The 66,145-nt window shown below is 46.2% G+C and overlaps 1 protein-coding gene across 1 annotated transcript; it reads left to right on the forward strand.

Annotated features, from left to right (window-relative positions):
• Positions 1 to 13,519: 13,519 nt before the first annotated feature.
• On the forward strand, positions 13,520 to 48,026 carry LOC309559860 (cyclic nucleotide-gated channel alpha-2-like; the record flags this gene model as incomplete). The annotated part of the gene is made up of 8 exons (XM_082263283.1): positions 13,520 to 13,597; positions 16,535 to 16,566; positions 27,027 to 27,137; positions 35,246 to 35,425; positions 39,282 to 39,392; positions 42,183 to 42,289; positions 45,276 to 46,039; positions 47,439 to 48,026. The coding sequence occupies 8 exons, from the start codon at positions 13,520 to 13,522 to the stop codon at positions 48,024 to 48,026; spliced, it is 1,971 nt and encodes a 656-aa protein (XP_082119409.1).
• Between the last annotated feature and the right edge of the window lie 18,119 nt (positions 48,027 to 66,145).

Raw genomic sequence — 66,145 nt, forward strand, 5'->3', positions numbered from 1 at the left:
GCCACTCCTCCTGAGTATGGCAATACCACATGTGTGAGACTTTTTCACAGCCTAGCCATATAGAGGGGCCTAAACATCCAAGGAGCATCATCATGCATCCTAGCCACTTGCCTAGGCCTATTTTTGACATTTGGTGTTTACAAGCTAAAATCAGTTGTTTTTGCTAGAAAACTACTTAGAACCCCAAAACATTATATATTTTATTTTAGCAGAGACCCTAGAGAATAAAATGGAGATTATTGCAATATTTTTTATCACACCGTATTTGCGCAGCGGTCTTCCAAACGCAATTTTTTGGGAAAAAAATCACTTTTTTTAATTAAAAAATAAGAAACCAGTAAAGTTAGCCCAATTGTTTTCCATAATGTGAAAGATAATGTTACGCCGAGTAAATAGATACCCAACATGTCATGCTTCAAAATTGCGCACGCTCACAGAATGGTGACAAATTTTGGTACTTAAAAATCCCCATAGGCGACATTTTAAAAATTTCTACAGGTTGCTATCTTAGAGTTACAGAGGAGGTCTATGGCTCAAATTATTGCTCTTGCTCTAACGATCGCGACGATACCTCACATGTGTAGTTTGAACACTGTTTACATATGTGGGCGGGGTTTCCGTATGCGTTCGCTTCTGCGCGCGAGCTCGCGGGGACACGGCGCTTTAATTTTTTTTTTTTTTTTTTTTACTATTTATTTTATTTATTATTTTTTATTTTTACACTGTTTTTTTTTAAAAAAAAAAAATTGATCATTTTTATTTCTATTGCAAGAAATGTAAACATTACTTGTAATAGAAAAAGGCACGACAGGACCTCTTTTTTGTGAGATCTGGGGTCAAAAAGTCCTCAGATCTCACAAGTACACTAAAAGATAGAAAAAATAAAAAAAAAAAAAGGGACCTTTAAACTGGTTGCTAGGCAACGACGTTTGCCGTAGCTCCGGTCCTCCAAGACCATAGAGTCGAGTGAGGGCAAGCTTGCCCTCACTCGACATCCTGTCTGTGAGGATCTGGGACCGGATCGTTTTCCCCGCTGCCGGCGGGTCCGGTAAGCGGGGAAAAGGACCAGAATGCAGCGGGAGGGGGGGGGGCACCTCTTCCGCCACCCCGGAAGGGTGATCCCGCGGCGAATCTGCCGCTGGGACCACCCTTATCGGAAAGCCAACCGTCCACCGTTTAAAAAAATACCAGGGTTATGGCAGCTATCTGCTGCCATAACACCGGTATTTAGGTTTAAACGGACGACGTATGTTAACCTTTTTGGATTTAGACATGGTGGCTGTATGAAGGGTGACAGGTACTCGGGTACTTTGCTGGGCAGGTGACAGGTACTCTGGTACTGATGAGCAAGTGGCAGGTACTCGAGTACTCCGATAGGCAGGTGACAGGTACTCGGGTACTCTTATGGGCAGGTGACAGGCAGGTGATAGGTACTGATGAGTAGTACTGATACTGATAGGTGATACTGATACTGTACTGATGGGTACGGATGATCAGTACTGATACTAATAGGTGATAGGTACTGATGGGTACTGATGAGTACTGATGAGTAGTGATGGGTAATGATGAGCAGGTGGCAAGTACTCGGGTACTTCAGGTGTCAGGTACTCTGATGAGCAGGTGGAAGGTACTCGGGTACTCTGTTGGGTAGGTGACAGGTACTCGGGTACTCCGATGACGGGTACTCAAAGTACCCGAGTACCTGTCATCAGAGTACCCGAGTACCTGTCATCAGAGTACCCGAGTACCTGTCATCAGAGTACCCGAGTACCTGTCATCAGAGTACCCGAGTACCCGTCATCAGAGTACCCGAGTACCTGTCATCAGAGTACCCGAGTAGTTGTCATCAGAGTACCCGAGTACCTGTCATCAGAGTACCCGAGTACCTGTCACCAGCCCATCAGAGTACCTGTCACCAGAGTACCCGAGTACCTGTCATCAGAGTACCCGAGTACCCATCATCAGAGTACCCGAGTACCTGTCACCAGAGTACCCGAGTACCTGTCATCAGAGTACCCGAGTACCCATCATCAGAGTACCCGAGTACCTGTCATCAGAGTACCCGAGTACCTGTCATCAGAGTACCCGAGTACCTGTCATCAGAGTACCCGAGTACCCATCATCAGAGTACCCGAGTACCTGTCACCAGCCCATCAGAGTACCTGTCATCAGCCCATCAGAGTACCCGAGTACCTGTCATCTGAGTACCTGATGGGCTGGTGACAGGTACTCGGGTACTTTGATGGGCTAGTGACAGGTGCTCTTTATTGGGGGGGGGGGGGGCAATCAGTGTGGTTGGGGTGCACTGTGATTGGTAACTAGCTGTTACCACAATCTCCTCCTCACACAGGATCAGTGTGTGAGGAGGAGAACACGGTGACAGCTAGTTACCGTGTTCTCTGATGACATTTGTGACCGGCTGTGATTGGACACAGCCGGTCACGTGGTAAAGAGCCAATTTCATTGGCTCTTTACCTAGATCGGGGATGGGCTCTGTCCGAGGGACGAGCCTCGTCCCCGATCGCCGCGCTGCGCGCCCCCGGGGGCGCGCATCAAGGAAGGAACGAGCGGCTCGCGCTGGAGCCGCTCATGTGATCGGCTGTGATTGACACAGCCGATCACGTGGTAAACAGCCAATTTCATTGGCTGTTTACCTTGATCGGGGTCGGGCTCAGTCCGAGGGACGAGCCTCACCCCCGATCGCCGCGCTGCGCGCCCCCGGGGGCGCGCAGTAGCGGGGAGATCCGGGCGCCGTCATATGACGTCGGCCCGGATCGAGAAAGGATTTGTGCCGACGTCATTTTACATGACGCGGTACGGAAGGGGTTAATGTGAGATCTGGGGGCCAAAAAGACCTCACACCTCACACCTCTACACCAAAAAAAAAAAAAAATCGGCGCCCTTTAAACCGGTTGCTAGGCAACAACGTTTGACGTCGCTCCGGTCCTCCAAGACCATAGAGTGGAGTGGGAGGCCATCTTGCCCTCACTCAACTTCCTGTCTGTGAGGAGCGCAGACTAGATAGTTTTCCCTGCTGCCGGCGGGTCCGGTAAGCGGGGAAAACTACTGGGACGCGGCGGGAGGGGAGGGGGCACCTCTTCCGCCGCACCGTAAGGGTGCGAATCCTCCGCTGGGACCACCCTTATCTGAAAGAGGACCACCCGCTGTTTAAAATAATACTGGGGTTATGGCAGCTATCTGGGAAAGCGCACAGGAAATGTGTGTTTCTGCGTCCATTCCTGGAAAGGTGCGGAAGATGTGCTAAAATGCTCATTGTGCTTCCGGTGCCATTCATTGTAATTGTCACTCCAAGCACGGGTGGAGGTCGTGTGCAACAGTGCCAGAAAACACGTGTAAAACATGCATCGCAAAACGCACTTGGGTCATTGCTGAAAACAAAAGGTACGTGAGCTGGTTTGGCGCAGTTGTCACGTTTAACCACTTTAATACAGGGCACTTCCCTCCCTTCCCGCCCAGGCATATTTTCCCCTTTTAGCGCTGTTGCATTTTGAATGACAATTGCGCGGTCATGCAACACTGTACCTACACCAAATTTATATCATTTTCCCCCCACAAATAGAGCTTTCTTTTGGTGGTATTTGATCACCTGTGCGATTTTTACTTTTTGCTAAAAAAATAAAAAAAGACAGAAAAGTTTGAAAAAAAAAAAAAGTTTTTTTGTTTATGTTATACAATTTTGTAAATAAATACGTTTTTTCCTGCACTGATGAGCACTGATGAGACTGCACTGACAGGCACTGATGAGGAGGCAATGATGGGGTGGCACTGATGGGGTGGCACTGATAGGCGGCACTGATAGGCGGCACTGATAGGCGGCACTGATAGGCACTGATATGTGGCACTGATAGGTAGCACTGATATGCAGCATTGGTGGGCACTGATAGGCGGCACTGCTGGGCACTGATAGGCGGCATTGATGGGCACTGATAGGCGGCACTGATGGGCACTAATGGGCACTGATAGGCAGCACTGGTGGGCACTGATGGGCGGCACTGATCGGCACTGACGGGCGGCACTGATGGGCACTGATAGGCGGCACTGGTGGGCAATAATGGGCACTGGTTGGCGACACTAAAGGATGGCAATGATGGGCACTTGTGGGCAGCACTGATAGGGAGGACACTGGTGGGCATCACTGATGGGGAGGGCAATGGGGGGCTCTGATCCCTGAGCCCTGATTGCCATCCCTGGTGGCCATAGTGGGCATCCCTGGGGTCATAGTGGGCATCCCTGGGGTCATAGTGGGCATCCCTGGTGGATCTAGTGGCATCCCCCCCCCCCCCCGAGGGTCTGCACTGGTAATCAATGATCTGATTACCAGTGCCGACCCCCCCCGTCAGGGGAGCCGCCGATCGGCGCTCCTTTACTCGTGCCTGTCAGGCACGAACTAAGGAAAGCCGATCAACGGCTCTTCCTGTTTTACTATGTGACCAGCCGTGATTGGACACGGCTGATCACATGGTAAAGAGCCTCCGTCAGAGGCTCTTTACCGAGATCGGAGATGCAGGGTGTCAGACTGACACCTCGCATCACTGATCGCCGCTCTGCGCGCCCCCGGGGGGCGCCCAGAGCGGTGTTATCCTGCCGCCGTCATATGACGTCCGGTCAGGATAACTCAACCACATTTTGTAATAGGGCGGGCGGGAAGTGGTTAAGGGAGCCGTTCAGAACAAACACGCCAAAAACGTGGCAGAGAAACGCAATGCGTCCCATGGGGCTGAATGCAGCCTTAGGGTTACTTTAGAGGAAGAGTTACCATTACAGGAAGGGTTAGTGTTAGCATTACAGGGGCTGTAGTGTTAGGGATACAGGAAGGGTTAGTGTTACAGGGAGGGTTAGTGTTAGGGTTACAGGGAGGGTTAGTGTTAGGGATACAGGAAGGGTTAGTGTTACAGGGAGGGTTAGTGTTAGGGTTACAGGGAGGGTTAGTGTTAGGGATACAGGAAGGGTTAGTGTTACAGGGAGGGTTAGTGTTAGGGTTACAGGGAGGGTTAGTGTTAGGGTTACAGGGAGGATCAGCGTTAGGGTTACAGGGGCTGTAGTGTTAGGGATACAGGAAGGGTCAGTGTTACAGGGAGGGTCAGTGTTACAGGGAGGGTCAGTGTTACAGGGAGGGTTAGTGTTACCGGGAGGGTCAGTGTTACAGGGAGGGTCAGTGTTACAGGGAGGGTCAGTGTTACAGGGAGGGTCAGTGTTACAGGGAGGGTCAGTGTTACAGGGAGGGTCAGTGTTACAGGGAGGGTTAGTGTTACCGGGAGGGTCAGTGTTACAGGGAGGGTCAGTGTTACAGGGAGGGTCAGTGTTACAGGGAGGGTTAGTGTTACAGGAAGGGTTAGTGTTACAGGGAGGGTTAGTGTTACAGGGAGGGTTAGTGTTACAGGAAGGGTTAGTGTTACAGGGAGGGTCAGTGTTACAGGAAGGGTTAGTGTTACAGGGAGGGTCAGTGTTACAGGGAGGGTTAGTGTTACAGGGAGGGTTAGTGTTACAGGGAGGGTCAGTGTTACAGGGAGGGTCAGTGTTACAGGGAGGGTCAGTGTTACAGGAAGGGTTAGTGTTACAGGAAGGGTTAGTGTTAGGATTGCAGGAAGGGTTAGGATTATAGAAAGTGTTGGGGATACAAGAAGTTTTAGTATTAGCATTACGGGGGGGGGGGGGGGTTAGGGTTACAGGGAGGGTTATTGTTAGGGTTACAGGGGCTATAAAGTAAGGGATATAGGAAGGGGTAGGGTTACAGGGAGGGTTAGGATTACAGGGAGGATTAGTGTTACAGGAAAGGGGGGGGGGGTTAGTGTTAGGATTGCAGAAAGGGTTAGTGTTAGGGTCACTGGGAGGATTAATGTTAGGATTGTAGGGAAGGGTTAGGGTTACAGGGAGGGTTAGTATTGAGGCTATAGGAAGGGATAGTATTGGGGTTACATTGAGGGTTAGTATTGGGGTTATAGGGAGGGTTACTATTGAGGCTATAGGGAGGGTTAGTATTGGGGCTATAGGGAGGGTTAGTATTGGGGTTACATGGAGGGTTAGTATTGAGGCTATAGGGAGGGTTAGTATTGAGGCTATAGGGAGGGTTAGTATTGGGGTTACAGGGAGGGTTAGTATTGAGGCTATAGGGAGTGTTAGTATTGAGGCTATAGGGAGGGTTAGTATTGGGGTTACAGGGAGGGTTAGCATTGAGGCTATAGGGAGGGTTAGTATTGGGGTTACAGGGAGGGTTAGTATTGGGGTTACAGGGAGGGTTAGTATTGGGGTTACAGGGAGGGTTAGTATTGAGGCTATAGGGAGGGTTAGTATTGAGGCTATAGGGAGGGTTAGTATTGGGGTTACAGGGAGGGTTGGTGTAAGGGTTACATGAATGGCTAGTGTTGTAGAGAGCTATTGAGCTATTAAACAGCTGGCTTTTCTTTCATCCAAGTTGCTGATAGAAAATACCTGAAAAGGAGCCGAGTGTTCCACCTACCGGCTGAAAATAATAGAGAATTAAAAGAATACAAAATAATGCTATCCATGTGCAAAAAATATATTATTCAAAAGTGTTTAACAAAATACATACCACACATTCACACTGGTTGAAATTTTATTTCCTCACTAATATATCCTCAGCATTTAATTTGTACAGCAGATTTCTTCCTAGGGATTCAAAGCAGTTAGCAGGTGAGGCAGCCATCTTGGCGATTGCGTTGGCCGGGAATCGAACCCGGGTCAGCTGCTGGATATGCAGCTATGCTCACCACTGCACCACCAACGCGGGGAGTGTGTTTGGAGTGTGAGAAGAAGAGCTTGGTCTTTATCCAGCACTGTGCCTGAGATCAGTGGCTCTCTTGGCTCTCTCTGTCCTCACTGGACAGAGAGGCAGCAGTGGGAATCTATCACCATGTCTTTGAAGTGTGGGAGGAAACCGGAGTACCCGGAGGAAACCCACGCAAGCACAGGGAGAACATGCAAACTCCATACAGGTAGAGTCCTGGTCAGGATTTGAACCAAGGATCCCAACGCTGCAAGGCAATAGTGCTAACCACTAAACCTCTGTGCTGCCCATTTGTAGCATCTGTTCTCTAAGACCCACCCCCGCTTAGCAGGATAAATTAATTTTGTCCATTCAAAACGCTTAGGCGGTGGGGCCGCCATCTTGGATTACAGCCAAAATACATTGGGACCACACTCATCAGATGCTGTATTGTAACATTAAAGCTTAGTTTAAAAAGAACGTGCTATTATAACTGGCAATTGGACAGTCATGCAACGCTGCACCCAAATAAGATTTGTGTTCCTATATTTTACATTATACACCCCTATACTATATTGTACATTACACACCCTATACTATATTTTACATTACACACCCCTATACTATATTTTACATTACACACTCCTATACTATATTTTACATTACACACCCCTATACTATATTGTACATTACACACCCCTATACTATATTTTACATTACACACCCCTATACTATATTGTACATTACACACCCCTATACTATATTGTACATTACACACCCCTATACTATATTTTACATTACACACTCCTATACTATATTTTACATTACACACCCCTATACTATATTCTACATTATACACCCCTATACTATATTTTACATTACACACTCCTGCTCTATATATATATATATATATATATATATATATATATATATATATATATATATATATATATATATATATATATATATATATATATATATATATATATATTATATATATATAGATATATACTATATTTTTTCATTACACACATTTCACCGAAGTGTTCATTATTTTAACAGGTGATGGTTTCTAAGGTGTCCCTGACAATTTAATGAAGTTCTTCTTTAAGGCGGCTCAGACAAAGTGTTAGCTCTCTGTCTAAATCATAAGTAATGGCACTATTTCATTTTTAAAATAATGATTGTTGTTAGGTTTGTATATGTCTCTAAGACTCTGGCTTGCAGGACAGCGATTCCAACATATTTCATATTATTAATTTGGTGATTACGCCTATCGATTGGTGAACGTCTCTTTGGTGCCTCTAATCCTTACCATTAGAAACCTTCACAAAATACGTCAGTGGTGGTAAGAGTTCTCATTTCCCCCAAGCAAAATAGCTTGGCCCTCAAGCTGTCACAAGCCTCAGGCCTCTAATTCCCCCATCCCCCAACCCTGTGGACAGGTCCTATTGAACATCTTGAAGGGACGCTCCTACTTTCCAAACATCTAATGGCCTTTGTGGACACCTGGTCAGAAAGTATCTCGGACACAGGTAAGAGATGTGGTGTCCAGGTACAACAAGCCAAAGTTCTGCTCTGCAGAGGTGTCTGCAAAGGTCAACAGAAGTTCCCCCATTTTGAAAAGTAGGGGCGTTCCTGCAAGATGTTCAATAGGACCTGTCTACAAGGTTGGGGGATTAGAGGCCCAAGGCTTGTGACAGCTTGAGCTCCAGGTTTTTCCTGCTGGGGGGGGGGGGGGAAACTCTTACCACTGATGTGCTTTGTGAAGTTGTCAAAGGGTTAGGGTGTGGGTTAGAGTAGAGGCACCAAAGAGAGTCTATTTATTGAGTGCGCTGTCCCTTGAATGACGCAAAAGGGTCTTGAGGCTCCTAAGTGTATTGCTTTTCCTGTGCTCCTTCATCTGGGGTGAAACACCCGATGATGGAATGTCATCACTTGTTGGTGGGGTGATAATATCACTTGGACACTGGTAGGCGATATGGCGGCGCCTTTTCGTCTTGAGTGGCAGAGTCTGTGTGTAACCATCAATGCCACCCCTAGCACTTGATGGCACATCTTACATCCAGGGAAATCAGAGGCTTGATGGGGCTAGCACTTGACGGACAATGTTGTCCATGAGTCCTTTACTGATTTCCTCTATTGTTGGTGGGGTGCCGATAAGAGTGCTATTGCTACTCTTTGTTGGGGTGCTTGACCACTCAGCACAGGGGCTGCTGGAGTGTGGGCGGACACAGCGAGGGAGGGGCTGGGAAGAAGCAGAGCCGATGCAGCCTCTTCCATTCATGTGGACGGGGGAGCTGGGCTCTGTGAGAACGGAACACAGACAGACAATCAGCCATGTGACAGATGCAGCAATCTGTATTTTCACAGAGGCTGACCACCCCCCCCCCCCATTTGTTTGCTACTGGTGCTGCCCCTGAATCCGGGGACAGAACTGGGGGACATACTTGGTGCCGGGATGGTGTCCTCAGTCCGGGGACTGTCCCCGAGAATCGGGGACGTCTGGTCACCCTATACTATATTATACATTATGCACCCCTGCACTATATATATTATAAATTACACACTCTAAAATTAGACTGGTTCAGCAGGAACATCTACGTTCGATCCCGTTCATGAGAAGTCGATACGGTATGTCGAGCTCCATGATTGGCGGCGAAAGTACTTGATGAGCCTATGCATGTTGTTTCTCCTGGGCTCTTGGGGTGAAGCACTCGATGGTGGGGTGATATTATCACTTAGACACTGGAGGGCGATGTGGCTGCTTGAGTGGTGAAGTCTGGGAAGGGTGATGTTATCACTCGGTGCCGGTGGGGTGATATCACTCGGTGGGGTGACGTTCTCATTTGGTGGGGTGATATCACTCGGTGGGGCAACGTTCTCATTTGGTGGAGTGATGTTCTCATTTGGTGGGGTGATGTTATCACTCGGTGGGGTGACGTTCTCATTTGGTGGGGTGATATTATCACTCGGTGGGGTGACGTTCTCATTTGGCGGGGTGATATTATCACTCGGTGGGGTGACGTTCTCATTTGGTGGGGTGAGGTTATCACTCGGTGGGGTGATGTTATCACTTAGACACTGGAAGGCGATGTGGCTGCTTGAGTGGTGATGTCTGGGAAGGGTGATATTATCACTTGGTGGGGTGATGTTATCATTTGGTGGAGTGATAGTATCACTCGGTGGAGTTAGGTCACCAGTTTTTTTTGGTTTGAAAAGACCCAAAAAAGAACTGACGCGCCTGAATTTGCTTGTTTTCTGGGGCTCATTTATCAGGGGTGAAGCACTTGATGATGAAATTATGTTATCACTTGGTGGTGGGGTGATAATATCACTTGGACACTGGCAGGCGACGTAGCGGCGCCTTTTCGGCTTGAGTGGTGGAGTCTGTGTGTAAGCATTGATGCCAGCCCTAGTACTTGATGGCTGGATTGTCGGCTTGGATGGTGGAGTCTCTGTGTAACCATCAGTGCCAACCTTAGCACTTGATGGCGGATTTGGTGGCTTGGATGGCCGAGTCTCTGTGTAACCATCAGTGCCACCTCTAGCACTTGATGGCAAATCTCTTAAATCCAGGGAAATCAGAGGCTTGATGGGGCCAGCACTTGCTAGCACTTGACGAACAATGTTATCCATGAGTCTTTTACTGATTTCCTCCATTGTTGGTGGGGTGATGTCATTATCACTCGATGGAGTGCTATCGCTACTCGTTGTTGAGGTGCTATGACCACTCGTTGGTGGGGTCATGTTGTCATTCGATGGCGGAAAGAATCGGTTAAAGGGCTTGAAGTATAATACAAGCAGCACCAGCAGTGCTACGAGCTCCTCTAGCAGCAGTACAAGCATCATCATCATCATTAAGACAAAACCCTGAAAGTGTTCTGACCAACAATATCCTTCTCCAATATCTGTAAGCAATGGTGGGCCTCCATCCTCGCTGGACCATTGGAAGTTGAAGTTGCTCAGCACTTCATAAATTACATGAATCATATTCAGGAAAATCAGAAATTGCCCTAATATTCTGGCCAGGTCATTTCTCCGCAGGATGTATTTCAGAATGATTTTACATATTACAAGTGTTACCCAACACCAATATGCACTGGTGGCCAGTAATGAAAACCAGCTGGAGGATTCTGGTGGCCCGTTTGTGGTTTCTTTTACCAAATCATCTACTTGCTGCTCCGTGGGCTTGATGTTAGACTCCTTCACCGGCTTGTGGATCTCTGGGGCCTCCTGCGGTACATTTTGCTTTCCTAACCATGAGAGAAGTATATTGAAAACTCCTTCATTCTTCACGTGGCTCTCTGGGGGGTCATTTTCCCTTTCTCTGTCCAAGTTGTCCACTGTCTGCTCTGTGGACTCGATCTTGGACTCCTTCACTGGAATGTGAATCTCTGGGGCTTCCTGTGGGACATTTTGCTTTCCTAACCATGAGAGGAGTATATTAAAAACTCCTTCATTCTTCACGTAGTTCTCTGGGGGGTCATTTTCCTTTTCTCTGTCCAAGTTGTCCACTGTCTGCTCTGTGGACTCGATCTTGGACTCCTTCACCGGAATGTGGATGTCTGGGGCTGTTTGGGAGCCTTTTTTCTTGTCTAAGAATGGGAATAATATTTTAAAAACCCATGGAATCTCCCCTGATCCCCCCACTGACTTCACAGTCTCCTCCTCTAACATGTGAATCTCTGGGGGGTAATTTTCAATTTCATTGCCCAAGTTCTCCACAATCTGCACCGGTGCATTGAAATTCTCTTCCTTGAGGGGCATGGGGATCTCTGGAGAGGGTTCAGGGACCTCTCGTATTCCTCCCCATGTGGACAATAGAGTAAAAATCACAAGAATTAAATTCCTCATTTTTGTAAAGATTAGTAACTGACAAGAAATGTTAATTACTACAACAAATAAAGAGGGAAATTGGTGATCGCTATCAATAGATGGTTATAAATCAACACTCAATACCAATCTGGAAATTGAATGCCTTGAAATTCAGTGAGAAAAAAAACAAGAGCTCCTTTCAGAACACCTGTCTCAGCTGAGAGCAAAAACCAACTGCCAGTCTGCACCTGCCGCAGGCCTTTATATAGTCTCAGTGTCCACCGCTTTACAACTGCTGCAAAACTCAACTGACAAACAGCAACAACAACAACCACCACTTTACAGCTGCTGCAAAACTCAACTGACAAACAACAACAACAACAACAACCACCACTTTACAGCTGCTGCAAAACTTGTCAGAAAAAAAAAAAAAAAAAAAAACAACCATCACATTGTAAAGCGCTGCGCAAACTGTTGGCGCTATATAAATCCTGTATAATAATAATAATAACCACCACCGCTTATGATTGGCTCATCTGGGCTCTGCCAGCCGCTTTGCGCAGGATGGATCTGGTTTAGGGGATACAGCAGAGCTGGAAATGATCCGATTTATTCCTTATAATGAAATCCTATAGACTGTAGTACTACATATTGATAAAACTGGAATGTTTCCTATTGGATGCAATAAATATTAGGAGAATTTTTTATACAGCACAGAGTTCTTTTTTTATCTGTTTCATTCTATTTATTTTTATTTATTGTTTTTTTTTTGTTTTATAAATTTTTATTAGTTGAGTTCTTTAATTTATTTAATTTTATTCTTTTTTTTTTTTTTTTTCATTTTTAAAACGTTTTATTACTTGTAATGTTAATTTTAAATACTTATCATTTCATCTCTGCCTGTGCAGATTGTACATAAGAGGATTCTCTGTGTATGAACTACAAGTCCCAGCATGTCCCCATAGACCTCTATGGAGTATTATCTGTGTATGAACTACAAGTTCCAGCATGTCCCCATAGACCTCTATGGAGTATTATCTGTGTATGAACTACAAGTCCCAGCATGTCCCCATAGACCTCTATGGAGGATTATCTGTGTATGAACTACAAGTACCAGCATGTCCCCATAGACCTCTATAGAGGATTCTCTGTGTGTGAACTACAAGTTCCAGCATGTCCCCATAGACCTCTATGAAGGATTATCTGTGTATGAACTACAAGTCCCAGCATGTCCCCATAGACCTCTATGGAGGATTCTCTGTGAATGAACTACAAGTCCCAGCATGTCCCCATAGACCTCTATGGAGGATTCTCTGTGAATGAACTACAAGTCCCAGCATGTCCCCATAGACCTCTATGGAGGATTCTCTGTGAATGAACTACAAGTTCCAGCATGTCCCCATAGACCTCTATGGAGGATTCTCTCTGTGTGAACTACAAGTCCTAGCATCTCCCCATAGACCTCTATGGAGGATTCTCTCTGTGTGAATTACAAGTCCCAGCATGTCCCCATAGACCTCTATGGAGGATTCTCCTTGTGTGAACTACAAGTACTTTATATGCAAAAATAGAGGCGATAGACTGGCTATTTCCTTCAACAAAGATGGCGCCGGAAGAACGATGATGTCACTTGCTTTTCCAGACTTTTCCTGTAAACAAGGAAGTGAAGGGAGAGGAATAGAGGCGGGGCTGTGAGCGGACATCCAATCATGGTTCAGCAAGGAGAACCCCTCATCTGGGAGCAGAGGGCATGGAGGGGGTCGGGACTGCTGATGAACTTCTAGTCCCAGCATTACCACATATCCAACCGGGGCCCAGGAGGGGAAGGAGTCCCCGTATGTGTTGTCGTGGAGGGGAATTCTGTATTATATGACCTCAGAGAATGTCCTCCAATAAACGGTGACCAGATTTTTAAAACTAAATCCGGGAAAATATATATGTTTTTTTTCACTAGTAATGGCGGCAAGCAGCGATGTATCGCAGAACTGCGATATTACGATGGACAAATCTGACACTAAGGCCTCTTTCACACTTGTGAGCCTTGTCCTGCGGCTTGGGACTGCAAAGTCGCATGACAAGTATTACCCCATGATTTCCAATGAGTACAGATCATATCTGTGTGACTTCAAATGGCAGCGACTTCAAAGTAGTCCCGGCACTACTATTGTCCGACTTTGATATGACTTGTGGTCCATAGACCTCAAGATTACACAGGCATTGCTTCAAATCACGTCAAAGTCATGCGTGAAAGGGGCCTAAGTGACACTTTGTGGGATCCAGTGACAGTAATATAGTGATCAGTGCAAAAAATATGCACTGTCACTGTACTAATGGCACTTGCTGGGAGGGGGGTTAACATCAGGGGCGATCAAGGGATTAAATGCGTGCCTAACAAATTTTTTCTCACTGTGGGGGAGGAGCTTTTACTAGGGGGAAGGCAAAGATCCCTGTCCCTGCTTTGCTTAATGTCTTTCATACTGATAGGCAGACCACTGTACTGCCTGTGTACAGCGCAATCGGCAGTTACAGGCGGACATGGAGTCCGTCGGACCTGTTGATCGGCTCTGATATCCAGACATTATATATATATATATATATATATATATATATATATACATATACACACACACACACACACACACACATTATCCTGCACATCGTGACTGCCCCATGGCAGTAAATTTGTTATGGGGCGGTCGTCTACTGGTTAAGATCATCAGCGTTATGATAAATCAAAGGCAGGGGGCGCTCTATCATGGCTCTGTCACAGTGTGTCACATGACATTATGACCAATAAGTTAACAAAATCAACGCTGCCAGGCAGAGCCATGATAGAGCCGACGCCGTATCTTGGCCTAGGCTGAATAGGCCTAGGCCTAGGCCTAGGGCAGCACTTTGCAGGGGGGCAGCAAAAAAGCTCCCCCGTCCAAAAAAAAAAAAAAAACAGCCTGATCCCGAACAAAAATAGTCCCTGGCAGCAGTAACGTTGCTATGGGGGTTTGGATCGCACCCGGGTGACACCCACTAAAGGGGTGACACATGCCCACCAGGCCGCATGTCCTAACCACTGGTTGTGGTGTGTGTCACCAGCGCTGAGGGGGCAATCTGCATGTTATCAGGATGGGCTAGATGGAATCTTGTTGGCCAACGCCGTCCATGTGATGGTGCTGACCAATCAGAATGCTTCTTCTGATAGTTACAGATGCCGTGGGGTTTTCAAATCCTTTGACTCGTGAAGTGGCACCCTGACAGCGGGGGAATCGTAGGACATTGGAACAGGGGCACTGGGGAGAAAGGGGAGGGTGTCCAGTGAACTTACACTTTAATGTCATACTGAGGTCCAAGGACGGCAGAGGAGGGGGGAGGGCTGTGCTGTGTACAGTGGACGATCCACATTTGATGGTAGCGGAAAAGGAGATTGTACAATCAGATTATATAGAATATGGCCAGCTTTAGGCTCACCATGCATGTTACAAAAGGTGGGGCCTAAAGATGAAGGGGTGTGGTTTACAGATGGCAGGGCGGACCTTAAATGGGAAGGGGTGGGTCATATTTAAAATTAGGGGGTGCATGAGTTTAATCAGGCCTAGGGCAGCACAAAACCTAAATACACCACTGGATAGAGCGCCCCCTGCCTGTGAATTATGATACCATCCACGATGCCAGAGAGACAGGCACAGTGCAATGTAGTCCATTCACAGACACCCCCAAAGCCCCCCTGTGTTGAAGCCTTGAAGGCACTGGCAGCCCCACGATGGGATCCGCTTCCCCTTTGTTCCCGCTGCTGGTCACGGTCAGCTGACCTCCGATGCCTCTCTCTGCCCGTCGCTCCCGCTTCACAGCCTCTTAAGTCCCACTCTCCGGGCCCCGACTACTACTGGGTGAGGAGCGGAGCTGAGTGGAGGTAGATCACTCTGCCGGGGAAGGTAAGGAGATAAGCAGGCGGATGGCTGGCCGAGACTTGAGGCAAGGCAGAAGAACATGTGATGGTAATGCAACTGAAATTGAAGAAATCGTCCCTCCGCTTCGACCAGCACATGATCACCAGAAAGGGGCACAGATAATGGAAAAAATACACCCCCCCCCCCCAAGCTAGTAGGTGCAGCGGAGCACTTTGTAATTCAGAATTTTTATTTTTTAATTCTGCACTGACTGCCTTTGAAATTTCCCGAGCCCCTGTTCAAATCCAAACCGGGGACAGACTTGGTCAGGGGACAGTGTCCTCAATCCAGGGACTGTCCCCGGAAACCAGGGACATCTGGTCACCCTACCATTGGGGGGCATGGGGAAAATTTCAATGGTCTAAACAGACCCCTGATGTCATTTTTGAGACAGGCAAAGGGACTAAGAACCCGAGATTCCCCAGTCCCTTTCTCTGTAGACTCAGCTGCACTCGACGGTGAATGAATGGAAAGTGCTCTGTGCTTCATTTATGAGTAATTGGTACCAATCAGAAAAGGAATATGCCTGTAAATGACATATTTACTGGCCCCTTCCCCACGCTCCATTCTGAAATATGCAGCAGCCAGTAAAAGAGGAGAGGAGGGAGGCTGGCAGAGTGGGGGTGACACAGGTAGCTTGGGCAGTAGGAGGTAGCTCTGTGCCTCACGGGTTGGTTGATTCGGGTGTGCCAATGCACATCTGGGTCACCCTGTGCGCGCGCCTAAGCTTGGGTCTTAGGCATTTCTATATTTTCTATATGAAAGAAGGTCGATCCTTGCTCCGTGCCGTTTCTTCAGAGCCCTGTGCCGTGAACGGCGTACGGGAGTGATGTCATTGCGCCTCCAGCCAATCAGATGGCCAGGGGACGCGAACCAGGAAGTAGGAAAATGTCTGCGGTGTTACAGGTGAGCGGGCAGCACTGCGGGGGCTTTGTTCTAAGGCAAGTATTTCATAATAAGCTAGTATACAATGCATACTAGCTCATTATGCCTTTGTCTTTCAGGTTTTTCTTTGTTTATTTTTTCTTAGGTTGACAACCTCTTTAAAGGGACTTGGGTTAGGTAAGGGATAAATTCAATACTATGGGTTTGTGGACCGTTACGATTTCAGCCGTCCCACCTGTGATATCAATTGGGGGAAGGCCTGAGACAGAAGCATATCTAGAACCTTCAGGGCCCCAGTACAATAAACCATAAAGGGCCCCCCCTGGCCCCCTTTTCCCACTGATCCCAGGGCCACAGTCCTGCTGTGTTAGGGTCCCCCCACAGTGGTGAAATGCCAGAGCCCAGTCGCAAGTGCGACCTTTGTGACCCCGGTAGTCCTGCCACTGGTGTCATTAGTTTTATATTCTTGTTGTTTTATTTTTTTTTTAACCATTTGATTCTTTTAACTTTTTTTTACAATTTTATAATATTACTTTGTACATATTTTTTAGGACCCCCATTGGGGGGGCTTTTGTGAAAAATAAGGGGTCTAAACAGACCCTTGATGTCTCACTTTTAAGACAGAGAAAGGAACTTAGGACAGATTCATTAGTTCTTTTCTCTGTAGCCTCAGCTGCACAGAATGAATGAACAGGAATAGCTCTGTACAGAGGCTTCCCGTTTATTCATAAACTGAGGCATAGTAAACAAAGTTTAGTATGACCCAGCTATGAATAAATTATAAAAACGGTACCGATCACTGACATTATTTATAAGGACAAGGGAAGGAGCCGATAAATGACACATTTACTGGCTCCTTTCCAGCTCTCCATCCTGACAGATCCTCTGCAGCAACCGGCGGGAGGGGAAAACCCAGTAGAGCTGTAGGGGTACAATAGACGCCAATTCTCTCTATACTAGTATCAAACAATCAGATGGACTGAAAGCGGTAGACATTGCCCTGCATGAAATTACGAAATTAAAACAAACTCAAATTAAATATATTCTGGAGGGCCTAAAACTCACGATGAGTAGTAACTTCTTTTGGCACAAACATGAATGCTATTTGCAAACAAAAGGAGTTGCAATGGGAGCTCGCTATGCACCCAGCGTAGCTAATTTATTTATGGATCTTTTAGAGGAGGAGGCTATTTATACTCAAAATCTACCAGAACTAATGTTTTACCGACGATACATTGATGATATTATTATTTTATGGGAAGGGACCGAAGAATCTTTAAAGAATTTCTTTTTAAAAATGAATGAGAATCCGTATGGTATTAAATTTACTGGAGATTGGAGTTTTAATCAAATTATTTTTTTGGATTTAAATATTTTTTTTAGATTTAAACGTCTCAAAAGCAAAAAACTTATTTTAAACCTACTGACAGGAATGGGTATATACCCACAACAAGCTGTCACCATCCCATATGGAAAGAAGGTATTCCAAAAAGTCAATTTGTTAGGATCAGAAGAAATTGTGATAACTTGGATGATTACATATCACAAACGGACATTTTAATAACCAGATTCGAAGAAAAGGGATATAATAAACAGAAGCTAATTACTACCAGAAATAAAATATTAAATACAGACAGAGAAGACCTTTTACACAAAACTAGAGTTTCTAACCAGAAACCCAAAGAGAAAGCATTTATTACTGGATTCCATAAAAACTTCAGACAAACAGAGAAGATTGTGAAGAAGTATTGGCCTATATTGAAGTCTGATAAAACCTTGTCCGAACTACTACCCAACCAACCCAAATTTATATATCGTAAGGCCCCCACCCTACGTAATCAACTGGTCCACAACGCGACTGACCCTCCCAAACCAGTTAAGATGTTCCCTGATCTTAAAGGTTTCATTCGATGCAATAGATGGTTAATATACAACAAGAGTCGCGCTAGATATTTTGAAGTGTGTTCTCTCATGTGTAGACTTCTCTAGTCCCTAAATCATAAGAATGGACGCAAGGAAACATCAACAATCATGACGAGAGATGCAAAGTCCTCTATACGTTCAAACGAACAATTATAGTTCATAAAAGTGATGCTGTTTGAAGATATACACCCTGGTGTGTGTTAGGATGACACAAAAACACTCCCTGAAACCCTCCACCACATGAAGCCTCTTACCAGAGGATGGAAGGAATGAAGCAGTGAGTAGTTTAGGACTACTACCACCTATATCCTGCAAGACAGTTCCAGTAGACTTCAAACGAACTCGCCCAAAAAGGGAGGAGACCACCAGGGATAGGTTCCAAGTCAGCTGGAATGGGCTGGATCCTCTTTCACCAAAATTTGCATAGGGTACAAAACGGAAACAAGCCCATAGCATAATACCGCTTAAAACTTAATTTATTAAAATAAGAAAGGACATGCACTCACCCTGAGGTGAACATAATGAGCAAACAGCAGGATAGATGACACCAAGGCGCAGGGCAGGCAATTCCGATGTTCGGGCGTGACGAGAGACGTGGATACAGCACCTCCCGAAGCTTTTCGTCCATAGACGTTGTCAAGGGGGCGTAGTGATAGATGGTTACCATGCAAGACAACGAATAAACAACCAAGGAAGACATTACATTTTAAATCTAGATGGAGTGGTGAAGAATTCAAAATGAACAAACTAATAACTTGCCAGACCACCCATGTAACCTATTTGATAGAGCGCCCCTGCCGGCTTCAATACGTCGGCAGGACCACTATGCCTCTTTTTGTACGGATCAGAGAGCACATCAAGAACATAAGAAAGGGATTTCCAAAGCATAGCCTTTCCAGGCACTTTGCAGAGGCACACAATAAGGACCCAAGGGGACTTACATTTATCGGTATAGACTCTATTGCAGGACCTTGGAGGGGTGAGAATAAGAAAATCAAAATTTCAAAAAACGAGACCAGCTGGATATATAGGCTTAATACACTCCAGCCTAAGGGACTAAATCTGGACATAGATCTTAATTGTTTTATCTCTAATTTTTAGCTTCATTTTTTTTATATACTGACCATCAATTAAGATACCCCTTTACATGTATTTTTAAACAATCTATATATACATATTTATATTTTACACCTAATTATTTTATGATATAATATTGTATCCATCCGTGTAATTATAACTATATTTTTAGGTGTAAGACATAATAATTAAATTTAATTTTTATAGAAATATACTGTACATTTATTTAATATACCCTCCTTTTATTCATTTTATTAATTCCAAACCAATCATTTCCTGTAATATTACATTTTAAAATAGCTCCAAAATAATTTATTTTCATCTCCTTTGTAATATATATTATTATAGGGTTACCTGTCAAATATATTATATTAATATATTCCTTCTACGCTAGTTGATATACTTATTTACTAGTATTTCATATAAATTACCTGTATAACATACCATTCACTTTTAGGTTTTTCCTCTACCCTAGTTGGTATACAAGCAATTATATATTTTTTCAAGGGTAGTATAAAAATCATCCACTAGATGTCCTTCCGTTTTAAAAATACCTCCTCAAACTTTCCCTTATATACAAAACTCATGAAGTTTTAAATTGATCGATCTATGACATAATTATATGCAAATTTATCGAATAAGCATTAAAATATAATTTTTTCAAAGTTCCTACTGATTATACCAACTTTTCTCTTAAATCAATTGGCTAGTTGTCATGTATATGAATATTTTTTCCAAACACAATACATATTTTTATCCACTAGATGTGGCTATTTGAGAATGCGACCCATAATACTCCCTTCCTCATATATATATATATATATATATATATATATATATATATATATATATATATATATATATTTTTTTATATTTTCATATTTTTTAATAGTTTAATATATTTCAATAAAGCATTGCATATGTAATTAATGTTTTTAAATATATTCTTTTCCCTGTATGTATATATGGTGGTTTATTTAAGATTTATGGCACGGTGATTATAATAATTTCTAACAAACTCTTTTATTTACATATATTTTTCTTTGATCTTATTTCAAAGTAATACGGACAACGCCCTGTTTGTCATAAATATGGCAAATACTATATATCAATAAAGTCCGTTATTGCATTATAATATTCGCCTACGTACACCGTTCTTTCCTTCCCGCACTATTACTTGGCGGGCGCCGTTGCCCAGCAACCACCATATACAAAAAGGGATAGCACAGGAAGTGATGCGACGCTGCAGAAGACGTCGGATGACGAAACGCGTACAGCGCCGTCACATCACTTCCGGTATCCTGTTGGAACGCATTGCGTTCCAGGACGCCATTACCACGCTCTGATTTGTATTTTTGATTGTGAGTACCCATCTTTTTAATTATCGATTGAATAAAGGTGTTTAAGCGATATTACACTATCGAGCCTATCTTTGCCCTATGTGACACTCCCACCCACATATCTCCAAGTGATTTGACTTCACCCACGGACCGCCGGACCCCATAGTACTAGGAGAGGACCCCAGATAACCTGGTTCTCCTTTGGGACATCGGGGATCACCACTGGCCGTCCAATACATCTTCCCCAATACAGAAGGGTATTAAGAAACCAGAGGAAGGATCTTCCAACTATATCCACAAATACCCGCTCTATACCCCTGTGTGGGGTGGGAATATCTGGTTAGTAGGTCTTTTTACTAGGGGTCACCCCGCACCTTACCAGTCACCCACCTTGGGGGTCACCGTAAGGTCTTTTTTCCCTTTGTTGGCACATCCACCAACATACGGACTATTTTCACCTTTGTTTTTTCTTTTTTCTACATTTTTGGCTTATTGGACATTATTCTCTGTACACCAAGTTATTGGTCTTGATAAGCACCTTGCACTTTTTGTCACGCCTTTGTTTGCCATTCACTATTACTGCACTATATTTATTGTCAATCGTATTTATATTGTACGCATTTTTTTATTTATCTATTTATATATCAATATTTGTGTGTGTCATTAACACATTCACAGTTTTTACACTTATTTATTCCACTGTCTTGCACTTTATAGATCAAGCAGCGCCCATACCCCAATTTTTATACAACAGACCCTTGATGTCTCACTTTTAAGACAGAGAAAGGAACTTAGGACAGATTCATTAGTTCCTTTCTCGGTAGCCTCAGCTGCACAGAATGAATGAACAGGAACAGCTCTGTACAGAGGCTTCCTGTTTATTCATAAACTGAGGCATAGTAAACAAAGTTTAGTATGACGCAGCTATGAATAAATTATAAAAACGGTACCGATCACTGACTTTATTTATAAGGACAAGGGAAGGAGCCGATAAATGACACATTTACCGGCTCCTTTCCAGCTCTCCATCCTGACAGATCCTCTGCAGCAGCCGGCGGGAGGGGAAAACCCAGTAGAGCTGTGGGGGGGGGGGGGGGGTCCAGAAGAGAGCACACACAATAAACCCTTTTTTTTTTTTTTTCCCGAATTTGGTTTGTTCATGAAACCTTTTCCATCCTTTGATTTTCCTCATCACTATGGACCAAAACAAAAATATTTTTTTTCAAACAAAGTCTACTCGTACACACGAGTCTAAATTCGGCCGGGAATTTTCGTCCGACGACCTATCTGCCGATTTTCGGCTTGTTAGTATGATACTTCCGACAACCGACTGCGACTTTTCGGCCGAAAAAAAATCTGGTGTGCAGGCTATAAAATTTTTGTCCGCCGTCAAAACACGTCCGATTTTCGTGCAGTCCGTACAGATTTAGAAGGGGAAAAATCTTATGAGAAAGACTGGGCATGCTCAGTGAAGAAAGAACACAAAGAAAGCAAACACATAACATCACTTCTGAAGTAGAATTTTGTTGGGCGAGAAAATTCGTGTGCAGTCTAGAGCACATTCCAACCAACAGACACCACTCTGGACAAAAGACGGACGACCGGTCGGCCGATAATCGTTGCGTGTGTACTAGGCTAAAGTCTACTGGTGTATGACCAAACCTACTTAGGATCACTGCGTAGGAGGTACATCTAATCACCATTACGCTGTGAAGCTGAGCCTCAAGGTGTGGTGTTACGGACTCTAGAGAGTAATTAGTCTTCTCTATTAACATGAAAACAAACAGGAGAAAGGTGGAGGGAAGGTGAGAGTGAGGAAAAAACCGAAGAGCCACGGAATAAAGAACAGTCTGCTTGGTCTGAAAGGTTGAAAGAAGACGGAAAGCTGTAAAAGGCAACCTGAAGTGCAAAGCCAATGGTGGGAAGGCCAATGATGTTAATCAATGCCAAGCAGAAGAGGTTCCCTTAGGAGAGCTGTATTGTATAATCAAATGTATCAGTGAAAGTACTTGGAAAGATCACACCCTGTTTCGAAACAGAGAAGAATACAGTTTAGACTTCTGCGCTTTTTTGTATTATGATTAATTTTGAAAATCTTATGGATAAACAAATAACAGGCATCTTGGAGGACTAGGCAATGGCAAGTAATGAAACGAAATGAAGGTGAGTTGGGTAGTGTGGGTCGGTAATGGTGGTAAAAATTCTTCCTGAATAAAAATGTCCGGACACAACCCTAAATTTAGGGTCAGATGCAGTTCTTGTTTACATAAGGCAGGGGTGGGGAACCTTTTTTCTGCCAAGGGCCATTTGGATTTTTGTAACATCATTTGGGGGCCGTACAAAATGTATGCATAAAAGTAATAGGCATTGCTTTGCGGCAAAAAACGCTGTAAAAAATTGCGTTACTTTGAGGTCACAAAAGTGTGAAAGGGGCCTTCAGTAATCAAGGTATAGTGTGCCCCCTTTCAATGCAGACTGACCACAGCTTGCCCCCTTTCAATGCAGAGTGACCACAGCGTGCCCCCTTTCAATGCAGACTGACCACTGCGTGCCCCCTTTAAATGCAGACTGACCACTGCGTGCCCCCTTTAAATGCAGACTGACCACTGCGTGCCCCCTTTCAATGCAGAATGACCACAGCGTGCCCCCTTTCAATGCAGAATGACCACTGCGTGCCCCCTTTCAATGCAGAGTGACCACAGCATGCCCCCTTTCAATGCAGACTGACCACAGCGTGCGCCCTTTCAATGCAGACTGACCACAGCGTGCCCCCTTTCAATGCAGACTGACCACAGCGTGCCCCTTTTCAATGCAGAAAGCCAGTGCACTTACCTGCAGCCGTGGCTTCTCCTCGAGTCCTCCCGCCTCCTCCTCGACCAACCCCATGGGTTCGCCTTTCGGCCAATCAGGAAGCGTGTCTCGGACCCCTGCCATACCAATACTTTTGGTAATATAGTGTATGTCGAACATGTGTAATACCTAGTACACACCACTTAGCCACATGTATCTTGGCCAATTCAGGGTATAGCTGGTTATTCCAAATAGGGCTATAAAAATATTTTACTATTTATACTAACATTCTCCTCCCAGCAGGGGGCTGTCCCATGTATTGATGTCCTCTGAACGTTCCCATGGAGGATGACTGGCCAGACAAATCTTCAAAAAAACTCTTCCCCCAACTTGCACCCGCGGTCAGCCATTAAGACACCAATTGAAAATGATGAGGAACCCACAAACTGCGGCAGTAGGTGAGTAGCCCTCTTAGAATAGATGTCAATAATTTGATATCTAATTAAACCTTATTATTCTTTATTATTACATAGAACGAATCATCGTATCACCATTGTTATTGGTAATGTGCATATCTCATATTCATATAATCCTTTTTTGGAGTAACTTTTTATAAGCATAATTTCTCTTCTTAATTTGCTTGTGGTAACCACTTGTCGACCGCCCGCCGCAGATATACTGCGGCAGGCTGGCTCGGCTGCGCGATCCGACGTAGGTCAGTTTGCGGGAGCGCTTTTGGAGGCGAGCGTGCATCCCGCCCCCACTAAAAAGCGGGGATACGATTCACGGGGCCGGCAGCTGCGATTGCCGCCAGGCACCCGCGATTGCTCCCCGCTGAGAGAGAAGGACGGGCAGCTGTTGTTCTTCACTCTGAAATGATCACAGAGCGCTTGTGATCCTTCTATATAGGATGACAGGTCTCTATGGTAATTTCACAAGTCCCTCCCCTTCACAGTTAGAAAACACTCCCCTAGGCAACAGGTAACAGTGCATATTTATTACAGTAATTACAGTGCATATTTCCAGTCTAGAAGTGGTTAAACAAGCAGTAAAAGTGCATTAAAATAAGCCCTCACTGAGCTGCAGGCAATGTGGAGTACTTCATCCTCAAAGCTTACAGCAGAAGCAAAGAAGTCACTCAAGCATTCTTATCAGCTCAGCTGACCCTTCTCCCACCTTCCAGCCACCAAAACTGGAATAGAGGGTAAATCTTCAAATGGGGAAATTTATTTTTCTGCTGACAGCTGTCTAAGAGGGTATTTTCTTCAATTTTTGTAATGTTTTCCTCCCACTTTCAGTTGTGTGTGTACAAGACAGGAAGTGAAGAAAATCTCCCCCATGGGACATAGGGGTTGTAACCACTCCCTACTCTATACAAAACTAAAAACAAAAGTTTGGGCTTTAAATCTACTTTCACCACTTGTGAGTCGCCAGTACATTTATTGTGGGCAGACAACGTGGCTGGGCTGGATCACGTACATGTACGTGATCCAGCTCTTCCGGGTATAGGGCGTGCGTGCGTGCTCCTCCGCCCCATCTGTGCTGTGATTTACTACAGCACAAGTTTGGCAGCAGGTCGAGGACCAATGATTTGTGGCTGGGACCTGCTGATAGGCTGTGTCCAATCACAGCACAGAGCCCTGTGTTTACAAACAACACAGGGCTCTGTACACAGAGCAGCGATGTGGTTGTTTCTTGCAGGGAGAAAAAAGAGCCACATCTATTAGTAAAAGCAGCACATTTTACATTTGTTAGGCCAGATCGTATGGTACCGCAGTAGGGGCAGGCACCCCTCCCCCCCAACCGCCCCCCCCCCCCATTTCCCTTGTCCCAGCCCTGAGTGTAAGGTAAGCCAGATCGTATGGTACTGCAGTAGGGGCAGGCACCCCCCCCCCCATTTCCCTTGTCCCAGCCCTGAGTGTAAGGTAAGCCAGATCGTATGGTACTGCAGTAGGGGCAGGCACCCCCCCCCCCCCATTTCCCTCGTCCCAGCTCTGAGTGTATGGTAAGCCAGATCGCATGGTACCGCAGTAGTACATGCACTTCCTTTTGTACAATCCGGTGCAATTTTGTGCTATTCTGGTGTACATTGGCCCTTAATTAGGATGGCCATGGCCAGGAATGCTAGGGGGATGTTTTTCAAAGTGATTTCTCAGCAAAATAAAACATGGAGACATGGATGAATCGGGCAGTTTTCTTTAACCACTTAAGCCCCGGAAGATTTTACACCTATTCCGACCAGGGCCTATTTTGCGATTCGACACTGCGTGACTTTAACGGACAATTGCGCGGTCGTGCGACGCTGTACCTAAACGAATTTGACGTCCTTTTTTTCCCCACAAACAGAGCTTTCTTTTGGTGGTATTTGATCACCTGTGCGATTTTTTGATCATGCGCTATAAACAAAAAAAGTGTGAAAATTTTGCAAAAATAACATTTTTCACATTTTTTTTATATGAAATTCCTCAAAAAAAAAAAAAATGTAAAAATCAAAATTTTTTAACATTTTTGGCCAATTTGTTTTCTGCTACCTATGCTTGGTAAAAAAAAAAAAAAAAAAAAATCACAATAAGCGTATTTTGATTGGTTTGCGCAAAAGTTATTGCGTTTACTAACTAAGGGAAAGATTTTTGTCATTTTTGTTGTTTTTTTTTTTTTAAACGAGTAATGGCGGCGATCTGCGATTTTTTTTTGCGGGACTGCGACATTGCGGCGGACAGATCGGACCCTTGACTGACATTTTTGACACTTTTGGGGGTACCAGTGACATTACTACAGTAATCAGTGCTATAAATATGCACTGTTACTGTAAAAATTACACTGGCAGGGAAGGGGTTAACTTTATTGGGGAAGGAGGGGTTAAGTGTGTCCCTAGGGGCGTGTTTCTAACGGTCATTGGACATGGCTACTGGTGTAAGAACAGAGATCAACGGTCCTACATAGTAGAACCGTTTTATCTCCATTTTTACACAGGGGAGAATGACAGGCGGCTTTGTTTACATTAGCCGCCTGCCTTTCTCCCTTCACGGCGCACAATCGCGAGTGACCGGCGGACACTTCTTAGGAAACGAGCCAGGGCGGGTGCGTGCTCGCCCGCTATTGGCTCACAAGCCAGTGACAGGCTAGTGACGTACCCATACGTCACTTTGCCTGGCCGGGGCTGACCGCCGCAGTATATGTACTTGCGGCGGTCGGCAACTGGTTAAATATTAAAAATTAGTTAAATAGCTTTTTTGACTTGTAGTGCTCAGATGCAGTGTAGTTCCGCTTTTAACTCCTTCTCCCCCTTCTCCCCTTAGCCATTATTTCCCCTGATGATTTAATGTTTAGTTCTGTTTTTCTTACCATTAATATTTAAACTTTTTTTTTTTTTTTTATTAACAAACTGGAAGAGTTTCACTAACTAGCTATTTATTAACCTAATTTAGTGTACAAAGTATTTGTCTGCTGATAACAATATGGCAAAAGCTTTATTAAATCTGCTGTCTTATTTTTTATGTCCCTCAGGGCTTTATCGGTGTGCGACGACACCTCTTCTGAGCTACAAAGAGTCATTTCCCAAGATAATGGTGATGTGGTGTCACAGGCATCTTTTAGAGGGAGGGGTGCTCTGTCCAGGTAAGAAACATGAATGATAATATACATTATATGAAGGGTTGCTGATAAGTATTAAGCCTTACCTAGAAAAAAATTGAGCTAGGAAGCTGTAACTGCCACGCTATTCTACATATTCACCCAGGAAGTAAGTGCACTTGCAACATCTGTACTGTAGCTTCCTAAGTCCCTGCAAAAAAGATTCTTAAGACTGCTGGTGTAACCACTCATTTGCACGATTAGTTGCCTCCGGAACACTCCCAAATCTTTGTCCCTTTAGGTGTTTGAGATTGGGGGAACAGATGATAGTCAGAGGGAGCCAGGTCGGATGAGGCATCACTTGAAAGCCTAGGGAGGTCCATTTTGCCATTGTTTCACCTTCAGTGTGTGATGAGGCGTTGTCATGCAACAGGGTGACACCTTTGGAGAGCTTTCCTCGACTTTTTTCCTTTATATTGTGCCTTAACTTTGTCAATGAAGCACAGTAATATGTTGCATTGATGGTTTAACCATTATGGAGGTAGTCCACCAGCAGAACTCCCTTCTTCTCCCAAAAAATTGTGGCCATTTGCTTCTGCGCTTACCTTTTCACATGGAACTTCTTTGGCCAGGGGGAACCACTGTTCCTCCATTCCTTAGACTGTTCCTTTGTCTCAGGATCATAACAGTAGATCCATGTCCTTACAAGTGGACCTGAACAAAATAATGGGGTGGGCAACTACATGGCAGATGAGGTTTAATGTTGAAAAATGTAAAGTAAAGTAATGCACCTGGGTGCCAGAAACCAAGCTACTCACTAGGGGGGGGGGGGGGGACCTCTGGGTGAATCTAAGATGGAAAAGGACCTGGGGGTACTGGTAGACAACAGGCTTGGCAGTGGCATGCAATGCCAAGCCGCTGCAAGCAAAGCCAACAGAATACTGGGATGTATAAAAAAGGGGATTCACTCCAGAAATAAAGAGATTATTCTTCCACTCTACAAGACTCTGGTCCGGCCACATCTGGAGTATGCTGTCCAGTTCTGGGCACCGGTCCTCAGGAAGGATGTGCTGGAATTGGAAAGAGTCCAGAGAAGGGCAACAAAAATAATTAGGGGAATGGAGGACATCAGCTATGAGGAAAGACTACAAGCACTGAACTTATTCTCTCTGGAGAAGAGACGATTGAGGGGGGATAGGATATCAATGTACAAATATTGTACTGGCGACCCTAGCATATGGAAAAACCTATTCAGAGAAAGGAAATACAATAAGACACGTGGCCACTGACTAAGACTAGAGGAAAGGCGGTTTAACCTTAAAATACGCAGGGGGTTCTTCACTGTAAGAGCGGTAAGGATGTGGAATTCTCTTCCACAAGCAGTCGTAACAGCAGGGAGCATAGATAGTTTAAAAAAACTATTAGATGGGCACCTTAAAGACCGCAACATACAGGGGTATACAATGTACAACATACAGGGGTATACAATGTACAACATACAGGGGTATACAATGTACGGTTAGCAGCAAACACACACACACACATCATAGGATGAACTGGATGGACTGGTGTCTTTTTTCAACATCACTATGTAACTATGTCTCATCACAAGATACCAGTTTGTCCAGGAAATCTGACTCATTTGTTGCAAAATGTTCCAAAACAGCCACCGATGTCTCTACACGTTACCTCTTTTTTGTTCGGTTGTCCAAAGTTTTGGGATCCACTTTGCTGCAAGCTTTCTCATTTCCAAGTTGTCGTGGATAATGGCACCAACTCTCTCACCTGATATTCCCAGATATGTAGCAATACTTTTGGCTGATATTGGGTGGTCCTCCATGATCATGTCATGGATGGCTTTCACATTTGCAGGCACAGAAACAGGCCTTCCACTGGATTTCTCACTTTCAACACCGAAATGGCCAGTTTTGAAATTGACAACCCAACATTTAACTATTGCATGAGGCCACTGCCAACCAAAGTTTGTGATATTTCATCATGGATCTACTTTGCACCTTTCCCTTGGAGAAACAGGAACTTTGATTATGGTCCTGTACTCTTCCACATTTAATTTTTCTGGAGGTGCTGCCATGTTCACTTTGGACTTGGGGGGCCAGAAGTCCCCGGTTTCCAGGGACAATCCCCATACTGAGGACACTGTGCCCGGAGCCAGTCTATCCCCAGATTGCAGGGATGGCGCTTGGTGCAGGGCCGATCGTGGGCAGGTGCTGAGGCAGAGGGGGGTGCTAAAGCCAGTGGCATACAAATGGGGGGGGGGGGGGTTGGTCCGCCCCAGATGCCACACATTAGGGGGGTGTCAGGCCGGTGTGACCAGCGGTGTCAGCTTTAATATGAATCGCTGGGCGCCCGCCATCACCCAAGTCCCGCCTCCTTGTTTGGCTCCTTTAATAGACAGCACACTTGTCCAATGCCAGGACGTGTGCTGTCCATAATAGGTAGGAGCCGATCCAGGAGGCGGGACTTGTGTGATGGCGGCCGCCCAGCAATTCAAATAAAGCTGACACAGCGGGCGATGCCGGCCTGTGTGATGATCCGGCAGGCTCTCCTCTTCTCTCTGATCTCCTGCACTGGTGAGGCTGCATTGCTGGGCACTGGTCAGGCTGCATTGCTGGGCACTGGTCAGGCTGCATTGCTGGGCACTGGTCAGGCTGCATTGGCTGGGCACTGGTCAGGCTGCATTGGCTGGGCACTGGTCAGGCTGCATTGGCTGGGCACTGGTCAGGCTGCATTGGATGGGCACTGGTCAGGCTGCATTGGATGGGCACTGGTCAGGCTGCATTGGATGGGCACTGGTCAGGCTGCATTGGATGGGCACTGGTCAGGCTGCATTGGATGGGCACTGGTGAGGCTGCATTGCTGGGCACTGGTGAGGCTGCATTGCTGGGCACTGGTCAGGCTGAATAGATGGGCACAGCTGAGCCTTGCATTTTTTTAAGTAGCGCACTCCTGAGCCATGCATTCTTTATGTAACACACTCCTTAACCCTGCATTCTTTATGTAGCACGCTCCTGAGTGCTACTTAGCCCTGCATTCTTTATGTAGCGCGCGCCATAGCCTTGCATTCTTTATGCAATGCACTCCTGAACTCTGCATTCTGTTTTTTTCTCTATCTTATCTTCATAACATTTGGTAGTCATATTTTAAAAAATCCTAAGAAGTATCTTTTTATTTTATCTCATGCACGAAATGTGAGAAATAACATATATATCATACAATCATTCCATAAACACATACCACATACACTGCATGTATAATTTAAAGGTAGATATCGTTTAAAAAAGTTTACTATTTGCCAATAAAAAAAATAATAAAATAAATAAATAAAAAAATGTCCCTTGATTTCATTTTTAAAATCTGGTCACCTTACTTTGGACCTAAAAAAGAAAGATAAGTTAAAATCATAGGGAAGTTGATTTTTGCACCATAGAATACAGACAAATTGGCCAGTACCCCCTGCAATTTACAGCCTCCTAGCTCAATTTTTTCTGCGTAAGGCTCAATACTTATCAGCACCCCCTCATATACTCTGTGTATTGCTGGGTTTTTTAATACAGCAGTAACAAGACGACCAGAAATCATATGGTAAGTTGGGCCAAAAGAAACCACAAAAAAGCTCACTTAAAGTGTAGCTAAACTCAAGAATAGGTTGGTACTAATAATGCATAATTCAAATTCATTCAGATTAAGAATACTTAATCTGAAAGGGAAATTGTTGCAACACATACCACACAAAGACAGCACAAGATCACAAAAATGAACAGAACAAGACACAAAGACATAACAAAATTCCCAATAACAGCCATTAGCACCAAATAAAACATGTAAAACTACACTCCAAAAACCATTCATACAGTTAAAATACAATACAGAATAAATAACACAGATTAAAAAAATTACAAAAAAATCAAACTACCAAAATGCACAAATTACTCTAGCAATACCCCAAATAATAATTAACCTAGTACCAAATAATAATTAAAAAATAGTACCAACATACTATAAAAACTATAAAAAAAATATATATTCATATCCTGAATAAATGTAATACACTGCCAGTTACCAGTCCTCAGATATGTTGGCTGCATTTGGTTTATTTTCTTTTTAGGCTAGGCACATTTTAAGCAAGTACAGAAAATAAATTTTGATCTTGCCAGAAATGTTGTGTCCTCATTACTTCCCGCAGGGTTAGCATTGTCACCCTTGCATACACTGCTGTGTTAATACAGGCTGCCTACCACAGCATGCCTGACAACTCTGTTGTCAGCCCAGGCCACACTTCCCACCCATGGTGCCTAGGCAAGGTTGACATCACAGACTAGGGCTGCACGATATTGGGGAAAAAAGAACATTGCGATATTTGTTTTTTAACGGTATATATCGCAATATTTCTCCCGGACAGTCTCCGGAGGAGGGATCAGTGAGCAGAGCTCATCTCTCCGCCAGGGGATCCGCCACACTTGTAGAACTTCTCCCGCCCGGACAGCCCGAGCCTTGTGTCGGAGCCGGAGTGTAGAGGAAGCGGGCTGAGTGAAGTGTCCCAGCAGTAGTACGGTAGCAGCCTTTGTCCCCCGGTGCTCCTCCGCCACGCTACGGACGTCTCTCCCCCCCTCTCCTGCTGCTTTGCACTGTAGCGCTCTGCAGCCTCTCCGCCGCCATGCAATCCGCCATGCAATCCAGCTCTGCCCCTTAGTCTCCAGCCGACCATTACTCCGCCCTGCTCCACCCATTGTCTCTCTATTGAATCTATTTACAAAACATTACAGCCTGATCCCGCTCCCGATGCAGCCAGGAGAGACAATGGGCGGAGCAGGGCGGAGTAATGGTCGGCTGGATACTAGAGGCAGAGCTGGGAGGGCTGGATTGCATCGGGCTGGAGGGGCGGAGTTCCGATCACAGCCGAAAGCAAAACGGATGTGTCGGCTGCCAGCACTGTGAGTCCTCCTAATCCCCCCGAGTCCCGACTTCTCCCTGCCTCCCTGCCTATGCTAAATATCGTGTCTTCAGCGATATGAATATCGCCCACGCCCACAGAACGATAGTCGATATCACATCGACTATCGTTCAGCCCTATCACAGACCCTAAAGAGAATGCTAAGGATCCCAAATCTCACAAGAAGATCCAGCACTCTGTAGGGTGCCCCTCATCTGTGCCCCTCCTGCCCATCCCCCTCCCCTTGTCCCAGTCCTGAGTATAAGGTAGGTATATTTATTTTCTTCTCGTCGGTTTTTTTTTTTTATTTAATACAAGATACACTTTAACCACTTCACCACTAGGCCTATTTCGGACACTTTTTGTTTACAAGTTAAAATCAGTATTTTTTCCTAGAAAACTACTTAGAACCCCCAAACATTATATATATTTTTTTAACAAAGACTCTGGAGAATAAAATGGCGGTCATTGCAATATTTTTTGTCACGCCGTATTTGCACAGCGGTCTTTAAAACGCCATTTTTTTGGGAAAAATTACATTTCACTGCATTTAAAAAATACTAAACAGTAAAGTTAGCCCATTTTTTTTGTATATTGTAAAAGATGATGTCACGCCGAGTAAATAGATACCCAACATGTTACGGTTTAAAATTGCGCCCCCCCGTGGGATGGAGACAAACTACGGTCAATAGAGATCTCAATAGGCGACAATTTAAATTTATTTAACGGTTACCAGTTTAGAGTTAGAGTGTAGCTCTTTTTTTTAAATTATTGCTCACGCTCTGGCGATCGCGGCGATACCTCACATGTGTGGTTTGAACAGCGATTTCATTCGCGGCTCGACTTCCATATACATTTTTTTTTTGTGCGCGAGCTAACGGTGCCCGGGGCGGCTAAATTTTTTTTTTCCCATTTATTTTATTTATTTTTTTAACTTTATTACAGTTTGTTTAAAAAAAAAAAAAAAATCTGATCACTTTTATTGCTGTCACAAGCAATGTAAACATCCCTTGTGACAGCAATATGCGGTGACAGGTACTCTTTATGGAGGGATCGAGGGTCTAAAAGACCCTAGACCCCTCCACTACACTTCCCTGTATGCAAAACACCGAAAACGACGTTTTTGCATACAGCCGTTTTTCTAATTTGTCGCCGTTTTGCGGCACACTAACCCGGAAGTGACGTCATGGGCGCCGCCTCCGGGTTACGTCATCGGAGACCCGATCAATGCCGTTTCCGGCATTCATCGGGACTCCATCCAGCCGGCGGACGCGCCGGCTGGGTGCTTGGGGCTCCTGGTGGGACGGGAGCCCCGGTAAAAGCCGCAGAAGGCGGTGGGAAGGGGGGGGGGGACGTCCCCTCCCGCCCCCCGGGTAACGATCGAGTGGCTCCCAAGCTGCATCGATCGGTACCGACGGAAAGCCGACCGTCGGCTTTAAACCACGGTACCGGGATGATGCCTCTAGCTAGAGGCATCATCCCGGTATACCCCCGCAAAGTTTAGGACGTCATATGACGTCCACCCAGGGGGAAGTGGTTAACCACTAATAAAGAAAACATTTTGCCTCCGAATAATGAACAACAATGCCGTGTTCATGGTGTGTTTGGTGGGCAATATCGCCACCAAACACCACCCCTTCAAGTGAATGCGACTGTGCCCCAACTATGGTGCAACCATGTGCGATGCAGTGGACTTTGACTGGTTAAACCAGGCACTCAGAAGCCACCTGTCAATGGCGGTGGTGGGTCACTTTTCAGAGAAGCAGTAAACGCTACCGCTCATGCAAACGTGCCCTTAAAGTACAAAAACTGATACACATATCAAAGAACCCTAAGCCATGCAAACAATTAAAAACACAATATTCCCACCTGTATCTATCCACACCAGGCATTTCCAACCTGCGGCCCGGGAACTGCAGGCAATGCGGCCCACTGCCCCCTGACAATTTTTTTTTTTTGCTGGGGAGGAAGGAAGTCGAGTCGGGGGCACAGCCACAGAGGCAGCCTCGGAGGGGATCATCCCCTAGTTGTGTTAAATTAGTGCTGGGGGGTGGGCTTTAGCACGGGAAGGGCAAAGCGGTGTTTTATTACTTATATACCTTAACTATAGTATATATTTTATATGCGGCCAGAGAAAATTTCTCTACACTCAATGTGGCTCAGAGAAGCCAAAAGGTTGGACACCCATGATCTACACAGAAGCATCTACCCAGTATAGATATAATTATATAAGCGTAATACCACCCATACTGAGGACAAGACCTCGAGTCTTATACCAGCCAGTAATAAAAAAAGCTATGGAACAATACTTGGTGATAGGAAGCGAGCCGAAAAAGTCATATGAAATAATACTATATGCAAAAAAAATAGGTTGTAAAGAGTTTCAAACATGCCAATAAAAAGGGAAATATGCATAAAAAAAAGTGAATGCTGGCCATGGAGAAATATTTGACCATTGTAAGATGTTCCATATGTTCTCTTGGTGGGGCCATCCTAGTAGTTTAGTTATAGATGAAATATATATAACACTTGGTAATCTGGTCTTCATATCTAGCTTGCTTTCTCTATATGTATTGCTTACAGAATCTACTGGCAGATTAAGAGTCCATTCACATTAGCGCGACTTGTCAGCCTAAGTCGCGGTATGTCGCGGTCCATTGAGTAGTACAGGACCAGTTCTAATAGGAGCGACACAAGTCGCTCCAACTTAGAAAAAGGGTCCTGTACTACTTCGGGGCGACCTCGGAGCGACTTGAATAGACTTCCATTATGTGAAGTCTCTGCAAGTCGCGCCGAAGTCGCGGTGCACAGCGTTGCACGCAACTTCACAGGTCGCCCCCCAAAGTCGTGTCGCCTCAATGTGAATGGGCTCTAAAAGTTTCTTGTAACTTTTCCGGATCGTGCGTCTAGTGGTGGTCTTGTGGGAAGTTACAAAGAGTTTCAAATATGCCATAAAGGGAAATATGCATAATAAGCCATAAAAAAGTGAATGCTGGCCATGGGGAAATGTTTTACCATAGTAAGATGTTCCATAAGTTCTCTTGGTGGTGCCATCCTAGTAGTTTATTTATAGATGAAATATATATATATAACATGGACACACTTGGTAATCTGGTCTTCATATCCAGCTTGCTTTCTCTACATGTACTGTATTGCTTACAGAATCTACTGGCTAATTAAACTTCTTCATGTAAATTTTTAGGATAGTACGTTTAGTGGTGGTCTTGCGGGAATGGGCCCACAGGAACCTACGTGATCAAGATCAAAGGCCTGATTCCTTTCTAGACCGGTTCCGTGGACCTGAAGCGCAAGCAGCAGAAGCAAATGCTGGAAAGGCAAAACAAACTCAAGATACAAAAGTAGAAACCAAGACAACCCAACAGTAAGACAAACAATACTGTATATACCTACTTCATAGCCATCATTTGTAAACTGCTTACCATCACACCCATGTGCGCTTGTTGGTCGTCTTTATTTAAAACCAGGTGCATAGAAAATGCATTAATATACAAATAGATTTAGGACAATGGACAACCTTGTGGTAAGTTCGGTGAAGGCCCTTTTCTGTTCCAGTATGACTGTGCTTCTGTGCAGAAAGCCATCTTAACCACTTAAGCCCCGGAAGATTTTACCCCCTTCCTGACCAGGGCCTATTTTGCGATTCGGCACTGCGTGACTTTAACGGACAATTGCGTGGTCGTGTGACGCTGTACCTAAACAAATTTGATGTCCTTTTTTCCCCACAAACATAGCTTTCTTTTGGTGGTATTTGATCACCTGTGCGATTTTTTTTGATCATGCGCTATAAACAAAAAAAAGCGATAATTGCGTTTACTTACAAAGGGAAAGATTTTTGTCATTTTTGTTGGTTTTTTTTTAACGAGTAATTAGCGGCGATCTGCGATTTTTTTTTGCGGGACTGCGACATTGCGGCGGATAGATCGGACCCTTGACTGACATTTTTGACACTTTTGGGGTTATCAGTGACATTACTGCAGTAATCAGTGCTATACATATGCACTGTTACTGTAAAATGACACTGGTAGTGAAGGGGTTAACTTTTTTTTGAGAGGGAGGGGTTATGTGTGTCCCTAGGGGCGTGATTCTAACTGTGATTGGCTGTGGCTTGAAGTGTAGGAACAGTGATCAACGGTCCTACATAGTAGAACCGTATAATCACTATTCCTACACAGGGGAGAATGACAGGCGGCTGGTTTACATCAGCCGCCTGCCTTTCTCCCTCTGCACCAACGATCGCCGAGTGATGGCGGACATCGGGTCCGCCGGTCACACGCGCAGGGGGGGGTCCGTGACCATGCGGGGGCGCGCGCTCACTTCCTAGACCCTCACAGGCAAGCGACATAGTACTACGTCGCTCTGCCTGTGAGGGGCTGACCGCCGCAGTAAATAGTCGTGCGGCGGTCGGCAATCGGTTAAAGACATAGTTTGACCAGTTTGTGCAGGCCCTGATGATGGTGTGGAAGAACTTGAGTGTCCAGCACAGAGCCCTAACTTAAGCCCTACTGAACATCTTTGAGATGAATTGGAATGCTGATTCACCTGATTGCAAGACAGGTCTTCTTGTTCAACATCAGTACCTGACCTCAAACCTACTGAACACTTTTGGGATTAGGTCTTCGTATCCAACATCAGTAGCTGATCAAAAACCTACTGAATACCTTTTGAGATTGGCCCAGGTCTTCTTATCCAACATCAGTACCAGACCTGGCAAATTTTCTTTATGGCTGAATGGGCACAATTTCCCACAGACACACTCTAGAATCTTGTTTAGAATCTCGTTGAATGCCTTCCTAGAAGGGTGGAGGCTGTTATAACAGGAATTAGTGGGATTTTTTCCCCATAGTTTTGGATCGGGATGTCCCAATTCCTTGTCCCTTTAGGGCAAAGTGACAGGTTGTCATTAGGGGGTTTTCCACAAATACTTACCTTCCCTGTGCTCCCCCACTGTTCCATTTGGGACTCTAAACCCTATGTAAACTTTGTGTAAGTTAGTGGCGGAGCTTACACAGAGTTAATGATCTGTTTCCGTTCCACATTGGAGTGTTTTGGCTTGGCGAATAGTCGCTCAGGTCCAATCACTGCATCCTGAGATGAAGGAGAGAAGGTCACATACTTCCCCTTTAGTGAGAGTGGGGGGTACCCTAACAAAAGAATCTGAAGGCTGTATAAAAAAACAGGAGTGCTACAATCATATTTTTATATTGCAAAGGTATTTATTGCATCATAGAAGTCCTAATACACACCCCAATGCGTTCCAGGGGCTATAAAGTCTTTATCAGTCTTTATCAGAGCTTTAAGTGCTGCTTTGGATGGGAAGGCTGGACTCATAATGGAAGCCAATAAACTCTAGAGTATGATAGCTCCCTTATTCTAAAGCAGGGGTCTCCAAACTTTTCAAAGGGCCAGTTTACTGTCCTTCAGACTATAGGGGGGAGGCAGATTGTGGCTAGTGGGGTGGAAAATGTCCCAGGCCCAGTATCAGTGAGAATAAACATTGCTGCAGGGTTCGTAGTCGATTACTTAGGGTCCGTGGTCAGTAGGAGCAGGAATAGCGTCCCATCATTGGTATCAGTGGGAGGAATAGTGTCCAGTCATTGGTATCAGTGGGGGGAATAGTGTCCAGTCATTGGTATGAGTGGGAGATCATTGTTGTCAGTGGGAGGAATAGTATCCCATCATTGGTGTCAGTGGGAGCAATAGTGCCCCATCATTGGTATCAGTGGGAGGAATAGTGCCCCATCATTGGTGTCAGTGGGAGGAATAGTATCCCATCATTGGTGTCAGTGGGAGCAATAGTATCCCATCATTGGTGTCAGTGGGAGCAATAGTGCCCCATCATTGGTGTCAGTGGGAGCAATAGTGCCCCATCATTGGTGTCAGTGGGAGCAATAGTGCCCCATCATTGGTGTCAGTGGGAGCAATAGTGCCCCATCATTGGTGTCAGTGGGAGCAATAGTGCCCCATCATTGGTGTCAGTGGGAGCAATAGTGCCCCATCATTGGTATCAGTGGGAGGAATAGTGTTCCATCATTGGTATCAGTGGGAGGAATAGTGCCCCATCATTGGTATCAGTGGGAGGAATAGTGCCCCATCATTGGTATCAGTGGGAGGAATAGTGTTCCATCATTGGTCTCAGTGGAAGGAATAGTGCTCCAACATTGGTGTCAGTGGAAGGAATAGTGCTCCAACATTGGTGTCAGTGGAAGGAATAGTGCTCCAACATTGGTGTCAGTGGAAAGAATAGAGTCCCATCATTGGTATCAGTGGGAGGACAGCATGGGTGGAATAGTGCCTCATCATTGATATCAGTAGGGGGGGAATAGGGCTCTATCATTGGTATCAATGGGAGAAACAGTGTCCCGTCATTGGTATCCATAGGGGGAATAGTGTCCCATCGGTGGGAGGAATAGTGTTCCATCATTAGTATCAGTGGGAGGAATAGTGTCCCATCATTGGTATCAGTGGGAGGAATAGTGTCCCATCATTGGTATCAGTGGGAGGAATAGTGTCCCATCATTGGTATCAGTGGGAGGAATAGTCCTCCATCATTGGTGTCAGTGGAAGGAATAGTGTCCCATCATTGGTATCAGTGGGAGGAATAGTCCTCCATCATTGGTATCAGTGGAAGGAATAGTGTCCCATCATTGGTATCAGTGGGAGGAATAGTGTCCCATCATTGGTATCAGTGGGAGGAATAGTGTCCCATCATTGGTGTCAGTGGGAGGAAAAATAGTGTCCAATCATCAGTATCAGTGGGAGTAAAATTGACCCACTGTTGGTGTCAATGGAAAGAATAGTGCCCCATATCAGTGGGAGGAATAGTGCCCTAAGGGCTGGATAAAGGCTAGCAAAGGCCCATTGGGTGCAGTTTGGCACCCTAGGTTATAAAGCATGCTTCAACAAAGGTTCTGCTAGGTCAGAGCTAGAAGAACTCTCCAATCAGCAGGGAGCATAAGATTTACTGATTGGAGACCCCTAGCTCTGACTCATTTGGAGACGTGTTGGACCTCTGCTATTGCTTCCCCATTAATAGGGTCCTTCTCTGCAGCATGCTGGCAGAGAATAGGCATTTTACTCAGGCTTTGGCTACTTTCTAAAGAAAACCAACAGTAAGTCTTTGTGCAACTTTTTTTTTTTGTCTGCACCTGAAATATATTTAACTGATTTCAACTCAAAATTTTATTGGGCATTAATATGGGTTTTATTTTTAATAACAGGTTGAAGTTATCTGAGCGATTTGTGGTTGATCCTTCAGGAAAATGGTATTATCGGTGGCTTTACGTTATAGCTGCACCTGTGCTGTATAATTGGTTCCTACTAATAGTGAGGTAAGTCTGGTTTGTAATCTGAAGGTGAAATACAGCAGCATTTTTTCAGAACAGTATAATGGCCAGCATTGGTCTTTACCCCCTCAGCACATTCGATCTGCAGAGAATATACCCTAAGAATATTCAGTTTTGCCCATTTCGCACAGAACAAATTTACATGCAAGTTTCGATGGATGAACAGCTATGCCAATTTTTGTATAAACTGACCCCTAAATGTAACCTCACCAAAGGTGGACGATGGTCATCAGCGTGTATCTCCATAGAAAAGTAGGAGACACAGGGCTGCTTTTAGAAACCATGGGGCCCCATACAGCCAACCTGAAAGGGCCCCAACCACCCAAATAAACACAGCTTCAGTTATGAATGACCACAATTGTGAATGAACACAATGAGTGATGGGTACCTGTAACGGAACAGGGCACCCCTGACCGGGTACCTCCATTGACAGATGCTGCTAGTGCTTTCCGAGGGCTCCAAGCACTCCACCAGACACAGTGACCACTTCAGACCCCACGAACCGCCGCAGCTTGGTTAGGGTCTCGCAATCTCCTACCCACCCTGGACCTACGACAAGGCTCCAGGTTCCTGTGGGTGAACCTCTCTTTCCCCAGGGAGTGCAGCAGAACAAGCTCTATTACAAGCTCTTACAAGAGCTTAGGGATTATCCAAGGGAGTATGGAGGACATAGCAATCCCTTGCAGCAGATTCCCCCAATAAGAGACAGAACTCTAGATTGAGGTGAAGGAACTCTAGAACAACTTTATTGAACAAGACTTATATACAGAATTTGGAACATCCCGCCCCCAACAACCGCTTTCCTATTGGTCAATTGTAAAGTACCTGTGGTCCTCCTTCAGGTCCTCCTTAGCCATGCAAATGAGGACTTGAAAATGAGTCAGCAGGGATTGGTCCGATAGCTTGACCAGAAGGACTGTTATGTGTAATGAGACAGAAGCCCCCAGAGGGCAATCAATGCACACAACAGCCAGACACAGAACAATGGTTCCATAACGAGCCCCCAATACATCCCTTAGCAGACAACAGGTGAGTTCATTAGCACATCCGACAATAGGTGAATGGAAAGCCACCTCAGACAAAAGCAACATTGTTAGACAGTCAGTCTCCACATTGAACTTCCTGGAATGACCATTTTAGGAGTTGTACTTCCTGGTCAGGGACCTCATACTGTACAGGGAATAAAATCTTAATATTTCTATATGGAGATATTGCTGACAAATATGAAGCAATCCAAACCATTACTTATCTGTCTTTAAATTCCAGTGACGGTGAATACGGTCACAGTACCCATCACCATTGTGTTCATTCAGGAAAGGAAAGGGCTGGCAAATATGACATTTATTGGACCCTTCCCCCACCTTCCATCCTGAAGAATCCTATTGCGTGTTTGTAGCTGCCGGTAGGAAGGAGCGGAGGGAAGCCAGCTGCACTTCGGGGGAAAAGGGGCACACAGTGGGGCCTGGACCGCAGGGGGAAACGCATGGTGCACAGGGAGGGTGGATGGTGTGCCAGGTAGAGCATTTACTGGAACTGATCCACTATATGGCTTTCTGTAGCAGCCGAAAGCCATCAAGAGGAAGAGGAAAAAAAGCCATACAGTGGATGGGTTTCAGTAATTGCCCACCGGCTGTGCCGATCAGCCTCTCTTCCCACATCCGATTCACCCTGCTGCCTGGGCCCCCCTGCTGACCCAGACCCTTTATAGGAAGACCAGCCCTGCTGAGACAACAATAAATATCTATTAGATTGTAAGCTCCCAGGAGCAAGGCCCTCCTAACCCTCTTGTATTGTATTGTTGCTGTATTACCTCCCCTTATATTGTAAAGCACTGTGCAAACTGTTGGCGCTATATAAACTCTGTATAATAATAATAATAATAATAATAATAATAATAATATAATATCATAAAAAAGGTGCAGCGCTGCTCTTAAAAGTCTAACAGATCTAAAAAGGATCAAATGATAAAAGAAGAAGCAAATGCGGCTGGAACTCATGTGAAAGGTCCAAGAAGAGCCAAATCCAACACCAAATACGCTGTCTCTTACCCCAGGATGTGGACCTCCTAAACAGAAGGTCAAATGGGCTTGACACTATCCTCTAGCAATTAGGGCACAGGCATCTTTCGATTCCCAAGAATCCTCAAGCTAAAACATTGAATCCACTCTGAACTTCTCCAGAGGCACATGAGACTCATAAATACAAAAAGGACATCTCATGGGGTAGTACGTTCAAATAGGATACATTTTATTCCAATAGTTTAAACTAAAATTTATCAGGGTTAAAAATTGCAATTGTCTCCTGGAAAACCGATTGTTTCCAACCTAGAAAATGGCCGCCACGTCCGGATGCGCGATGACGTCACATGTCTAGTCTCCTCCCAATAATAATAATAATAACATGCGGTTCTAACCCATCACCACTCCATACAAAACTTAAATTAGTGTTTTAGCTTTAGAGTCGGTTCACATAGGGGCGACCCGACTTGCTGGAGCGACCTGTGAAGTCAATGCAGGTCGCCCCAAAGTAGTACAGGACCCTTTTTTCTAAGTCCGAGCGACTTGTGTCGCTCCTATTAGAACGGCTCCTGTGCTAATCTATGGCAGGCGACCCACGGCGACTTGTCAGGCGACCAGGTACCCTGACAAGTCGCCCCAGTGTGAACCGGCTCTTAGATACACTTTTTTTGGTTTTGCTATTCATCCTAATTTTCCATTCAGACTTTTTCTGTTATAGCTTTCCTCCAAATAATTTGTATTTATTGTTCTTTGGCAGGGCCTGCTTTAATGACCTTCAAACCAGTTATATTATAGTGTGGCTTACCCTGGACTATGTGTGTGACATCATATACATCATGGACATCGTAATCCGATTTCGTACAGGTGAGTTTAGACAGCTACCATCAAATTAGCTTATAAGAATAAATCACATGAGCCTTTGTTACTACTTCCATCAGTAGTTGCGTATTGTACCACCTTATACCGACCATACACGTTTCGAATCTCGGCCGGTTCATGCTGAACCAGCCGAGATTCAAACAGGTAATGGGCAGGCTGAATGTACCAAATTGATTGATCAATCAACGTGGGTACAGCCAGCCTGCTGGATTTGCTTGCGTTTATCGCAAGAGGCTTCTATAGCTACTATCAATAATTACTGTCTTCTCCCGGTGAGGACAGCTTAGTCAGGTTGAAAAAGACACAAGTCCATCTAGTTCAACCAATAAAAATAAAAACTACCATACAATCCCATATACACAATCCTATACCTGCAGTTTATCCAGAGGGAGGCGAAAAACCCCAACAAAGCATGATCCAATTTGCTACAGCAGGGGAAGAAAATCCTTCCTGATCCCCTGAGAGGCAATCGGATATTCCCTGGATCAACTTTACCTATAAATGTTAGTACCCAGTTAAAATATGTGCATTAAGGAAAGAATTCAGGCCTTTTTTAAAAGCATTATATTGAGCTGGCCAGAAACACCTTTGGAGGGAGTCTATTCACTACCTCTGGAGGGAGTCTAGTCCACATTTTCACAGCTCTTATTGTGGGAAATCTTTCCGTGATTGGAGATAAAATCTCTTTTCCTCTAGACATAAAGAGTGCCCCCTTGTCCTCAGTGATGACCTTAAAAAGAATAACTCAACACTAAGTTCACTGTATGGACCCCTTATGTATTTATACATGTTGATCATATCCCCCCTTAATCTCCTCTTCTCAATAGAGAATAAATTCAGTTCCTCTAATCTTTTCTCATAGCTGAGCTCCTCCATGCCTCTTATCAGTTTGGTTGCCCTTCTCTGCACTTTCTCCAGTTCCCCGATATCCTTTCTGAGAACCGGTGCCCAAAACTGAACTGCGTATTCCAGATGAGGTCTTACTAATGATTTGTACAGGGACAAAATTATATCTCTCTCTCTGGAGTCCATGCCTCTCTTAATACAAGAAAGGACATTGCTTGCTTTGGAAACCGCAGCTTGGCATTGCATTCTATTATTAAGCTTATGATCTACCAAAAACCCCAAATCCTTCTCCACCATTGACTCCCCCGGCTGTACTCCTCCCTAGTATGTATGATGCATGCATATTCTTAGCCCCCCAAGTGCATAACTTTACCTTTATCAACATTAAACCTCATTTGCCACATAGTTGCCCAATTAAACGGTGCATTGAGGTCGGCTTGTAAGTTGGAGACATCCAGCAAGGATGTTATTACACTCCTGGCCCGCGAGAGAAGACTCTTGCAAGGAGAAGACAATTGCTGATTCCCTGTCAATTTTGCCTGTGTTGCTGGGTGAATATGAGACTAGCACGTAAAATGCTTAATGATGTTGAGAACCACTGATATATATAATCATATACTGTTAAAACCATTCATGATTATCATACATCATAATAAAACATACAATATGACCATCTTCAAAGCATTTAGCCTCTTGACTTGATAGCCCTTCATATGTTCTGGTAAACAAAAGGACATCAAAACAGGGCTTGTGCAATCTCAACGCCTATGTCCACTTCTCCAGTGGTGGCAGTATTATATTATGTTCGTGCAAATTGTTCACATATCAGTTAAAATCCTTGGCTTTGTCCAACCACAGGTAGCCAACCCAATAATGTATCTAGTGCACCATCACCAGCATGTTTCTTCATTTCCAAACAATTGTGGCAAAATAAGGTCACTGTGACAGTCCCAACTGGGACAGGGTTTTTTGGAGGGGACTGCAGGGTAGCCTTCTGCCTACTGACTTGGCCCTGGCATTTAAGGGAGCTACGAGAATTCAGGAAGATGTCCTGTAATATAATTCTAGATAACATTACCACATTTAACAGTCAAGGAAGCCACGATGGTCCCTGCCAACTTGAAACTCAGTGCAACGATAGATGTGAAAAGAAAGCTGGTTATTGAGATTTGGACAGCCCTCAGTAGTCTTAAATACTGGTCCTGGACTGTCTGGGTGGTGGACTCCCTGACTAATCAAGGCTTGGTCAGGTGCTAGCTGTTGATTAGCTTACTGTTATTTAGATCACTGTTAGCTGCTGGCTTTCATTAGATGTACTGATGATATTACTACTTAAAGATTGCATTGTTTAGGATAATGTGATCAAGCTCTTATCTGATTTTGGGTGGTAAAAATGCTGTGTGAATTCACAATAGAGGATCAGTTCCTGTTTGCACCTAAGCTAGTGTCGCCTATTTCTTGGGTGCAATTTTTAGCTATAATACCTGGTTTCTGGTTCCAGAGTGGAGGAGGCTATATAATGGTAGAGGCACTCAGAGTGCCAGGTGGTCCGTCACAATCACCATGGAGTGTCATTACATGAGCATGATGATGTAATGATGTGTGAGGGCCAATCTACCCATGAGTACTGCAAGCCCAGGCCAGTGATGATATGCCCCCATGGGGTGTGTCCATGACAGCCTAGACAAGCAGGAAGTTGGTTGAAGCTGGACAAAGGAGTTGCATTGCATTTCATTGGGTCTACAGTGGACAGTGTTGGGGAGAAGGTGAGTATTGAATAGAAAGCTGCAAATGTGGATTTGGGCTCTTATAGGAAGGTGTGTAGTCCTCTTTAGAGTTTGGAGAGCTCTTAACAGGAAAACATGGGAAATGCCTCCAATGAGAACAAAGATGGCAATAAAAACTTGATGGGAGCTTTAACCCTTCACCACTTTATCCAAGGTGAAATAAAAATGTTTTTGCTGGAGTTGGGCTTCTGAAACCGGTTTTTAATGTCTTATATACTTATGACATAACATTTTTTGTTTTAATACTATTTTCTGTAATCCACATGAACATTATAACCTTGTACGCTTGCAAAATTCAGATCTTGCCATCTACCTAACTTTTTCTCTTTTTGTTTAAGGATTTTTGGAACAGGGAAAGTTGGTTAGAGATACAAAAATGCTAAGTGACAACTACATCCATACCTTGCAGTTTAAATTGGATGTTCTTTCAGTACTTCCAACTGATCTCGGTTACTTGGCTCTTGGACTGCATTGGCCAGAGCTGCGCTTCAACAGGCTTCTGCACTTTCCACGTATGTTTGAATGCTTCGACCAGACTGAGACTCGGACCAGTTACCCCAATATCTTTAGAATTATTAACTTAGTTTTGTACATTATACTTATCATACATTGGAATGCCTGTATTTATTATGTTATATCTAAGGCCATTGGTTTTGGTACAGATTCATGGGTCTACTCAAATATTACCAATAGCGAACATGCTTACCTTACTCGTGCATATGTCTACTGTCTGTACTGGTCTACTTTGACTCTCACCACCATTGGGAATTCCCCTACTCCCGTAACCGACACAGAGTATGTTTTCATAGTTTTTGACTTTTTGGTTGGCGTTCTGATCTTTGCCACCATTGTTGGTAATGTGGGCTCCATGATTTCAAACATGAATGCGACGAGGACTGAGTTCCAGGGTAAAATAGATGCCATCAAGCATTACATGCAGTTTAGAAAAGTAAGCAATGAGTTAGAGGCCAAAGTCATCCGATGGTTTGACTACGTATGGACAGCCGAAAAGACAGTAGATGAAAAGGAGGTGTTGAAAAATCTCCCTGACAAACTGAGAGCTGAAATCGCCATAAATGTTCATCTGGAAACTTTAAAAAAGGTGAGTCAATTCTTTTAATTCAAATATGTTTTCTCATATCCAATTTCCAGGATACTGTAAAGACTTTTATATGTTTTAGAAAATATTTGATTATGATACCTATATTGGTATAGGTATTGGCTGTTCTTAGTGCCGTTAGGAGACGCTAGACCTGCCTTAACAGAGGTCGACTAAGGCAGTGCTCCCTTACCTTTTTATCACCGCGGACCGGTTAACGTTTGATCATTTTTCCGTGGCCCGCTGAGGGGGGTGTCAATGCAGAGTGACCAGCATCCCCCCAGTCAATGCAGAGTGCCACAGCGTGCCCCCAGTCAATGCAGAGTGCCACAGCGTGCCCCCAATCAATGCAGAGTGCCACAGCATGCCCCCAATCAATGCACAGTGACCAGCGTGCCCCCAATCAATGCACAGTGACCAGTGCACTTACCTGATTTGTCTCCTCAGTCTCCCCGCGTCTCCTTAAGTCCTCCCTCCTCCTCTTCCTCCTCCTTGGCCAATGGCATGGGTTCGCCTTTCGGCCAATCAGGAAACGGGTCTCGGACCCGTTTCCCGATTGGCCAGGAGGAGGATCCGTGTGACAATAGCGAATATTCATTCGCTATTGTCACACAAATGGGTGGGCTCAGGGCGCACTGCTCTGCCCCCCCGGCCCACCCTTTTCTGAAAAATGATTATTTTTTAAATGGAAACAATGTAATGTTCTTTGGGCGGACCAGTACCATTTGATCCTTGGACCGGTACCGGTCCGCGGCCCGGGGGTTGGGGATCACTGCACTAAGGCATTCTATTGTGATTCTAATATTGCTGAAGCCCTGAAGAAATGGCAGTCTTTTTCCTTAAAAAACATTAGCTGTATTTGATGCTCTTAACCATTAAGCTTTTTAAAAAGACCTTTAGGTGATAAGAACGTTTGTACTAGGCGTTCCTCAGTACACATCCAAGAGTTTATCCCTGCTGTCTTCCAGGTCCCATGCCATCTGCATAGTAACCAATAGGCATTGCCCTGCCATTCACAGAGCACCTTGCATTTTTCTTGAAGAATACAAGGTGTTGTCTGACTGGACAAAGTGGGCAAGTGACATGACATCTCCACCTACACCAACAGGTACCATTCACAGTTTTCTCAGTTAATGGCGTTTTCTGACTGAATGAGGTGGAGATTGTGATGTCACTCCCTGTGGTTACTATGCATTTTAGTAGCCGCTCCCCTTGGCATGGGACTCAGATTACATTGTCAATCACTGTAGTAACCGACTGCTACAGGGATTTCAGGCCTCCTCAGGGATCCCACAAGTATGGAATATGTATACTTACATTGGGCCAAATTCGACCCTGGAGTTCTGCTTTAAATTTCTTATTCATTAGCATCTCTGACTTACACCCTATGCTTATGTCCCAGGTTCGGATTTTCCAGAACTGTGAAGCCGGTCTCTTGGTTGAGTTGGTCCTGAAGCTCCATCCTCAGGTTTTCAGCCCCGGCGATTACATCTGCCGTAAAGGGGACATTGGTAGAGAGATGTATATCATCAAGGAGGGGAAGCTTGCTGTTGTTGGAGAGGATGGAATAACTCAGTACGCTATTCTCACTTCAGGGAGTTGTTTCGGTGAGATTAGCATCCTCAATATCAAAGGGAGTAAGATGGGAAATCGAAGGACTGCCAGTATTCGGAGCATTGGGTACTCGGACCTTTTCTGTCTTTCAAAGGACGACCTGATGGAAGCTTTAGTTGAGTATCCAGATGCCAAGAAGATCTTGGAAGAGAGAGGAAGAGAAATACTGACCAAGGAAGGCCTGCTAGATGAGACGAAGGAGAAAAATGTGATGGAAGGTAAATCTCCTGAAGAAAAATTGGAGCTTCTGGAATCCAATGTGGACATCTTACAAACTCGATTTGCTCGTTTGCTCCGAGAATACAGTTCTGCTCATCAAAGCCTCAAACAAAGAGCCATCCTAATAGAGGGAAGATTAAAGGTCCTTCAGGAGTGAAACACATCCCCAGAAGAGATGTAGAGGGAAATTATCTAGTAACAAAACTATATTCCTGCTTCATGAAGGGCTTCTTCTGTAAAAATTATTTTGAATCTATATTAAAGCTGAAGTTTAACGTGCTTATATTTTGCCTTCTCTGGTCTCTACTCCCCTTCTTCAACATGCTGTTTTTTTTTTTTAACAAAACCTTTCTGTCTTTATTTTAGACCTAGTGATGTCTCTGTTTCTCTATGGAAATCAGGCAAATCATGGCTGGTTGGAGGGGCTTGTAGGGTGCTGTGCAAGCTTTGTGAAACATTACAGCACCCTGGCCCAGTACTCCTCCCCAGAGCCTTTAATTCCGATGCAAACACTTGGGAGGAGTTATGCAAACATAAAAATGTCTTAATGGGTGGATATCAGTCTGGAAAAGTGCGTGCTCTAAGCAGGTCGTATTTGCATGTAGACTGCCTACACTTGATGCTGACCTTCATATTGAAAGAACTAAAATCCAATGTATGAAAGGGATGGGCTGGTGACAGTCAGGTTGGGGAGTATAGAGGCAGATGATGTTGAATGTCCTTCAGTAGACATGCGCAGAGTAGAAAAATGTATTTTGTTTCAGATAGATTCTTTAAGTTACTAATTTTGTTTCATTGATTCGTTTAGGAATTAGTTTCATTTCATTCATTTTTGTTTATTACTTTTTTAATGAATTCCAAATTATCAGGATGATTCTAATTCGGATCGGTCGAAAAATGATCTTCCGATTCAAATTGTGTGTGAAGAATAGCTGGTTGTTAAGGAGTGGGCCGGGAAGCTGGCCGTCGCATCCTTAGCATCCGATGACTCATCAGTTGTCAGTGGGGTTACCCACTGACAGCTGAAATGTAGACAAAAGAATGCTGGCAATAGAAAATTCAGGAAAAAAAAAAAAACAGCGTGGGGTCCTCCCCCCAATCTGTACCAGCTCTTCGGTTTTGGTATGGATTTTAAGGAGAACCCTACGCCAAAATTTTAAAAAAGCAGAGTGGGGTCCTCCTTAAAATCCATATCAAGCCCTTATCTGAGCATGCATCCTGGCAGGCCAAGAAAGGGGTGGAGGGCGAGCGAGTGCCCCCCCCCCCTCCTGAACCATACCAGGTCACATGCCCTCAACATGAAGGGGGTGCTTTTGGGTGGGGGGGCTCAAACCCCCCCCCCCAAAGCACCTTGTCCTTATGTTAAAGGGGGCCTCTTCCCCCAGAGCCCTGGGCAGTGGTTGTGGGGGTTTGTGGGCGGGGGGCTTATTGGAATCTGGTACCCCCCCATGTGAATGAGTATGGTACCCCCTACCCATTCACCACAAAAGTGAATAAATAATTTTATTTTTTAATAAAGTTAATGTTCCCCGATGTAGATCCATCGTCAATTGCGACTCCCACCGCACTGCTGGACCGGAAAAAAGAAAAACCCTCTGGCCTTGTTGAACGCTCCCGCCAACTGCCTGCTCCTCCATCTGACATTTCTTGACTAGCGAAGGGGTGGAGTGGCATGGCCCGGTCAATGTTAAAGGTGGGCTTCCAGATTCTGATAAGCCCCCCACAACCACCAGCCAGGGTTGTGGGAAGAGGCCCTTCTCTGGAGAGAGGCAGGGCCAGATTAAAGAGGAAGTAAACCCTCCTCTGACACTTTTACCTATAGGTAAGCCTATGATAAGGCATACCTATAGGTACTGTAAATATCTCCTAAACATGCACCGTTTAGGAGATATTTACCTTACATGCAGCCAGTGACATCACTGGCGCATGCACTCTGAAGGAACGGCCGCTGGTGCCGTTTCTTCAGAGACCCGTGGGCGACACGGCGGGGCTCGTTCTAAGGTAAGTATTGCATAATGAGCTAGTATGCGATGCACACTAGCTTATTATGCGTTTCTCTTACAGGTTGCAAAAAAAAAAAAGTTGTATGGGTTTACAACCACTTTAAGAGTATCGTGGGCCTGGTGCTGAGGATTTTGGTGGGCCTTTTTATTAAAACAAATAAAATGAAAAAAATAAATAAATAAAATGAAAACGCAAACATTTTTTTGTTAAAACAAATTAAAGAGAGAGATGGGTTGAGAGAGAGAGAGAGATGGGTTGAGAGAGAGAGAGAGAGATGGGTTGAGAGAGATGGGTTGAGAGAGAGAGAGAGATGGGTTGAGAGAGAGAGATGGGTTGAGAGAGAGAGATGGGTTGAGAGAGAGAGATGGGGAGAGAGAGAGAGAGAGAGAGATGGGTTGAGAGAGAGAGAGAGAGAGAGAGAGAGAGAGATGGGTTGAGAGAGAGGGAGAGGGAGGGTGAGGGAGGGTGAGAAAAATGGGGATAGAGAGAGTGTGAGAGAGAGAGAAAGTGGGTGGTAGGAAAGAGGGGGTTAAGGGCAGTGGTGTATTTAGGTTTTGTGCTGCCCTAGGCCTGTCTAAACTTGTGCACCCCCTAATTTAAATATGACCCACCCCTTCCTGTAAAGGCCACACCCCTTCCTGTTTATGACCCGCCCTGTCATCTGTAAACCACAGACCACAACCACAGTCTATGAGTGCCCACCAGGGCAGCCTCATCCGTTCCCATAAGTTCAGCCTCATTAGTGCCCATCAGTGCAGTTTATCAGTACCCACCATTGCCGCCTCATCAGTGGCCATCAGAGCAGCATATTAGCACCCATCAGTGCAGCTTATTAGCACCCATCAGTGCAGCATATCAGTGCAGCCTTATGTCACTGGATTAGTAAGATTACTCCTTTCTTTCAAGATACTTGGACTTGTGTTTGCTGCCACTGGTTGTAATCATAGGATTAATGCAATTATTTGTATAATAAATAGGAAGTCCAAAGTCATTATACAAATAAGTGAAATAATCAGTGGCAGCAAACACAAGTCCAAATATCTTATAAGATAGGAGTAATCTTACTAACCCAGTGACATACTGTGATAGCACATATGAGGTGAACAAGTCCAAAATATTATTGAAATCGTATATAGTTAAAAGTCTTAATTGTATTTGTATATGATGCAATTCAATATGCTCGCTCAAGGACAAGGATGTTTAAAGAAATGAAATTATATTATTGACATGATGCCTGCCATACCTGGGGGCAGAGGAGGGTAAGCGGGGTTCGAATATCCTGACCGGCCGGTATTATCATACCTGCAGGTAGCAGTGTGACGACTTTAGGGGGGTGCCAGACTGATTTGCCTCCTGGACCCTACCCTCGGGCCCAATTTGCCCCATAAGACTGGCACTATACTAAAAGTGTAGTGCAAGCTGGGGGGGACCCTTTTTGTGCGGGAGCTGGCAGGAGGCTGTTTTTTTTCCTGCGGGTTGCAGCTTTTTTGCTGCCCCCCCCCTGCAAAGTGCTGCCCTAGGCCTGGGCCTTGTTGGCCTAGGCCAATATACAGCACTGGTTAAGGGGGAGAGAAAGAGAGAAAGGGTAGAGGGGAGGTGAGTCTGTGGGGGGGGGGGGGGCACAGTATAGTACAATACACGGGGGTAATAGCAAAGTACATTACATGGTGGGCACAGCACACTAAATGGTAGATACATGGATACAGCACATTACATGGTGGGCACAACACATGACATAGTGGGCACTGCACAGCAAATTACATGGTGGGCACATCACCTTTTATGGTGGGCACAGCACATTACATGGCTGGCACAGCTGAGCACATTACAAGTGGGCACTGCACATCATATGGTGGGTACTGCACATGGCATGGTGGGCACTGGACAGCACATTACCTGGTGGGCACTTCACGGCACCAGATTACATTGTGGGTGCAGCACATTTCATGGTGAGCACTGCACATGACATGGTGGGCACTGCAAAACACAGCACATTACATGGTGGGCAAAGCACATGACATGGTGAGCACTGCACGGCACAGCACATTTTATAGTGGGTACTGCATGGCACACGACATGGTGGGCAATACACAGCACATTACATGGTGGGTACAGCACATTACATGGTAGGCATTGCATGGTGCAGCACATGACAAGGTAGGCACAACACAGCCACATGACATGGTGGGCACTGAACAGCAATCGACATGGGAGGCCTTCATGGCATAGCACATTACATGGTGGGCAATAGACATGACATGGTGGGCAGTGCACAGCACATTACATGGCGGGAACTATAAATGACATGGTAGGCACTGCTGCACAGCACATTACAGGGTGGGCACAACGCATTACATGCTGGGCACAGCACATTACATGGTGGGCACTGCATGTGACATGGTGGCCACTGCACAGCACATTACATGGTGGGCACTGCATGGCATAGCACATGACATGGTGGGCTCTGCACAGCACATGACATGGTGGGCACTGCTGCATAGCACATTACACAGTGGGCAAAACACATTGCATGCTGGGCACAGCACATGACATGGTGGGCACTGCATATGACATGGTGGGCACTGCACATGACATGGTGGGCACTGCATGGCACAGCACATGGTATGATGGGCACTGCACATTACATGGTAGGCCCTGCATGGCACATCACATTACATGGTAGGCCCTGCATGGCACAGCACATGACATGGTGGACACTGCATGGTACATCATATGGCATAGTGGGCACTGCTCATAACATAGTGGACACTGCATGGCACAGTACATTACATGGTGGGCACTGCATATTACATGGCGGGCACTGCATGGCACAGCATATGACATGGGGGGCACTGTATGGCATAACACATTACATTGTGGGCAAAAGGGAACACATTCCATGGGGGGAAGCAGCAGTCTCTCCCACAATCATCACAGCCCCCAGGAGAGTTTTTGCACAATCCTCTCTCCCTAATAAGTTTACTAACCTCATCTGAGCAGCATGAAATATTTCCTTTCTCTCGGGCTTCTGCTGGTTAGTATGACATCAGCATCCCTCCCCCAGACAGCTGCCTGCATCTCCTATACACTGAGGATCTGTGTGAGTGTTACAGATCCTGTCATAGGAGTCAAGCATCAGCAGGAACAGGACTCAGGTGCAGCAGCTGAGATTTCTCTCCTTCACCTGTGCAGTGCAGGCACACCCCCTGTGCACACCTATGAGGGGTATATACAAGCTGATCTTCAAGTGATTAACTGCTTTCCGGTTTTACTGGGGTGGAGCAGCCTGTAGAGGCACAATAATGTACCTGTACATAGGAAGCGGTTGGGTTGGGGTCGGGGGGAGGGTGCGCGCCCCCACCTGCCTGCTCCCCAGATCCCTACCAATGATTCAAGGCTGGAAACCTGCTGATCAGCAGATCCATAAAAACATGGATGAGCGAGTTTGGGGTGGTGGAACTTGACTGGCCTGACCTCAACCCGATAGAACACCTTTGGGATGAATAAAAGCGGAGACTGCGAGCCAGGCCTTCTCGTCCACATCAGTGCCTGACCTCACAAATGCGCTTCTGGAAGAATGGTCAAACATTCCCATAGACACTCCTAAACCTTGTGGACAGCCTTCCCAGAAGAGTTGAAGCTGTTATAGCTGCAAAGGGTGGGCCAACTCAATATTGAATCCTACGGACTAAGACTGGGATGCCATTTAAGTTCATGTGCGTGTCCCAATACTTTTGACAATATAGTGTATGTTCTTAAAGCAAACAATTTTAAACAAAATTCTACAAGTGTATGGCCACCTTTATCGCTTGAGAACCAGCCCGTATGTCCATTCCTAGGCCATTTTTAGTTTTAATTGCTGTGACCGTTTTGACCGACAATTACTCATGCAACACATGTACCCAAATTAATTTGATATCATGTTTTTTTAGAGCTCTCAGTCATCAAGTCACTAGGACTCGGACTTGAGTTAATGGAACTGCGGTCGGCAAGTTGTTATTAGTGCCATTAACTCAATAAGTTAATGGCAGTAAAACTGCGGCAGGCTGGCTCGGCTAAGTGAAACTATGTAGCCCTACGTCAGTCTCGCGCGTGGTGCTGGAGGGCGAACTAGGCCGATGCACGGGGCCGGCGGCCGCGATTGCCGCCAGGCTCCCGCGATCGCTCCCCGCTGAGAGAGAAGAACGGTCGGATGTTGTAAACACGGCAGACCGTTCTTCTCTCTAAAATGACCAGAGTGCCTGTGGTCCTTCTATATAGGAACACAGGTCTCTATGATCATTTCACAAGCCCCTCCCCCCACAGTTAATAAACACTCCCCTAGGCTCACATTTAACCCTTTGATCACCTACTAGGTCAACCCCTTCCCTGCCAGTGTCATTAGTAAGGTAACAATGCATATTTTTAGCACTGATTACTGTAGTAATGTCACTGGTCCCCCCAAAAGTGTCAAAAATGTCAGTTAGGGGTCCGATCTGTCCGCCGCAATGTCGCAGTCCCGCTAAAAATCGCAGATTGCCGCCATTACTAGTAAAAAAATAAATAAATAAAACTGACATAAGTCTTTCCCTTAGTTTGTAAATGCGATAGCTTATTTTGATTGGTCTGCACAAAAGTTATTTGCGATTTTTTTTTTTTTTACCAAAAATATGTAGCAGAAAACAAATTGGCATAAAAGGATGAAAATTTGTATTTAAATTTTTTTTTTTTTGGGATTGTTATATAGCAGAATGTGAAAATTTTTGTTTTTTTCTTCAGAATTGTCGCTCTTTTTTTTGTTTATAGAGCAAAAAATAAAAAGCGCACAGTTGATCAAATACCACCAAAAGAAAGCTCTATTTGTGAGAAATAAAGGACATCAATTTTATTTCGGAACAGCGTCGCACGACCGTGCAATTTTCCATTAACCACTTGCCAACCAGTCACGTTGACTGTACTGCGGCAAAGTGGCTCGTTTTCATCTGGCGACGTAGACCTACGTCACCAGACATTCCCCCCTCTCAGGGGCGCGCGCGCGGTGGCGACGGCTCGCTCCCACTGTATTCAATCACAGCGGGAGTCCAGCCAGGGGAGGAGAGGCAGTGATCACCGCCGCTCTTCCCCGATCGTCGTGGAATCGAGTGTGGAGATCCGCCCACTTGTGTAAACAAATTGGGCGGATCTCCTAAGTGACAGGCAGGGTCAGATTGCAGGGTTCAGCATAGCTGAACCTGCGATCTGTCCCTGTGTCACTCAGTCACCTCTGGTCAGGGACGGCGCTAAGTGTAAGGCCACCTAGGCAGACGCCTAGGGGCGCAACTTAGCAGGGGACACCGGCATCCTGCTGCACCCGGAATCAGTATGGACCACCGGCCCGTGCGGCGCCGCACAGGCACTCCTCATGCTGTGCCACCTGGGTGCCTACACAGCAATCCAAGCTATGTTGTGAGGCCTGAGGGTTCCAGTGTCACCGAAATCCCCACAGGAAAGCATTGAATAATGCTTTCCTATGGGGAGGTCTAATGCGCATGCGCGGCCATTGCCGCACATGCGCATTAGGTCTTATCAGCCGGCGGGGGGAACCTAATTCGCATGCGCGACAAACGAGAGTAGGAGAGCCGGACCCAGCCCCGAGGTAAGTCACTGAAGGGGTTTTAACCCCTTCAGCAACTTGGGATGGGAGGGTGGGAGGGAGAGGGGCAATACAGGGTCCTGCAGGGCCTGGAAAACTAATGTTTTCCAGGGAGCGGCAAATTTTTATTTTGCCTAGGGTGGCAAAAATCCTTCCACTGCCCTGCCTCTGGTTTCTATATTTGTTATTCTGGTGCATGCACAACTTTTCTGAAGGGCTCTGCCCAGCCTTCGTATACTGGCACACACCAAGCATTGGGCATTTGATACCAGCCCATCTTTGCGTGTGCATGGGAAACTTTCTCATGTGCAGATGTGCCATAGGGCTCTTCTGGTGCACATGCGCAAAAATTCAAGGGGAGGGGGCATGACATTTTCGTCTAGAATAAAAAAAAAAAAAAAAAAAGTAATAATAATAATAATAATATCCAAATGGGAAAGAGGAGGAGGCAAGAAGACATTGAAAAAATGTTAATTCAAGGTGAAGGTCCAAGGAATCCATTGTTGAACCTTTTTTTATGTGTATTCACTCCCTAATATACAAATACATTGTGCATCGGGGATGTTGTTGAAACAACAAACAAACAATCGCTGTCACTCTCTTACAGATACTGACTTCTGTATATCGTGGTAATAGTTGGATAATTAAACCCGATGGGATTTCAGTCTGAGATCATTCCTCATCTCATCATGGACTGAGCATATGGTTGCTTAACAAATGCCTGATCTCTTGGGGAATATCCAAGCAACCATGTAATCTCACCTTCTCACCAAAGAACAAGATGTACTAATGCAACGTCCAAAGACTTTAACCAAGGAAACCAAATAGGTCCACACATTGCAGATTTAGTATAGGTTAAAGACCGACTGCAGGCTAAACTTCCAACCCCCCTGGAGGTTTAAAAAAAAAAAAAAAAAGAACACCCCTCCAGGGGGTGACGGTGTCCTCTTGGGGAGAGTCCAGGGCCTGGAGAACTACTGTAAACATACAACACGAGGATCTGTGGCCTCACGGTCACTTTTAACCACTTAAAGCGGAGTTCCGGGCACAGAAAACAATTTTCACTGAACATACCCCCGGGACAGTCAGGGCTAGCCCATTCCACAATGGTTAGCCTCTGATCTGTCCCGTTTCGCACTTACCTGCAAGATGAAATACTCACTTATAAAATTTCTTCCACAGCGTTTCCATCTCTCTTGTGGGCAGCTGAAGCCGGCGCGGTCCTCTTCCGCGTCTTCTTCCACGTCTTCTTCTCCCAGAATGCGCCTGTGTTGTAAAATTTTGTCGGACCCGTGAAAAAATCGGACCTCGTCACTTCCGGTCATGGGAGTCTCAAGTGCGCATGCGCACAAGACATTATCTTGGTGTGGTAAACTTATAACACAGAGCGACCAGTTGAATGAGAGGAGGCGGGGCTGAGGTGGGACGGAAGACACCGCCGCGTCATCTGCAGAGCTGAATAGAGGAGGCGGGACGGAGGTGCGACCGTGTAATAAATGCAGGACTTTAGCGACTCCTTCTGTTTTATTATCTTTACTAATTATCGTATTATTTACCCTTAGGATTTCATTACATTTAGTATTTCTTATTTTGCATTATAGAAATACTAAATGTCATGAAATCCGAAGGATAAATAATACGATAATTACTAAAGATAATAAAACAGGGAGTCGCTTAAGCCCTGCATATATTACACGGCCGCACCTCCGTCCCGCCTCCTCCGCCAGCTCTGCATATGTGCCTCCGTCCCGTCGCACCTCAGCCCCGCCTTCTCTCAATCAGCTGTCCGTTCTCTGTTATAATTTTGCCAAACCTCGAAAAATGTCTTCTGCGCATGCGCACGGACGACTTCTATCAACTGTTTTGTGACGCTCTGTAACCGGAAGTGACGAGGTCCGATTTTTTCACGGGTCCGACAAAATTTTAGAACACCTGCACCAGCCCCTCTCGTCACTTCCGGTGCTGCGCCGCATTCCTCCACAGCTTCTGGGCATGCCTAGAAGCTGTTTAGCAGGGGAATGCGGCGTCGCCCCGGAAGAGACGAGCGGGGCCGGTGCAGGCGCATTGATTCCTGGGAGCGATGACGTTCAGCTCCCAGGAATCATCGCAAGACAGGAAGTGACGGCGGAGCCGCTGCGCTGAGGGAGGAAGTACCCTGAGGGGAGTATTTTCGATCTTCAATTACAAGGTGAGTAAAAAAAAAAAAAAGAACCTAACTATCCAATTCCTTTTCAGGTGATAGAGAACTAGCGGACGGGCACAAAAAAAAAAAGATCGATTTTTTTCCCGGAACTCTGCTTTAAGCCCCAGCCCTATTTCGGACACTTTTTGTTTACAAGTTAAAACCAGTATTCTTTCCTAGAAAACTACTTAGAACCCCCAAACATTACATATATTTTTTTTAGCAAAGACTCTGGAGAATAAAATGTCGGTCATTGCAAAATTTTTTGTCACGCGGTATTTGCGCAGCGGTCTTTAAAACGCCATTTTTTTGGAAAAAATTTGAAAAAACGGAATTTTTGTAAAATCTTACCTGTAAAATTCCTTTCTCTGAGTCCTCCGACAGTCGCCGCCTCTTCATATTCGTCACATATGGGGTATTAGACTTTGCTCCGAAGGAGTAGCTAGGCAACAGAATATGTTAACAATAAAGCTTTAACATATCCCACCCTCAAGGGGTGGTCCCCTCAGTCAATACCCTCCTACTTCCTGCAACCATATCTCAGTTTTAGTGGAATAGCAGTAGAGTATACATTCAAACCCCAAAAGAGGGGCGGGGGCGGCGACTGTCGGAGGACTCAGAGAAAGGAATTTTACAGGTAAGATTTTACAAAAATTCCGTTTTCTCTTACGTCCTCCGACAGTCGCCGCCTCTTCATATTCGTCACATATGGGGACGTCCCAAAGCAGTGCAAACATGAGGGGTGGGAAACGCATCCGCGCCGAAAGGCAACGCAGTCTCCACATCAAAGAAAGGAACCTTACCAAAGGAAGGAAACCAGCTGGGCAACAGCAAAAATAAGTGCTCAACAGGAGCAACAACCCAGGAAAAGACAAAAAACCAGGGGATACAAAACTTATCCCAACAGCCAGGAGTCCCCAACAAGGGACCCTAGGGAACAGCCGCACTAAGAACCTTGCGGCCAAAGGAAGCATCCGCCGATGCCTGAACATCTACTTTGTAGAATTTTGTGAAAGTGTGTACGGTCGACCAAGTCGCCGCCTTACACACCTGGGCTACAGAAGCCCCATGACGACGGGCCCAAGACGTACTCAGAGATCTAGTAGAGTGCGCCTTCACAGGCACAGGGGGAACCTTCCCCTGCAAGGCATAGGCCTGTTCAATGGTCTGCCTGATCCATTTGGCAATGGTAGAGGCGGAAGCCGCCATGCCCTTCCGAGGACCCTCTGGAAGAACAAACAAGGAGTCCGTCTTTCGAAAAGACTCAGTCGATTTAAGGTAAACCCTAATCGCCCGAACAACATCCAGAGAATGCAATCTCACCTCCTTTGGATGTTTAGGCTTCGTGCACAACGAAGGCAAAACAATATCCTCGTTAAGATGGAATTCCGAAACTCGTTTCGGCAGAAAAGAAGGATTAGGTCGCAAGACCACCTTATCCAAATGAACAACCAGGTACGGAGACTTGCAGGACAAAGCCGCCAGTTCCGACACTCTGCGAGCCGAAGTGATCGCCACCAAAAAGGCGACCTTTTTGGACAACATAGACAACGAGATCTCCCTGATCTGTTCAAAAGGAGCACGTTGTAACACAGACAGGACTAGATTCAAGTCCCAAGGGGGCAAAGGATCCCTCCTAGGAGGAACCAGATGCCGCACACCCTGAATAAAAGTGCCAACCAAGGAGTTGGAAGCCACGGGACGTTGAAACAGAACGGCCAGCGCAGACACCTGACCCTTTATCGTAGCCAGCGCCAAACGCTGATCGACACCCGTCTGAAGGAAAGACAGCACACGGGAAACCGAGTACGTGCGGGGTGAAAACCCCCTGGACTCACACCAGGCAAAATAGGCCTTCCAAGCACGGTAATAAACCTTTCCCGAGGAAGACTTCCTCGCGTTGATCAAGGTATGAACAACCTCTGGAGAGAGACCCTTCTCCTTCAGGACCTCGGTCTCAACAGCCAGGCCGTCAAAGCCAGCGACTGTAAAGCAGGATGGTAAATCGGTCCTTGAGACAGTAGATCGTCCCGAAGAGGCAGACGCCAGGGGGCGTCGACCGCCAGATTCACGAGGTCTGCGTACCAGGACCGGCGAGGCCAGTCCGGTGCCACAAGAATCACCGTGCTGCGTTCCGAGTGTAACCTGCGAAGGAACCGGGACAGCAACTGAATCGGTGGAAACGCGTACATCAGCCTGTACTGATGCCACGGGGCCACTAACGCGTCCGACGCGCCTGCCCGAGGGTCGCGCGTCCTTGCCACGAACCTCTTCACCTTGTAGTTGAGGCGAGACGCGAACAGGTCCACATCTGGAAGACCCCACTTCGCGCACAACATCTGGAAGACAGCCGGGTGGAGAGACCATTCCCCCTGATCCAGGGTCTGGCGACTCAGATAGTCCGCCTGCCAGTTCTCCACTCCCGGAATGTGAACCGCCGTTATCGCCGGGACATGAGTCTCGGCCCAAGACAGAATGTCGGCCACTTCTCGAGCCGCTCGGGCACTCCTGGTGCCCCCTTGGTGGTTGATGTAGGCCACCGCCGTGGCATTGTCCGTCTGCACCCGAACCGGGCAGCCCTGCAGCCGGTCCGTCCAGCGATGAAGACAGAGCCTTATCGCACGCAATTCCAGAATGTTGATCGGGAGGGAAGACTCCCCCTCCGACCAGGTCCCCTGGGCGGACAGAACGCCCAGAACACCACCCCAGCCCGACAGGCTGGCATCCGTGGTGATTATCGTCCACGAGACCGGACGAAACGACTTGCCCCCGGACACCAACGGGGACTGGAGCCACCACAGAAGGTTTTCCCTGGTGCGATGACTCAACGAGATCTGAAGATCCAGAGATTGAGGTCGCCCGTCCCACTTGGACAAGATCTCCGCCTGGAGACCCCGCGTGTGAAACTGCGCGAAAGGAATCGCCTCGAAAGCCGAGACCATCAATCCCAGACATCTCATACACGTCCGCAGAGACGAGTTCGGAACGTCCCTGAGGGACCTGACTTCCTCCTGAAGAGTCCTGAGTTTGTCTTCCGGCAGGAAGACCTTCGCCTGCACCGAGTCCAGTATCATTCCCAGATAGGGAAGACGAACCGACGGACTCAGTGTCGACTTTGGAACATTTATCGTCCAACCGAACTCCTGCAGAGTTTGCATCGTGACAGACAGGTCCTTCTCCAGACCCTGACTGGTCGCAGACCGAATCAGAATGTCGTCCAGATACCCCAGGACAGAAATGCCCTGGGCTCCCAATAATGCCAGAACCGGTGCAAGCACCTTGGTGAAGACCCGCGGAGCCGAGGCGAGCCCAAAGGGCAACGCCACGAACTGGTAGTGATCCTCCGCAATGGCAAATCGAAGGTATCTCTGATGACCCTCGAATATGGGGATGTGAAGATACGCATCCTTCAAATCGATGGAGGCCATGAATTCCCCCGGAACCAGGGCAGCCACCACCGAGCGCAGGGATTCCATGCGGAACTTGCGAACCCGCACAGAGCGGTTCAGAGCTTTCAAGTCCAGAATTGGACGAACCTTGCCCTCCTTTCTGGGCACGGTGAACAGATTGGAATAAAACCCCCGAAATCTGTCCCGATGAGGCACCGGAACCACCACTCCCTGAGCCCTCAGGTCCCGCACCGCCAGGTGCAGATCCCGCAGGCGCTCTGGAGACAGTTGTAGATTTGAGGGAAAAAATCTGCTCTCTGGCCGAGAGAGAAACTCGATCTTGTAACCAGATCGAACGATTTCCAGAACCCATCTGTCCCGCACACGGGCCAACCAGGGCTGAAGAAAACCGAGCAAGCGTCCCCCCACCCCAAAACTGGGTGAGGGCGCCCCTTCAGGCCGAACTGTTATGGGCCGCAGGTCCGGATTGGCCGGACTTCTGTTTCCCAGACCAGGGTTTCTTCTGAGAGCCCTGGCCCTTGAACGGTTTGCCCTTGTAGTGCGGCCGAAAGGCACGAAAGGACCCCTGAGGGGGCCGAAAATGAGCATGCTTCTTCCCAGAAGCCCCCTTAGCCTTGGGGAAATGGGGCAAGAGAGTGCTCTTACCCCCGGTAATCCCCTTAATCAACACATCCAGGGACTCCCCAAAAAGGCGAGACCCATCATAAGGCAGATTGGCTAAGGTTTTACGTGAAGATTGGTCCACCGACCAACATTTCAACCAAACCAGGCGGCGAGACAACACCGCCACGCTGTGCACACGCGCGGCCAACGGAATCAGGTCCAGGTCCGCATCACACAGATACATGACACCCTGGTGGATCTGATCCACCATATCCAGGGTCGCCGCCGAGGCCGAATCGGCCACTAGGACGCGCCTAAGCATCTGCGTCCAACTTGCGATCGCCTGGGCCGCCATGAGAGAAGCAAACAGAGCCTTAAGCATAGAACCCGTAACAGAATAAGTATGACGGGCAAGAGACTCCAGTCTCCTATCCGTGGCATCACGGAAAACAGGGGATCCCTCTGCAGGGATCGCAGTGGCTTTGTTCAAAACCGCAATAGCATGATCCACTGGCGGAGGCACACACCACCGTTCATCAGTGGCAGGCGAGAAAGGATAACGCAGCTTAAATTTACTTGGTACCGCAAAAGGCTTGCGCAAATCGCGCCATTGGTCCTTAACAGCGCGCTGAAAATCAGCATTGCAGGGAAAAACCTGCGGCGTCCTGCGTTTTCTCTGCGTCCCATAAGCCGCCAAGGCAGCTGGGGGACACACCTCGTCCTGCAAACGTAGCGTCTGCTTAATGGAAGCAATCAACTCATCCATGATTGCAAGCTCTTCAGGCGAGCCAGGGGGAGAATTATCAACCCCCTCAACTTCAGCCTCTACCTCAGACCCCACTAGATCAAGAGAGGAGCGGGACCCCGATAGGGGGGTCCCCGCCAGAACAGCCCCATCACCTTCACCCTCAGAATCAGAGGACAGAGCAACTCTGGGCCGTTTAGTAGATTGAGCAGCCACCAGCATTTGCACCTGTGCAGCAAGGCCAGCCACAATAGTGGCCAAATCCCCCCCTGGGGGGGAAACAGCGGTCCCCTGGCTTTCCACCAATACTGTGGGAAACTTGCCCTCCTGAGAATCCATTGCCCCTGTATGCCAGACAACCAAGGGTTAACTGCCCCCTTACAGCAAGCGCGGCAAGCGCAGCCCACCGCACCACACTCAGGCACAATGAGACCCCCACAGGGAATATACAGACTGAATACAGGCAATGGAACACAGGAATAGAAGGATAAAACCTGAGGAGACTCCGCTGCTGCTGCTGCCTCGATCGGTGCTTCCAGGAGAGAGGAAGTGATGCTGCCAGGGCGCTCTATGTAAGCCTATGGAGGCTACAAGAAAATGGCCGCCGTGCATGTAAACCATGGGGCCGGAGCGGGCGCCGGTAAAATGGCGCCGTTTGGCGCCGAAATCGCCGCTCCACAGTGCATAAAATCACACACAATATTATCCCATTATATGGATACATGTTAGATCGCCGCAGCGATCGCTGTATATGCCCCAACATGCCATTAAAAACATGCCCCACAGCACACAGCTCCTCACACTGCCCAGCCTGACATACTCAGTGTCATACAGCTCCCCCCCCCCTTGCAGCCCACAGCATGCAGCCGAGATATAGGGAGACAAGCAGTGTGAATAAAGGCAGGTTACACAGTCCCAGACTGAGACCCCCCCCAGACAGACAGGTCCCCACATAGATACACTTACCTCACATGGCGTGGGGAACCCGCACAGGCGAACAAGCCGCTGCACATGAGGCAGGGAGAGTCGCAATTCAAGACGCACACAATGGCGGTTCAGAAACCGCACAGCGTCCGGTGAGGTAGCCACCTCACCAATCATCCCTGCACCGAACAGGGATGGGTCGTTCACCGTGCCAGGAGCGTTACCTGGCTGAACGCTCGATGGCAGACTGGGAAGCCACTGACCCACGACCTGCGACCAGGGGGATCAGCCCGAGACCCAGTCCGCATGATCCTCTTCGTCCGAAGAACTAACTAATGCTGACAAAAATAACAGCTAAGTAAAGGTAGAGAGAAAACTCAAACAAAATATCAAAAAGAAGAAAGAGTCTGGGACAAAAAGTCCCAGCACAGAGAGAGCCAGCCACTCCTGACAAGCTAGACATTAAAACTGAGATATGGTTGCAGGAAGTAGGAGGGTATTGACTGAGGGGACCACCCCTTGAGGGTGGGATATGTTAAAGCTTTATTGTTAACATATTCTGTTGCCTAGCTACTCCTTCGGAGCAAAGTCTAATACCCCATATGTGACGAATATGAAGAGGCGGCGACTGTCGGAGGACGTAAGAGAAATCACATTTCACTGCATTTAAAAAATACTAAACAGTAAAGTTAGCTAATTTTTTTCTGTATAATGTGAAAGATGATGTCACGCCGAGTAAATAGATACCCAACATGTTACGGTTTAAAATTGCGCCCCCCCCCCCCCCCCCCGTGGGATGGCGACAAACTACGGTCAATAGAGATCTCATTCGGTGACGCTTTAAATTTATTTAACGGTTACCAGTTTAGAGTTAGAGTGTAGCTCTTTTATTCTGATTATTGCCCACGCTCTGGCGATCGCGGCGATACCTCACCTGTGTGGTTTGAACAGCGATTTCATTCGCGGCTCGACTTGCGTATACGTTTTTTTTTTGTGCGCGAGCCAACGGTGACGGGGGCGGCTAAATTTTTTTTTTTCCTATTTATTTTTTCTTTTTTTTTAACTTTATTACAGGTTTTTTTAAAAAAAAAAAAAAAATCTGATCACTTTTATTGCTGTCACAAGCAATGTAAACATCCCTTGTGACACCAATATGTAGTGACAGGTACACTTTATGGAGGGATCGAGGGTCTAAAAGACCCTAGACCCCTCCACTACACTTCCCTGTATGCAAAACACCGAAAACGGCATTTTTGCATAGAGCCGTTTTTCAAATTTGCCGCCTTTTGCAGCACAGTAACCCGGAAGTGACGTCATGGACGCCGCCTCCGGGTTACGTCATCGGAGACCCGATCTATGCCGTTTCCGGCATTCAACGGGACTCCATCCAGCCGGCGGACGAGAGGGGGGGGGGACAGAAGGCGGCGAGAGGGGGGGGGGACGTCCCTTCCCGCTCACCCAGGTAACGATCGAGCGGCTCCCGCGCCGCATCGGTCGTTACCGACAGAAAGCCGACTGTCGGCTTCAAACCACAGTACCGGGATGATGCCTCTAGCTAGAGGCATCATCCCGGTATAACCCTGCAAAGTTACCCGACGTATGGGTACGTTAGTATGCGGTAAGCGGTTAACCACTACCCACCCAAAGTCTATATCAGTGAGTGTCAACTTATGAGCTAAAAGGGACCTCAAATGCAGCCCCTGACATCACCAAAGGGCTGCACATAATGTTTAAAATATGTAATGTGGGAGAGGACTGTCAAACTGCAGACCTGAGGAAATGAGGGTCAGAGAATGAGGGCAGGATACATTGTTGGTGGGGGAGATGCTGCAGAAGGCAATACGAAACCAGGAAGATGTTACATGAGGCTGGTAGAGATCAATGCTATTCCCCTAATCAATGTTCCCACTGAAGACTGCTGTGGTCTAAGGGCCACACATCCAGGGGCGGCTGGTGCTCCTTTTTTTGGGGGGGGAGGGGGGGGTGGCAAACAAAGCCCCGCTCGCTCGCTTTCCAATGGGGATACCTGTTCTAGTGAAAACTATCCACCCAGGGGAACTCTCCATACTGGTAATTTCCTCTTACCGCCTGCATTGCCAGGAAACGAATTGGACATAAATCTCCCCAATAGTACAAAAACGAAACAGACAGGAGTTTTCCAGGGGCTGACTGGCAACTTTAGACCCAGGGGGTAAGTACAAACCAGAGGCCCATGGTACAGCATCTCGGCCCCCCTCTCACTCTCCATCTTCCCGGCCTCCTTCTGACCCCCATTCCAGGCTGAAGCTCCGATCCAGGTACTCTCTACTCACCGGCCGAATCCCGGTTCCCAACCTGGTCAGCAGGGGGCAATTGGGTGGAGCTGGGACAGCTCGGTCAGGGCTGCCTGGGGGAGGAGAGTCTTCAGTGGGGCATGGAACTGGCCTCTGCTCAGACACAGTTTACACCAAGGGTGTCAAACTTAATTTAATTGTGGTCCACATCAGCATTATGGTTGGCCTTTAAGGGGCCGGTTATATCTGTAGGATTAAATATCCACAGCACCCTACGCCCCCTTACACGGGATTTCAAGAACCCCCCCACCATCAGAAGTCGAGAGTCACCCACCCTTCCTTACATCACAATGCACCCTTTTACTTTGTGCTGCTGCCAGGAAGAAGATGCGGGTGGATCTGTGAAGAAGTGCATGGTTTGGAGGAGAACCAGAGGAGGGCTGGAGTCAGCTTCCAGAGTCTGCTGAATGCTGAGACCAGGGGAGGCAGAGGCAAGGTGGTGTTGTGACTGCACAGAGAGGTGC

The sequence above is a fragment of the Pelophylax lessonae genome, assembly GCF_965119305.1.
Source record: "Pelophylax lessonae genome assembly, chromosome: 7".
NCBI classification, from domain to species: Eukaryota; Metazoa; Chordata; class Amphibia; order Anura; family Ranidae; genus Pelophylax; species Pelophylax lessonae.